General features: G+C 35.0%; 1 protein-coding gene and 1 pseudogene across 8 annotated transcripts; both read left to right on the top strand.

Moving 5' to 3' along the window:
• Positions 1 to 41088: 41088 nt before the first annotated feature.
• On the top strand, positions 41089 to 49682 carry LOC105061071 (anaphase-promoting complex subunit 11). Of its 8 annotated transcripts, XM_073257136.1 has the most exons (4): positions 41090 to 41263; positions 47689 to 47886; positions 48063 to 48422; positions 49148 to 49682. In XM_073257136.1, exon 4 carries the CDS (start codon positions 49156 to 49158, stop codon positions 49423 to 49425), a length of 270 nt encoding a protein of 89 aa, XP_073113237.1. In that variant the 5' UTR covers positions 41090 to 41263; positions 47689 to 47886; positions 48063 to 48422; positions 49148 to 49155; the 3' UTR covers positions 49426 to 49682. The 8 variants fall into 8 exon arrangements, with proteins under 8 accessions (XP_073113246.1, XP_073113239.1, XP_073113248.1 ...); XM_073257145.1 differs by lacking the exon at positions 48063 to 48422 and having other exon boundaries at positions 41089 to 41263; positions 47804 to 47886; positions 49133 to 49682; XM_073257138.1 differs by lacking the exon at positions 48063 to 48422 and having other exon boundaries at positions 41089 to 41263; positions 49133 to 49682.
• A 12459-nt stretch (positions 49683 to 62141) lies between these two features.
• Positions 62142 to 62935, top strand: LOC105061072 (phosphopantothenoylcysteine decarboxylase-like; annotated as a pseudogene).
• The last annotated feature ends 9154 nt before the right edge of the window (positions 62936 to 72089 follow it).

The following is a 72089-nucleotide window of genomic DNA, read 5'->3' as shown; positions in this document are numbered from 1 at the left end:
TCTATAAGAATATGACATGCCTACCAACAAATATTTTTTGTTGAGTAGGATTGTAGAAGTAGTATCCTATACTCTCCTTGAGATAACTTACAAATCTATATTTTTCTGATCTAGCATCTAGCTTATGTCCATCAATATTTTTTACATAAGATGGGCAACCTCAAATCTTAAGATACTTAAGATTGAATCTTTTATCTTTCTATATTTCATATGAAGTGCTAGAAACAGACTTAAAAGGTACTTTATTTAAAATATACACCACGGTCTCGAGAGCATATCCTCAGAAGGATATTGAAAGATCCATAAAACATATCATGGACCGCACCATATCTAATAAGGTGCAATTTTTTCTCTCCGTAATTCTATTTAATTATGGAGTATAAAGAGATATCTATTGAGAGAGTATTTCATTTTGTTTCAAATAATTGAGAAACTCACTAGACAAGTATTCTTCTCCTCGATCAGATCGAAGAGTTTTAATACTTTTAATAATTTATTTCTCAACTATTCTTTGATACTCTTTAAATTTGTCAAAGACTTCGGATTTGTATTTCATTAAATATATATATCCAAACCTAGGCCTATCATCAATAAATGTGATGAAATAAAAGTATCCACCTCTGGCTTGAGTCGACATTGGACCACATACATCAGTATATACAAGGTCTAAAATGTCACTTGCTCTTTCTCCATGTTTAGTAAATGGAGTCTTGATCATTTTTTTCATGAGGCAAGATTCATAAGTTCTATATGATTCATAATCATAAGGATCAAAAAAATTATCTTTGTATAACTTGTTAATCCTTGACTCATTTATATGGCCAAGTTGACAGTGCCAGAGGTATGTGATATTCACATTCTCTTTCTTTTCTTCATATTATCAATATGAAATATATTATCATTCAGTGAAAGAAATAAAAGATCATTATCAATAAAAGCACTTCCATAATACTCGTTAGAAAAGTTAATAGAACAACCATTGTTCTTTACATTTATTTCAATACCTTGTTCCAATAACAATGGTATTGAAATAATATTTCTAACAATATTAAAAAAATAATAACAGATCTTCAGTTTTAAAACTTTGCTCAAATGCAACTTCAAAACCCTGGTTCCTTCGGCTTTGGCTTGAATGGGCTCTCCACTAGTATCGAACAGCTTGAAGTCATCCTTTTTCAGACTCTTTATTTTCAGACTCTGCAATGATTTGCAAAGGTATAACTACAGGCAGTATCCAATATCCAAGAATTTGAAATTGAAGTACTTAATGATAAATTAGTTTGTATCACATACAAACCTTTAGCAACATTTATCGATTTTACAGTTGCAAGGTACTCATTGTAATTTCTCTTCCAGTGGCCCTCCTTGCCACATACAAACCTTCGCCTTCTTCTTGGAGATGCCAACCTTAGGGTTCATCTTTTTTTTTAAAATCCTTCTTTGCCTTCTTCTTGCTGATCTTATCAACATGAAGGACCTGAGCCTTTTCACCCTTGAAATGGTTCTCTGCTATTTTCAACATATTCAACAGTTTAGGCAAGCTTATGTTCAGTTTGTTCATATGATAATTAATAACAAACTGAGAGAAGGAGTCAGGAAGAGATGGTAGGATCAAATCCTAGCTCTATTCACTATCTATGGCAAAATCTAGTTGTCCTAGACGAGTGATCAAATCAATCATCTTTAGGACACGTGTTTGTACGGAGGTGCTTTCAGTCATGTGGATACGGAACAACTGCTTTGATATATCATTTCGAGTAGTTCGACTTTATTTTCCATATAACTCCTTAAGATTAAGAAGAATTTAGGGAACATCCATGTTCTCATGCTGCCTCTGAAACTCGTTGCTCATGGAGGCAAGCATAATGCATTTGACAGTCACACTGTCATTTTTTCACATCTTATATATGCCTTTTTTCCTCTCGAAAGCATCTTCCCCAAGAGAATCTAGAGCAGGTGTATCCAGAATGTAGGAGACTTTCTTCTGAGTGAGAATAATTTTCAAGTTTCTTAATCAGTCGACATAGTTGGGTCCAGTCAACTTATATACATCTAGGATACCTCTAAGTAAAAGTGAGGATGCCATATGTGTAGTTAATCTATAATAAAAAGAACATAACATAAGTAGACAACTCATGATGACATGCACAACTAGACTATGATTTTTATCTAATTGTATCTTCCACTATTTTATCAAACTTCATACCCCTCAAATATGAAAATCGAGAAACATACTAATGTTTCTTAGTGGGGTTGATATCTTTATTCCTCACAAATACCTTGTGGATAGCACAATAAGTATTCATAAGTTCAAGAGTAGATAACTCTTTACCAATTGTACTTCTACAATTCTCAACATCTTTTTTTCTGCTCTCTAGATCACACATAGTCTTGTGGATAGCATAACAAACTATAGTATTCTAGTTAAGTTGACCCTTCAATCCTATACGGTCATACCCAAACAATACTGTTTTTATGGATAGCACAACAAAACAATACTATTCAAATATGCCATAAGCATAATATGTACTTGCTTAACATCATGTCAATTTCTATAGTAAGCCTTGTGGATAGCATAACAAGCTCACAAAGATTTTGACATATTCTATCGATCAAGTTTGAAGAAAGGCCTTTGTAATGTATACATCACTAATCAATCTAAATCAAAAATTCAACAAGACCAAATTGGCCAGATAAGTAGGTGGGAGACTCCCCGTAGCTTTTCTTAGACACCAACAGAGTTGGCCAGACTAGCATATGGACCTAATTATAAAACCACCTTTCATATTTTCTTCGACACTAATTGATCTTAAGAATTCAATTTTTGATTTAAAAGTGAATTCTGATATTATAACTTAATATAACTTTTAAGAGAGACTTTGAACTGGTCTCGGCACATCCTAACTATGACTACATAAAATGTACATTACAAATTATACAAATTGGCATATAATCACAAAACATAATAGCAATCATATAATCATGCCAAAAACAAATAAAGGTACAATTTGAAGTCATAACACATGACAAGCATATTCAAATAATATAACAAACCCTAATCGTATTAGGCATACATAACACCCTTAACCATATATCGATTTAAGCATCATGCTACCATGATAATAAAAATTTTAAATTATCATAAATTTATAATTTTAATAATTAAAATTCAACATCATGGTAGAAATAAAGTCAAAAATATTTTTGAGTTTAAAAATTGATGCTAAAAATAATGCAATATTTTTGGCAGGATACGTGATCAATAACAATTCTATGCATTAATTTTGCACTTTTTTGATCGAATCAGATAAGGGTGTCTCTAAATCCATTATTGGGTTTTGATCACATAGTAAAAATTAATTTTTAAAATTTTAAAATCATACAAATCATTAGCTTTATCAAATAAGACTATCGAGCTAGAATTCAAACCCTAAAATCACCTTATCGAAATTGATAAAACAAAAACAATCATGCAAAAGGAATAGAATTTTATACTTTCATCAAAATAAAAAAGTGGCATGTTGGTGTTCTCTATAAGATCTCAAGATAGAAGTCCTCCAATGATGATTCAGACGAAAGTTAGCCAAGGTCCTTCCTAACTGATGCGCTACCACAGCCTAGTCCCCTGAAGAATATTGTCAGCTTCAAACTTATGGTATGATCGAACTTGTGCTTTCGATCTCACCACTAGAATGATATCAAGAAGACACTCTTCAGATGTCTCACAATTTTAGATTTGATTTTTAGCTCCGACATATAGAAAAATCAAATCCTAGGGCACACAAGCAACACTTGCTAAAAATCTCACCACCCTTCTTGCAACTTTTGCCACTTAATTTTCTCTTACTTTTTTCCTAATTTTTTTTAAATTTTTGTCAATAATTTTTATGTCCCTCTTCTCTAGTTTTAGCCCAAAATCATAGTAGGTAGCCATGTGGGATTTCCCAAATATATAGGGGACCAAAGGACGTCACATGAGATGAAGGGGTGCCAACCTTTGTCGTTCCAAATTCTCATGTGGTGAATAAATTCACCGTATAGAATATTTGGCATATTAGATGCTTGCAGTAGAAAGACTCTTCCTCCTCTATGTGTCATAAAAATTTCACATAATTTTGACATTAAATCATTGGAGTTCTGATTTATCTTTTAAGGTAATGCATTTAATTGGGAGCCTTCTTTAAGAAGGACTCTCCATTTCACATGCCAAATTGAGGTGGGCGATATTTATTTTTTATCATGCCTTTTGGTGGGCATAGAGGAATCCTTCTCTACCTAAAATTATTTTAAGTTGGATAAGGATCTAATCTAAATTGACCCAACCTATTAGGTCAAAGGCAACTGGTCTAGGTTAGCTCAAACACTTTGATCTAAACCAGTTTAGGAACTTGGGTTAATACAATGTGTTAGCATATTTAATTAATCTCTAAAATTTATATTAAACTCCAATTAGATCAGACCAAGGCCAAATTTCAAAGTGTGTAACCTATTGGGTTTCAAATCTAGCCAGTAGTGGATCAAGACTTTCGATGTACCCTTAATCCGATGAGATTAGATCACTCGAAGAGTCCCAATCAACTTGGACTCTTTTAAATTAATTTTAAAATTAAATTATTTTAATTTTAATAAATTTATAAATCAAAATTGATATCTAGCAACGTATCATGACTACCAAAAGATTTAAAATTTTGATAAAATTATCAAAATACCCTTTAGTGGCCAGTTTTCATGTAATTCATTCCTTCAGTCAAACAACATCCCAGATGAGCTGTGGACATAGAAATATGTCAAACCCAATCACTTATCTTTATGTATCTTGATTTGAAGATGATGATTTAGTTGATGATATATTAGAAATCTTTTTCTAATTATTATCCTGCTTTGGCCAAAGACTTCTAGAATCACCAACCTATAAGATCACATAAGATGTTTGCTCCCCTTATTAGGAGTGACTGATCCTTTATTGATCACTCATAATCTCTATGCATACTTTACCATATCCAGAATATCCCATACAAGGATCAAAAAACCAAGTTAGGTTGTGAACCAAAATATGGATCCATGTATATAAAGTATCATGGTGACCTCAGGTCTAAGAATCACTTACACAACTTCTACTACTAGAGAATTATCAGTTGATATGTAAATAAGACTTCATCTGATATTCTCTCATAGGTCAATTCAGTGAACTCATTCTCTAATGAGCACCCATATCCTTATGTTAGTGTCATCACACAAGTGATTGTGAGATCAACCATCCTCATTTCTGAGCATACATAGGACATATCAGTCTTACCGATATCATTAATCTTTGACTTAATGTATCAATGACTAGAAATATTTTAGATTCGGACTATTAAAGATTTAGGTCTCACTGGCATGATCTTATGACGGCCCTAAAATCAGTTTTCGGACCTATGGGGTTTGTTATAATCTTAAGAACAACAAGATACAGTATATAATGAATCAAAAATATCTATTTTATTAATAACATAAATATTAATTACATGAGTCTGAAAGATAAATTACAATAAATACCCTATCGCATCCCATATGCGATTGGCTTATAGGACATTATTCTTTCAGATAAGTCATCTATATTATATTTTAATCTTTTTTAAATTCATCATATGGATTACTTAGGCCTAAATTTTATTAAATTGAAATATATTGATACATTAACTTCTATTAATTTGGAGGGATCAATCCCATCTTGACTCACACACCAACTTGACTAGTACTTGATTGTACGTAGAAATCTTCTATCACTGAATTAAAAACTCAGTTAGTTCGATACCAAAGTATAGTGAGTTACTTGCAAGTCACCATAGTGATCTCAGATCGGAGGGACACTTATACTCATACTCTTCGTGAGCTATCCTTGACAGCAGAGTGCTCCATAGTTGGTCACGTTCAGTGACGATGTACTCCTATATCTTACCTGCACGCCATTCCAGTGTCTCCACATCATTTGATTTCGAGGACAACCAATGCATATGGTACATAATGACCTACACTTGATATCACTATCATTCTAATAATAGCATATCATTTGATCACGAACCAATTTAAGGACTACGCAATAAATCCTTCTTTATCGATTAAAGTAGTCTTAAGAACTTCATCACAATATAGAAATTCGTTAGAAAATGTAATCTTGTGATGAAAAAGACTAAATAACTTTTATTATTGATCAATTTATATACATTTATAATTAGCACAATCGTCAAATGATTGACTTTAGGACATATTTTCGAACAACTCTTACTTGGATTAAAGTCAATCAGTATAGTATCATATACCCATCTTCGATTCATCATTTCAGAACTCTTAGATATCGAGGCTTTAGTAAATGGGTTGGTCAAGTTCTCCTCTCCATCGATCTTCTAAAGATTGAGGTCATCTTAATAAATTTTTTGAATAAGGTGGTAGCGATGCAAAATGCCTAGTAAGCTAATAGGACTTCGGCTCCTTGACATGAGTTATAGCTCCAATGTTGTATAATACAGCAGGACTATCATCGGAAGGTGCCACTTCTAGCTTGTCAGTGAACCTGTATAATCACGTAGCTTTCTTGCAAGCATCGAATGTTGCAATGCATTCTGCCTCATAATTTGAATTTGGTTATATTGCTCTGCTTGGAACATTTCCAGTGGATTGCTCCATTATTTAGGATAAGAATTTATTCTGACACGTTCTTGCTATTATTATATCCAACTAAAATTTAAAATCATACTTTACAAGTTTTTTAGTTAGATTCTCCATAACCAAACCACCGATTTTTAGTATTTCTTAAATACTTAAGGATAACCTTCCAGTGATTCTTATTCGGATCTTGCAAGTATCCCCTCACTATCTTAGTGAGTATTCCATATCCGGTCTTATATATGGTGTATATGATAGAATAAATTCTATTCATAAATACTTTATGTATGTTGGACTGAAAAAACTCAAGCAACCTCTTAGATCTATCTCTATAGATCTTTATTCCTAGGATGAGGGATGCTTTTTCCAAAGTCATTTATAAAGAATAATAATAACAGCGAAATCTTTATTTTCTGTAATGTAAGAAATATCATTTTTGATTAACAAAATTTTATTTACATACAAAATAAGAAATACACTCACAGAACTATTAACCCATTTGTATTTACAAGGTTCTTCTTCGTTCTCAACGAAGTCATACGTTTTGATTATTTATCAAAATATATATTCCAACTCCGAAATACTTAATATTGCCTTAGAAGAAAATATCTCATTATGCTCAATACCATAATATTAACGATATTCTTAGGCAACCAGACAAGCTTTGTAGGTCTCCATCTTCTCATCTACGTTCTCTGATCCTATTGAAGATCCACTTACATCCTATGGATTTTATCCCTTCGAGTGGATCAATGAGTGTCCATACATCATTGATCTTCATGGACTCTATTTCGGACTCTATGGCTCTAAGCCAATAATCGAAATCAAACCTTTGCATGGCATCCATATAGGTGATCAGATCCTTGTTGTTCTTATCGAGTTCAATAGGATCACATCCAAGATCTGAAAATCGAAGTATCTATCCGATGGATATGGTACTCTACCGAATCTCTTTAATGGTGCCTCTATAACGGGTTTTGGATATGATCTAATCAAATCCAGTTCTATGGGTTCACTAGATTGTGTTGGTTTTTCTACCTGTCGAACTTCACAAGTTTCACATTAAAGATATCAGTACCTTCATCATGGTACTTTTTTTCTGAAAAAAATACCGAACAACTCTTTTTCTTTAGCATAGTAGAAGTTATATCCCCTAGATTCTTTGAGATTATCCTTCAAAATAATACATATAGGATCGGGATCCAAGCTAATTGATCTGCAATTGCTAGACATAAACCAAACACTCTCAAACCCTAAGGTAAGAAAGTATCGGCTTACGTCTAGTCCATATCTTATATGGAGTCATTGCGACTGATTAATTTAGAATTCAGCTCAGAATATAGCAAGTAGTCTCAAAAGCATAATCCTAAAAAGAGACTGGCAGATTTGTAAATCCCATCATGGATCGAACTATATCTAACAAAATTAATTTTAAAAGAAGAGAATCCTATTTTTTTTTAGATATGTCAAAAACCTCACCGGAAGGGTATTCTCCTCTTTGATCTAATCAAAGAGTTTCAATACTCTTCTTGATTTGTTTCTCCACCTTATTATAGAATTATTTGAATATTTTAAATAATCTAAATTTATGATAAATATATTCGTAAATCCAATGCATCGGTATGTATCAGATTCAGAACATCATTGGCTCGTTCACCTTTTCCAACAGAAGATAACTTGGTCATCTTACTAAGGAGATAGAATTGACAAGTTGACAATGATTCACAATCATTGACTTCGAGAATTATCTCCTGTTGATCTTATTCTTGTTTAATGATCGAGCCTAAACTGCCAAAAGTAGGCTTCTATGACATTATCTGCTCTAAGAAGTTTATTTGATTGTTGTGTACAATACACTAACAGGCTATGACTATTCATTAATGTCATTTCTCAGTTGTCCACGTGATTTTGACATCATTCATAATGATATCATAAAATTATTAAACAATAGTGACAATCACTAAAATGATATTATTAGAATTGAAAAATGACTCAACGATTTTTAAAATCAAGATTGAAACATGATTTTCATCTCCAACATTTAGGAACCTCTTGCTGTTTTCAAATTTTTTACTAATCTTAAGTCATTACAATAATTTGCATAGATTTTCAATATCCGATATCTAGATAGTAGTGTCATAGATAGAGAAATCATGAGGTATTATCATATAAGTACCTTGTTCAGCAATCCTTTGCTGATTTCTCTTTCTTAACCTGTTCAGATAAAAGAGATTCTATCAGACTATGTTAACCTTAGACTCTTTTGTCAGTTCGGACTCATTAGCCTAGGTACGACTCTTTCGTACTTTTTTTTTCTTTCTCAAAGAATTGTTGTCCCACTGAAAATACATCTTCAGAGGTGCAAAAAGAACTCCTTCAATATTTGAAAGATTTTTTCTCACTGAGCATTATTAAATTTACAACTAAAATCATGTTCTTTGCTGCTCTCAAAACACAACACATGGTGATACGATCATTTGGCCACTTCTGATAAATGCCTTTGATGGCATCATATATGTTGGATGTGGAAACACTAGGTGTTGGATCCATAATCATATGTAGGATCCATTCATATTTAAAAACTATTTGCAACTTTCGATATCAATTATCAAAGTTGGGTCCATAAATTAGTCATTGTTAAACAATGAACGAAGCAGCGGACATCTAGCCATAACTGAAAGAAAAATACAAGATCTTTATGTTTATGAATTGATTAAGCCTAAAGACTTAAACTTTTAGTCTAAAGATTCTTCCACTATTTTATATGAATTGATAGTCTCTACCTCTAATCCGAAAAATTATCTTAATTCTTTAGTGGGTACTAGAATCCACACAGACTACATACAAGCTCGAGGATGGCTCGATCAATCTATATGCATCTATGGATAGGTTCTCAACTAATTATTTCTTCAAATAATTTTTTAGTAATTAATTTTGCTTCAAATTTTATTTCAGTAGGCGATGGGCCTCCACAGAAAGTCTCGGTTACGTCAAACTATTAATATGAATCTACTCAATGATTCTAACTGGTGAATGATCAGGTCCGAGGATGGCTCGATCAACCCAACCATCATCAGATAGTACAATAGAGTCATCATATGATAAATGATAATTCTATCATTCAGAAAAAATACCAGATAGATGGCGCCTGCAATATCAATCAGAAATAATGGACCCATTATCATTCACCTTAATGGGAGGCTATGATCTAGTTATCCCCAAAACTAACTCATTTTAGGAGCCTAATAATTTAGAAGATTTAATTTATGAGTCAAGAGAAGAGAAGAGATCAATTAGTAAATCACAATCCTTCCACTGACTTTATCAAGTCATTGAGTTAGATTAGGATCATACTATTGAAATGGCACCTAGATTAGTCAAACTGATCAATCTTAATGGTATGGGTCAACGCGAATCACTTAGCGATTTAATCAAAACATAATTCACTAAATTGGTCAAGTAAGTGAGATCGATGGGAGAGTCTGCTAAGCTTGCCTTAGACACTATTAAAATGGCCAGATAGGTCGCTCTCAATTAAAAATCATCGGTCAGAATGCCAAACTTATCTTAGACACCAATTGATTAATTAATTTTGATTAGACCAACCTAATGATTCGGATTCAACCACTAAACCATAATCAAGGTCCATTTGGTCTAATCAAAGATATGAACTTGACCATCTACAACTATTGTATTGGTTTTAGAGAAAATCTGATTTAATTTAATTTAATATTTAATTAGATTTAATCAATTTTTTTAGTCAGTCCATTAACTCTTTGATTCTAACCTTCGATCTAATCCAATTAAGAGGATCTGATTTAAGCTAATCCATTTCTCTATATTTTATATAATGTCATTAGATCTTAAATCATAATTTTAGATCTAATCGATCCTTTACTTAATTCTCAATTAAGTTCAGCATCAACATTGGTTTACATTTAGGATTGAAATAATTTTAATTTTTTTATTTTATAAATAATTTATAATAAATGTTATGCAAAAGATTTTTTATTCTAAAACTGAATCGACTTAATCAACATTGAGTTGGCAACATAAGGAGACTGGGTCAACTCAGTTCAAAATTGGGTCAGCTCAATAATTATGCGAGCACTTCTCAAAAAATTTCAGATCTAAAAAAATCTTATATAATACTAAAATAAAATTAATTATAAATATTTTTTAAATCATATCTAAAATTTTTATAATTTATAATTTTATTTTTTTATGATTAAAATAATTTTAATCATATAGATTTGATGTTTTACATTTCATACAATTTTGTATCATATACAACAAACCTAGAGTTTCAAAATCTAAGATTTTGTAGAAAAGTAAGTCCTTCTTTTTGTATTTTTCTTCATGGGATCTAATCACATGGTACCCCTACATGCCATAAGAGCATCCCATCGAATGAAAAAAGAGGACCTTAAAACCCTTCTTGCTCTTATGATCGGACGGCCTGATGATCAATCCAATCCAAGACTTGCTAATCGGATCATCTAATCTAATCACATATCACATATGCATGAATTTAGTTCTAATCTAAATTACATCAGATCTGATTATAACTTTACATCACATCTAAATTAAATCATAAGCATCACATGTAACACATAAAATTAGATTTTATCAACGATCAGCATAAACTAGGACAATCTTTTCACTGTAAGGGGTAAACCCTACTGAAAAACAACTTTATGTCAGTTTGTACGATCAATCATTAATTAAATTTAGATCAAAATATTACATATCAGATCTAAATAAAATTAAAATTAAAATTTAATATGCACATAAATCGTGTCATAATGAATCTAGACTCTGGTATCACTGTTAGAGAACGTAGGCAATTTCATACATGTCTTTCGAAATTTTTTTGAATAAATTATAGTGAAAGATAATTAGATTAATCAAATTAATCTAATATACATATGATCTAATCATCAAATAAATCTACTTTAAAATTTATGACATGATATGTTACATATAAAATCTAAAATAATCTGAAGATAAAATCAGTATGCATGCATGTGAGCAGTAGATCACATCTACTTCTAATTTGAGTTCAGAACTTGATATCTGAGTGTGGGTCGATGATCACTGCTATTGAGAGATATGATGAAGAAGATCTTTGCTGGTTGCTCATAGCCGCACACGTGTCCAGTCTCTACAAAAAATTCACTCGAAGCTCTAATCTAATCAATCTTCTTGGGTATAATAGCTCGTGCGAAGACCTTCTTCTTTGGCTGACATGGATCTTTTTTTTAAATCTTTAAAATTTTTTCAGAGATTGAAGATAGACTTCTAGAGGAGATAAAGAGATCAAAAAAAGATAGAGAGAAAAATAATTTTTTTCTTATTTTTTCTCTCTTCCCAAACTCTGAGGTAGAAATCTTAGAAGACTAGGTTTTGCACACATCCCAAGAGAGAGGACTCTCCTCCTCTTTTTCACACCATGAAACCATACCCAAAACCCCTCTCAACATGAAGGCCTTTCTCTCAGGTCTCTTACACACACAAGAATAAAATAAAACTCTTTTTATTTCAATGTGTAAGGAGGTGGGATGAAGAGTCCTAGAGATCATGGACTCTTAATGTGTTGTCGCCCCTACTAAAAAATTCATACCAAAATATGTCAAAAAAATATGGGACACCCCTTTCAATATTTTTTTATGATAAATTAGTTCTCCAACTAATCTCTCATGAAACCTCCTTAAATTGTTGCATATATAAGGAGAAAAAAATAAGTTGGCGTGGAGAGGTTGATTTGGATAAGAACAGACTTTCTTGATAAGAAATATTTTAAAATCTAATTTTGAAATCTTTCTTTTATCAAAATCAAATTAGATTTAGATGTGAGATAGAGAAGAAAAAAGACTCTTTGGTGTAAAAAAATCTCATACAAAAACTATTTGTACATGAGGATATATGGCATCAAAGTGGGAGGCGCATGCGAGAAGAGTCCTATTCTAATAAGGACTTTTAATTTTCTTATTTGAATCTAAACCAAATCATATCTGATTTAGCCTAAATAAAATATATAAAATCTAATTTAATTAGATTTATAAATTTTTAATCAAATATCAATCAAATTAAAAATTGATTGAACCAAAGTTTTGATCAAATCAGGGATAATTCTCCCTTGGTGATTAGGTCATCTTATAACTTAATCGGATCAAACCTAAATCTAATTCAATTAGATTTTATTTAATTTTTTTTGCTCAATCAAATTGAGCTAATCAATAATCTAATTATTAATTAATTTTTTATTAATTTACTAATACTTGATGAATTAATTTATTACAACTTTTGCGTAAGATTAACCATCAATCGAATTGACGATTAAACCCTTGAATGATTCTCAATTGTTGATCAGCCACATGATCAATCAAAAACTTTTTTGAGTGTGACCCCATAGGTTCAAATATAATTTAGTAGCACAAGAATAACTTTCTGAATCAATCGATGTAACCATCTAGCAATGGGGACCCGACATCTGGATAGGTCAAATAAAGACGAAGCAATATTTAAGAACCTATTGGCATATGGTTACCGTATAATTCATCTCTTTAATCCTAATGCTCAAGGATGACCTAAAATTTAACTATGAATCCTAGATAAGTCATCCACATTGTATTTTAATCTTTTTCAAATCCATCATATAGATTATTCGGGTCCAGATTTTTGCTAAATTGAATACATTGATACATTAACTCCTACTAATTCGGAGGGATCAATCCTATCTTGACTCATATACCGACTTGACAAGTATTTGACTGTATCCAAAAATCTTCCATCACTGAATTAGAAACTCAGTTAGTCTGGCACCAAAGTATAGTGAGTTACTTACAAGTTACTATGGTGATATCAGGTCGGAGGGACACTTATATCTATACACTTTGTGAGCTACCTTTGACAGTAGAGTACTTCGCAGTTGGTCATATTCAGTGACGATGTACTCCTACATCTCACCTGTATGTCATACTAGTATCTTCACACCATTTGGTTACGAGGACAACCGACGCATATGGCACACAACGACCTACGCTTGATATTACTATCATCTTAATAATAGCATATCATTTGATCGCGAACCAATTTAAGGACTATATGATAAATCTTTTTTTATCGATCAAAGTAGTCCTAAAGATTTCGTCACTACATAGAAATTCGTTATAAGATGTAATCTTGTGATGAAAAGGTCAAATAACTTTTATTATTGATCAATTCATATACATTTATAATTAGCACAATCGTCAAACGATTGACTTTAGGACACATTTTTCAATAGGAGCTTGTCCATTATTGGTTCTCTGAGAGGAGATAGATAATTGTACACATTCATCATATATCTTATGTTATGTTGATTGCTAACATAGATAATTTAGAATATACAAGATATATTACATTGTTTACTTTATTTTGTAGGCATGTTCTGATATTGGTAGAGCTACATGAGCAGCTCAATCTATTTCTCATATATTAGGGTCTAAGAGTTATGAATGATGCAGACAAGAATACATATGCTTCTTTCAAAATATTTAATATGTTTCAAATTTTTTTAGACTAATTTGATATATATACGATCCTCATGTTTCTTATTGAAACTACATATCATGTATCATGATACTTATAAATTTATTGAAACTCTTATAGTTCATCAATTGAAATTTATGGATCATATCTTTTATGAAATTTATATTTTCTATAGATTGCTGAGCTTGGGAGGGAGCTTGGTTAGGTGAAGTTTTATAGGATAATTCATGTTCATCGGGATGATCATTTTATTACTGACAAGTCATTTAAGGCAATGATTTATAGTTTTATTTTGAAATATAAAATTAATATATATATTTTTTTGAATATAGGAGAGAGGTTCATCTCTTGTTGCATAGTATATTGGCAAGTCCTTAGCATCTATGGAAGCCAGTCGAAGCTTTGGTGATGATAGAGCTACTAGGATCGGACCGCTATAGTTGAGTGAGGGGTTATGAAGTTGGAATCACCCACATTTAGTTATCTGACATACACCGATACACTTAAGATATTAAAGAGAGCTCTAGCAATGCAGATATTTCTATACTCAAGGCTTAGATGGAGGCATAAATTGAGCAGCAGGTGGAGGCACGAATGGAGGCACAGATTGAGTAGTTGGAGGTGCGGGTGTAGGCGCAGGTGCAAGCACAGATAGAGGTGCAGGTGGAGGTGATAAGATAGAGCTATGACACTGTGATATCCACCATGAAGAGTCAGATTGATCAGTTGACATCTGTGTTACAGACATTTATGGATTCTTCTAGGATATATATCTTACTATATATTTAAATTTGTTCATATACTTAATCATTTAATTTACATAATAACTTTTGTATTCTCAACTACTGAAGTTTTTATATATTTGTTGTAGGCTCTTGATAGTTCTAGTAGTCTTAGAGTCGATGATGATCATGCTCTTATAGATGATTGATAGTCCGATGCCTCTATATATTTTTTTTAAAGTTTTGTAGATTATTTTTTATTTTTGCTCTTTAGTTGTGGATTGTAATTCATGAATATGATGGACAGCATAACAATAATTTATTATATTATATAGAATGTTATTATGACTTTATGTTAGTGTTTGAATTTTGTTATAATTGGATAGGTTTATGTATAGATTATAATGTTATATAGCATTTATTATGTTTATGTTAGCATTTGAAGTTTTTCATAAAATTTGGATAGATTTATGTATTATTGTGTAGATTATTTTTTGATTATGTGTGTTTTATTTTTTTTCCAAATTAAATCAATGCCGATGCTTTAAAGCATCAGTAATGATTATGGTAGACGATGCTTATAAGCATCGGTACTAAATAAATTTATCGATGCTTGTGATAGTGTTGGAAACTTTTCTAAACTTATCGATGCTTCGACAATGCATCGAAAATATTAGTTTCCACTCTTCATGTATCGATGCTTTTGCGATGCTTATTAGCATCAAGAATTGATCAATTTTGCACTGGCAATATTCCATTATGTCTAGTGTGTGAGTGATACCACATAATTGTTGCATTACAAATACAAGAGAGATAATCATATTTCATTGATAATCAAAATATGATTATAAAAGGATTACAAGATGAAATCATACTAATCAAGAACATCTTGCACATGATAATTAATTCACATGATTTGCATACAAGTGATTTCTTAAATAATCAAGCTTATTTTGATTTATGTTTCTTAAATAATTAATGATCAAAATAACATGATATAGATAATTGAGAGAGCATACAAGTTTTACATCAAACAATCAAGGTAAAGAATATAATTATCAAAATATGTACTCTAATATTATGCATACATATGAGGCATCAAAATCAATCATTCAAGCAGAATAAATTTAGCAAATAATGATGGTATGATATCAAAAAGATTTAGTTTTTACCAAACATCATCATCCATCTATTTGAGTCCTAAGCATCTATTTTCAAGAATATACTCCATTCACAGCACTAGATGCTTGCCATACCTACAAAATTATTTTATAGATTTTGATATTCAAATTTTTTTGGATCCATAGGAGTTAGATTAAATAATTTCTTTTAAAATCCAAACTTTATTAATAAATTTACCATTCAACTTTCTAAAATTATAGGAATATACATTATATTCAACTTTTTCACAGCAGAAATAAGTAATCTTTGGAGTAACGTGCAAAGAAGAACTAATGAAAATTTTTTTTCCAGAAACTTCTTTTTATTATTAGAATTAAAACAAAGATTGGCTTTATCAAAAACTACTCTTTGATTGCTCAAAATTATTTAAAATTTTTTAGAGCTATAAGTAAGCTTTTTAATCAAAGATTTATCATTTTCTAATTCCTCTTTTAGTAAGTCATTTTCTTCTATTAAAATCTTGTTATTTTATAAAATCTCTTCTTTCTATTTTAATAAGGATGGAATTTTTAGTCTTAAATTTTTATTTTTCAAACTGATTTTTTTGAATTCATCAAGCAATTTATAAAATATATCTTGAAGTTTATCAAATGAAAATCTAAAGAATATTCAGATTGTACCTTATCTTCTTGTGTCATGAGACATAAGTTTGTAATATTTTGATTTTCTTCATTGAAGTTTGATTCTTCACTATTGCTCCATGTTGCAACCATAGCCTTCTTCTTTATCTTCTTGTAATTTTTTTTTTAGATTTGGATAATCAATTTTGAAATATCCATCATTCTTACATTCATGACAAATAGACTACTACTTTCTCTCTTTATCTTTGTCCTTGCTTGATTCTCCCTTAGTTATTGATCTTTTCTCGAAGCGTTGCCATTTTCTTCTCAAAAACTTTTTAAATTTTTGGATAATTAAGGCCATATCCTTATCACCATCATCTTCTTCTAAAGAGTCCTCATCCTCCTCTTCTTCCATCATAGATTTACGGCCAATAGTTTTTTTCTTTTTGACTTCTTCATCATTATATCGCTTCATTGAAAGCTCATGAATCATCAGTTATTCAAGTAGCTCTACAAGTGATAGAACATTATGATCTTTTACTTCTTAAATGGTAGTCACCTTAGCTTCTCATGACCTAAACAAAGATTTGAGAATTTTTCTCACTAGATCATTATTAGGATATGATTTTCTAAGATGTTTGAGGCTATTAATAATATCAATAAAATATGTAAATATATCAATAATAAATTTATTAGATTTTATTTTAAATAACTCATATTTATACACAAGCATGTTGATTTTGGATTCTTTGACCTGGTTTGGACCTTCATGCATTACTTCAAATCTATCCTATATCTCTTTTATAGAATTATAAGTAGAGATGTGGTTAAACTCATTCACATCTAATATACAATATTACAAGATATTCATAGTCTTGGCATTCAATTGGATTAATCTTTTATTTACTTCATCCCAATCACTCTCCGACTTAAGAAAAGCAATATCATTGATAGTGACCGTAGGTGTGCAAGGGCCATTGATTGTGATGCTCCATAGATCATAATCAAATGTTTGGATAAAGATATGCACACATACTTTTCAATAGATATAAGTAGATCTATTGAAAAGAAGTAGCCTACTAGTGGATTACCCCTCAGTTAGTGAAACTCCCAAATGAGCTGTTATTGATCTTACTTTTGATCTTTAGATCAAACCTAAATAAGAACCAAGCTTTGATGCCACTTGTTGCCCATCTAGACAACCTAAGAGAGGAGGTGAATTAGATTGTCAAAGATTCAAACAAGTATATGTAGATTTTTGAAACTATGTTAGATACTGTGAATGTGCAACAAATACAATGTATAGTAGTGAAATTAAAAGAATGAAAGCTAAACAAGAATATAAAGTAAGTAAAGATAAGTACACCATACAAATAAAAAGAATTTTATAGTAGTTCGGTGCACTCCAAGTATCTATATCTACTCCCCAAGCTCTACTTAAAAATTTTCATTGTAATCGATTGATTACAGTGCAATTATTTTGGTCAGACTTATAATTAAATCTAGTTAATTTTTTGGGATTACCATCTCCAATCTTTACAAGATTTTTCCTAGGCTCCAATCCAATTTCCAAATTTGGATTAAACCTTTTCCCAAAATTTTAATCCCTTGAAACTTGTTGCAACAAATTTCAGCAAAATAGAATTTTACAACTGATCCAACTCCTTAATGAACTGATAAAATATTGGTGAATGGTTGAGAATGGCTTGGATGCTTTTCACAAGATTGGGCACATTTCTTCTTGATGATTGCTTTCTCAAAAATTAAGAATTTTCATATATGGAGATGAAGAACTCTCTTAAATGCACTTTAGGCCAAAAACAGGCTTCTTTTCTTAGAATAGACTACTCTTAATATTCAATTAGGTTCCTTCTTCATTTCAAAATATTTTTTGATCATTTAAAATAATTTAAATTTAAAAACTAGCTATTTTTGGATGTTGGAGACAGAATTTAGCCGTTTTAATAACTTTTGGATATTTTTGCAACTTTCTTTGCATAATTTGTTATTACTCTCAAAAACTTAGTAGTTAGCTCGAGCAGGTCTGGAGTTGACTCCAGGTCCATCGAAGCCACCTCTGGCTTGGCGAGGAGTGGTGGTGAGCTAAGGTAAATCTTTAGCTCTTCGAATGCCTGCTGGCACTCCTCCATCCACTTGAAATCCGTTGGGCATCTAGGGTTATAAAAAATGGAAGACGGTGCTCTGCTACTCTGGAGACAAACCACTTGAGAGCAGCTATCCTGCTAGCCCGACACTGGACATCTTTCACAAACTTCGGAGGATACATCTTCGTGTAGCTTCAATCTTTTTTGGATTGGCCTCGATGCCCCTGTGCGATACTACGAAGCCAAAAAATTTTTCCAAAGTGACCCAGAATTCATATTAGGCTGGGTTCAACTTTATTTGATACCTTCGAAGGGTGTCAAAAGTTTCCTTAAGGTCAGCAACATAGTTTCTCGATATCGGACTTTTAACCAATATGTCATTCATATATACCTCTATATTTCGATCGATCTGCTCTTTAAAAATTCTATTCACTAGCCACTGATAAGTGGTGCCTGTGTTATTTAGTCCAAAAGGCATAATTTTATAATAGAAAAGACCTCGGTCAGTGATAAAAGTGATCTTCTCCTCATCTTTAGGTGCCATCTGGATTTGATTGTAGCCGAAGAAAGTATCCATGAAAGTAAGGAGCTCGTGGTCTGACGTGGCATCCACTAGCTGATCAATTTATGGCAAGGGATAGCTATCTTTCGAGTAGATCATGTTAAGGTTAGTGTAGTCTATGCAAATCCACCATTGCCTATTGGTCTTCTTTACGAGGATCACATTTGCGAGCCCCTCTGAGTAGTTCACCTCTCTGATAAAGCTAGGATTGATCAGCTTATCCACTTCTTCGACAATGACTTTCTATTGTTCGAATGCAAAGCTCCGCTTCTTTTGCTTGATGGATCGATGAAGACGGTCTGTATTCAATCGATGCATCATTATTTTTAGATCAATTCTGGGCATATCTGTCATTGACCAGGCAAAGACATTCAAGTTCTCCTATAAAAAGGAGGTCTGTTGGACTCAGATTACCTCATTCAAATTTGATCCTATCCGAACTACATGCTCTATATTTCTGTCATTTAGGGGGATGATCATGAGGTCCTCCATAGGTTCTCCTCGTTCTTCAGCCAACTCATCATGGGTGTATGACTTTTCAATAGAGAGGTCAACTGTGGGTCTTGCTTCCTGGAGGGTGGATGTGTAGCAGTGCCGAGCCAATGCCTGGTCCCCATGAAGTTCTCTGACCTTGTACTCGGTGCAAAGCTTCACCAGTTGGTGATAGGTAGACACCATAGGCTTGAAGGCATTCAATCTTGGTCGCCCTAAGATAGCATTATAGTCCAAGGGTGCCTGACAACCAGGCAGTCAACATTCATAGAGGATTGTCAGGGTCCCTACCCCACCATAACTGATAGGATAATGATTTTTTAGACTGGTACAGCATCCCTGATGAAGCCTACAAGTGGAGAATCAAGCTTGCCCAATTGATTCGAAGAAATACCCATTTTGAAGAATATAAAATAAAACATCGATCGAACTTTCATTATCTATTAAGAAACGGCATACATCATAATTTATGATATTTAAAAATACAACCACCATCATTGTAAGAAAACTGGACTCCTTCTGTGTCCTTCTTGGAGAAGGTGATGGTTTCCTTTGACTTCTATCTTTTGACTGACCCGATGGATCCCATCTTTCCATGCCCTCCCATGATGGTATTGATTACACCAGCCATAGGTTGTTCGCATCGAGGTGGTTCTTGACATTAAGGTGCTTGTGGCGGCCTTACGAGGCCTTCTCTTGCACGATGAACAAAACGGTCCAACCGACCTCATCAGATGAGCCTCTCAATCTCATCCCAGAGGTGGACACAGTCCTCAGTGTCATTGTGATGGTCTCGATGGTAGAGACAAAATTTCTCCCATGCATGATTTTTCAGCCAAGACTTCATCCTTTGTGCCCAGGGAAGTTGCTCCCAGATTTCCATTAGTGCCTACATTTTGGAGGCATTTAGGGGGGTGTAATTGGCAAACCTTCTCGAGGGAGGATCGGCATCTCGATGACTAGTGGCATTGCCATTGGGGGCTTCTTGGCCGTCGACATCAAGGGGGAGTTCTAGATCTTTGGTGCTGAGATAGAGTTTTGGACTGCTGCTGGCCCCTCGAGGAGTCCTCTCGGATTGGGGGGAGCTTGAAACTTTCTTTTTTCTCCCCAGCCATAGAATCGATCGGGGTGTCATGCTTCTTAAAGGCCTCATCAGCTCGGACATACTTCTCAATCTAATCTAGCATCTCCATAAAATCCTTCGGATACTTCTTCTCTGGCAAGTACAGGAGGAAGTCTTTCTGAAGTCCACCTTTGAAGGTGATCATTGCGATCGACTGGTCCAGATCGTGCACCTCGAAGACAGCCGCATTAAAGGGGTTTATATAGTCACGGAGGGGCTCTCTTTCTCTCTACTTGATATTCACCAAGGAGTCGGACTGTTGATGTTGTCTTTTGCTAGTCACGAAGTGGGCAGCGAATTACCTACTCATCTGGTCAAACAAATGGATGGAGCTTGATTTCAACACCACATACCAGTCCTGACCCACCTTCTTGAGGGTAGAAGGGAAGATATGGCATAAAATGGAGTCACCTACTCCATGAAGGAGCATGAGAGCTTTAAAGCTCTCCAAATGGTCTATCAGATTGGTTGATCCGTCACAACTTTCCAACTGGGGCATCTTGAAATTATCAGATAGCAGGTCCCGTGTAATTTTATGTTGAAAGGTGGGTCGATGTGGAAGCTGACTTAGCCATTTCGATCTACAACTTGGTGCTGCAGCGTCCCGATCCATCGGTTCATCTCTTGGAGCTATGGTCCACATCAAGGTTGTGGGCTGTGAAGACCTCTGTATGATGTAATAGAGACTATCCTGGGGTGGATTCCTCACCAAAGAGGAGGGTTGGTGAGCATCCTCTTTGCTCGAGGCCCCGAGGCCGGCTCAGCCTTGTTTGTCTACCTCGATTCGGGCTCCTCGATGGAGATCGGGAGAGATGCCATTGGGATGCCTCCTGCACCGGCTCCGACTACTGCATGGCATTGACTACCATGCTTAGTGCCTGTACCTGAGTGATCGGGGTGTTGAAATGATCTTGGTTTATCCCCACAGCCGCAAAAGGAATTGTGGAGGTTTCTCTAGCTGTTGGACTGGAGCGTGGTTCTCGATCGGGCCTTGGACCGTTTGGGAAGCCACGATGCTCGAACACCTTGAGGATGTCCTCCTTAGTGGGATGGAGATGGATCGCACGTTCTTTCCTAAGAGATGGGCTTAGGTCTTTCCTCTAGTACCAATCTATTACAGTAGATTTTCAACTTTAATTCAAAGTGCTGGAGCGAGGCATGGTTCGGAGATGCAAATAGTGACTGGACCTTGCAAAACAAGTCCCTAGCCGGAGGTGGTTCTAGTGGAGACCATCCGATGCTTAAGTCAGAAATTTGGAATAAATAAAAAAGAGCATGCAAGAGAGTTGCATATTGCATACCTCCTTTGGGGGTCCCCTAGTAACTCCATTTAAAAAGGAGTTGCAGGAGGGCATGATTATGGAAGGCCATCTTGCCCCCATGGGGCATGCCCTTGATTTTCGCAGATTCAGAGGGTGGCAGCACTTTACCTAGCACGTGGCCAGCTATTTTCATTGATGACTCCAGTCAGAGTTCCTATTACTTGATGATTGATGTGACCCCAATCCACACATGGCCAGCCATTTTCTTTGATGGCTAGGGCCTGGGTACCTGCGGCATAACAGTTGACATGACCATTTCCTCGCATGGCCGGCCGCTTTCCTTATTCCTTATTGGCTCGATTTGATAGGTCCGAAGGGCCTCCTGCAGGCGTCATGGTTGGCCACTTTTCTTAATGGCTCAATTTGACAGGTCTTGAGGGCTTCTAGCAGATATTGCTAGGCGCGGCGACTAGGGTAAAGAGTGGCGAGAAGTGTACTTTGGCGGTTTGCTACGGATCATCGGTCGGTGAGGTCATGGCTAATGCCTATATCAACACCGACGCAGAGGAATCACTTCGACGATTAATAAGTGGATCAATGGTCCAGCACTCTTGGAGGTGGTCGGACATCAATACCAGAGCTGACGGCCGAGATCGAGGGTCGGCAGCTCGTGGGGTTCGATGGTCCATAGGCTCAGGCATCGATGAAAAGCGAGTAACCCATATGCGGATCGACAGTTGGCATGGGGGTTTGCGGCTGACATGGGCTGCAGCGAGAGGGGATTGGTTGTGTTTAGAATTTGTCTGAGAGTTTGGATTGGGTACTAGAATTATATCCATAACAGGTAATGTAGGGATGCGCTTGGGCGCAGGTTATAAGCATGATAGACTAGAGAGAAAAAGGTATGATGCAGGCACAATATTATGGTAGCACAATGCCAACAGTTAGCACAGCACCCTTTTGAATGTAAAACATTTGTTGGTGCGTTTATGAAGCCAATATTGATTGTTTGTATTTGCAAAAAGTGAAGTGTGATGTAGACCTTTTCCGACATCTTAGGTGATGTTGCATTCAGCATCAAACTGCTGTGATCTTGTAAATTACATACAGTGACATAAAAATAAATGTGGGCAATATATGAAGATTTACAATTTGATTTTGCTTGATGAATTACACACTATAATTTGACTAAAATGAGTCAAGTTCACTAGAGTTGTTTACAGCCAGTTTCAAGACATCAACTATTACTTATTTATTACACTTGTGAGCTTGAGAATCTAGAGAAAAAAAATTTTCTGTTGTAAATATTTGGCATAATCTTATTGCATTGATTTGAATATCATATATGAAATTTTAAGTGCGCACAGCAGCTTTCAATTTCTAGCATACATCTCTTTGCAATTACAAATTCAGAGGCATATTGTCCTACAACTCTAGGAACCATGTAGGAGATACATGCTGTCAATATACTAGACTGCTATTGTCACGCCCCCGGCTCGAGATCGCGAGCAGGAGGTCGCGGCAACCATCGCATACTTATGAAGAACTCTCTCCATAAGCATGCAAGGCATCTCATCACGATATCAATGCATCACAGCGGAATAAATTCAAATAATTATTATTCAACTTTAATTCAAGTATTTAAAGTAAATATCTTACATCCAATAAAATTTTACTAAAAATAAAATAATAGATCTAAGTTCAATGAAGTTGACAATGCTAAGTCTTGCCGCTAAAAACTCTGTTCCAATACTTTTTTTCACGCTCGAAATTAATTATCTGAATCTGAAAAATAGAAAGAAAGGTAATGAGCTAGACAGCCCAGTAAGTAACAAATATCTCAACTAGATAATTCAGATATTATATAATTTTCAAGAATAATGTTGCAAATAAACATAAGAGTATATTTCATGCTGATTTAATACAAATCAAATATTTTTAAATATTCACATATAATATAATCATAAATCCGATTCGATTCAAAACACTCGTAACTCAACAGCCTTGACTATGACCAACGTTTAACCCCCATTGACGAGGTCCACAGAATACTAGTGCACAACCCCTACTGGCAGGGTCCACAAACACCAGCGCACAACCCCCAATGGCAGGGTCCACAAACACCAGCGCACAACCCCCACTGGCAGGGTCCACTGAGTACCAACGTATAATCCCCATTGGCGGGGCCCACTAAAACATAGATAGGCTGAGAGCATAAATTCGATCTGTATCAAAACACTTTGTATCATAATATATCATAATTTTTTATTGAACATGTACATAAATCGACATACCATAATATTTCAAAAGCACTATTCTTTCAAAACATAATTTCATAAATCATACATAATTTCAGAGAATAATTATTTATTTTCAGAATAAATATGGAATATCTCGCGAAGATGATTCATTACTTACCTTTCACGGAGCACTGAATGAATAGATCGACTAACTTCTAGGAGATTCTTCCGTGTCTATTATCTAAAATTATATTTTTACATTAATTTTAATTCAAAATTAAATCTAAACAAGTCCCAAATCAAAACCTCACTTAAAACCAGACTCTTCCCTAAACTCGATCAAAATCATCAAATGAAGCCTTACACTATGCTAATCCTAGAGGAATAACTTTAGAGAGAGAAAAATCCATCAAGAGAGAGAAACAACCTAGAGAGAGAAAATTCTAGAGAGAGAAAGTAGAGAGAGAAAGTTCAATTTCAGACTGAAAGAAGAGAGAGAAGAGAGAGAAACTCTCTCTCTCTCATTTATTTATTTATTTATTTATTTATTATATATATGTATATATATATTTTATTATTATTATTATTATTTCCTTTTCTTTTCTCTTTTTTTCTTCTTTTTCTTCTTTTTTTTTCTTTTCTTTTCTTTTTCTCTTTTTCTTCTTTTTCTTTTCTTTTCTTTTCTTTTCTCTTTTTTCTTCTTTTCTCTTTTTTCTTCTTTTTCTTTTCTTTTCTTTTCTTTTTTTTTCTCTTTTTTCTTCTTCTTCTCTCAGGCTCCTTCCAGGCCGAATAGGGGACCGGCAGTCCCCTCCTTTGCCGGGCCGTTCAGGCTGCGGCCGCCACGGCGGAGGCCGGCGACAGAGGGGGGCCACTCCCCCGGTCACGGAGAGGCATGGCCGGAGGTCGATTGCGATCGTCGGCACCGGAAAATCCAAGAAAAAAGAGACCAAAACAGGGGTCTCTTTTCCGATCGAAAATCGACGACTCCCGTCGCTGGCAACCGCGCACAAAGGCACGGGAGGAAGGGAAAAGAAGAGAGGAAGAGAAGGAAAACTCACCTTGACCTTCGGTGACCTCGTCGGTGAGCAGTCACGGCGAGAACAAGAGGAGTGTCCGCTGCTCCTAATCGAAAAATAGGGAGAAAGAGAGAGGAAAAGGGCCGATGATCGGCTTCTAGGGAAAGGGGAGGTCTTCTTATAAAGGGCCCTAGGACTTCGAGAGGCCCTAGGACTTCGAGAGGTCCTAGGACTCCCAATTTGCCCGGGTCTCGCCGGAGAAGAAGACTCCTATCGGGAGTCTTCTTCCCGATTTTTTCTCTATTTTTTGTTTTGTTTCTGTTTTTTTTTTAATGGGCTTGGGTCTTAGATAGTTGGGCTTGGGCTATAACATTCTTCATCCCTAAAAAAAATTTCGACCTCGAAATTTTTCATACCTGTCACCATTGTATTGGAAGCCTGTGCATTCTATTGAGTAAGCGCATACATTCTTCTCTGGTTTTTAGGAATCTGTCCACCACCTTTATGTTGTCCTTCATAAGTTCTTTGGCCAACTTGATTTTCAGTATTTAGCGGGCAGCTAGCAATTTTATGATCTATCTGACCACATTTGAAACAAGCACTTGTATTCCAATAGCAATCCTTGTCTGCATGATTTTTGCCACATCTGGAGCACTGCTCACAATCAATCTGTTGAGTCTTATTGTCTATTGCTCCCTTAGCTGTTCTTTTGATGTTTTTATTATTCTGCCCTTGTGTATCATTTAATTTTACTCTTTTTCTTTGCTTTCTTTCTCTTTCCATGCGTTCTTCATTGACTTCTCTTTCAATTATCAGTGCTTTGTTTACCACATCTGCATAAGTTGTCAATTCATATGAAACCACTTATTTTCGTATCTCAGTTCTCAGTCCCATCTCAAACTTGTGAACACGTTCTTGCTCACCATCCACAAATCTCGAAGCAAATTTTGCTAACTCTATAAATTTTGCTTCATATTCAGTCACACTCATACCCTTTTGCTTCAAATAAATAAACTCTTGCTCTTTCTGGATCCTTATACTCCGAGAAAAATACTGATCATAGAATGCAATCCGAAATCTTTCTCAGGTAAGTATTTCGCCATCTTGTTCATACTTGCGCTGTAGTCGCTGACACCAGTTGTACGCTTCTCCTTGTAGTAAATAAGCTGCATATCGAATCTTTTCTTCATCAAGACACTCTTGGACAGCGAAGGCCTTCTCCATCTCCATCATCCAGTTATCAGCCTCCAGAGGTTCAGTAGTCCCCTTGAAAGCTGGAGGAGCAAGCTTTTTAAATTCTAAAATATTGTTTCGTTGTACTGGTTGCTCTCCATGTTGTGGTGGTGGATGCTGATGTTGTTGTGTATCTCGTTGTATCTGCTGTTGTTCAAGCATTTACTGCTGTATTTGTTGTTGTGCTTGTACCATTCTGATTAGGGTCTGCATTAACTGAGCCATATCTGATTCTTGACGTGCTCTCGAAGTACTCCCATTAGGATCTACGACTCCCTCCTCCTGAGGGGTGCCACTGATCAGATGGGGAGTGCTACCATCCCGTGGTTGTGATGTCTCTCTTGCAATTCCTTGAGTAGTTCTTGTCATTCTACGGGGAGGCATGGTAACCTTGTAGTAGTAAAACCTTATTAGATTCATTTATCTATTTGTTAGGATAGATTTATTATGATGCTCATACTTTAACGTCCCAATATTCCTAATGTTTACCCACCTACACTCATACTATGTCAAATTCTATGTGTCATAATTTATCCAACCTGGCTCTGATACCATATTAATTGTCACGCCCCCGGCCCGAGATCGCGAGCAGGAGGTCGCGACAACCGCCGCATACTTATGAAGAACTCTCTCCATAAGCATGCAAGGCATCTCATCATGATATCAATGCATCACAGCGGAATAAATTCAAATAATTATTATTCAACTTTAATTCAAGTATTTAAAATAAATATCTTACATTCAATTAAATTTTACTAAAAATAAAATAATAGATCTAAGTTCAATGAAGTTGACAATGCTAAGTCTTGCCGCTAAAAGCTCTGTCCCAATATTTCTTCCCACACTCGAAATTAATTATCTGAATCTGAAAAATAGAAAGAAAGGTAATGAGCTAGACAGTCCAGTAAGTAACAAATATCTCAACTAGATAATTCAGATATTATATAATTTTCAAGAATAATGTTGCAAATAATTATAAGAGTATATTTCATGCTGATTTAATACAAATCAAATATTTTCAAATATTCACATATAATATAATCATAAATCCGATTCGATTCAAAACACTCGTAACTCAACAGCCTTGACTATGACCAACGTTTAACCTCCATTGGCGGGGTCCACAGAATACCAATGCACAACCCCCACTGGCAGGGTCCACAAACACCAGCGCACAACCCCCACTGGCAGGGTCCACTGAGTTCCAACGTATAATCTCCATTGACGGAGCCCACTGAAACATAGATAGGCTGAGAGCATAAATTTGATCTGTATCAAAACACTTTGTATCATAATATATCATAATTTTTTATTGAACATGTGCATAAATCGACATACCATAATATTTCAAAAGCACTATTCTTTCAAAACATAATTTCATAAATCATACATAATTTCAGAGAATAATTATTTATTTTTAGAATAAATATGGAATATCTCGCGAAGATGATTTATTATTTACCTTTCACGGAGCATTGAATGAACAGATCGACTAACTTCTAGGAGATTCTTCTGTGCCTATTATCCAAAATTATATTTTTACATTAATTTTAATTCAAAATTAAATCTAAACAAGTCCCAAATCAAAACCTCACTTAAAATCAGACTCTTCCCTAAACTCGATCAAAATCATCAAATGAAGTCTTACGCTATGCTAATCCTAGAGGAATAACTTTAGAGAGAGAGAAATCTATCAAGAGAGAGAAATAATTTAGAGAGAGAAAATTCTAGAGAGAGAAAGTTCAATTTCAGAGAGAGAAAGTAAGGGTTCAGACTGAAAGAAGAGAGAGAAGAGAGAGAAATTCTCTCTCTCATTTATTTATTTATTATATATATATGTATATATATATATATTTTATTATTATTATTATTTTTTCTTTTCTTTTCTTTTCTCTTTTTTTCTTCTTTTTTTTTTCTTTTCTTTTCTTTTTCTCTTTTTCTTCTTTTTCTTTTCTTTTCTTTTCTTTTCTCTTTTTTCTTCTTCTTCTCTCGGGCTCCTTCCAGGCCGAATAGGGGACCTGCAGTCTCCTCCTTTGTCAGGCCGTTCAGGCCGCGGCCGCCACGGCGGAGGCCGGCGGCAGAGGGGGGCCACTCCCCCGGTCAGGGAGAGGCATGGCCGGCGGTCAATTGCGATCGCCGGCACCGAAAAATCCAAGAGAAAAGAGACAAAACAGGGGTCTTTTTTCCGATCGAAAATCGGCGACTCCCGTCGCCGGCAGCCGCGCACAAAGGCACGGGAGGAAGGGGAAAGAAGAGAGGAAGAGAAGGGGAACTCACCTCGACCTCCGGTGACCTCGTCGGTGAGCAATCACGGCGAGAACAAGAGAAGTGTCCGCGGCTCCAAATCGGAAAATAGGGAGAAAGAGAGAGGAAAAGGGCCGATGATCGGCTTCTAGGGAAAGGGGAGGTCTTCTTATAGAGGGCCCTAAGACTTCGAGAGGTCTTAGGACTCCCAATTTGCCCGGGTCTCGCCGAGTCTTCTTCCCGATTTTTCCTCTGTTTTTTGTTTTGTTTCTGTTTTTTTTTTTTTTAATGGGCTTGGGTCTTATATAGTTGGGCTTGGGCTATAACAGCTATACTTGGCCTAGTAATGAGTGATGCATGACAAAACTCCTAAGTTTGGGCGTTTGATTGTTCTACATTCACCAATATTGTGCTAAAAGTAGTAGATGTTGCTTCTAATTCTACAACCAGCCTGTATGGACTGTGCAAGGCTTTCTAGTCAAGATTTCATTTGGGCTAACATTGCTATGACATTCCATTTTTGACAAAGGCCAGTTGTTATTAGTGCATGATCCATGCCGGTGGGACCAAATAGGAGCTGGAGGATTAGGGATATATACCTCGTCTAGGAAAGATCTTGCATGCCTATAATTTAAGAGAGGCAAAAGAACTTGAGGTGCTTTTCCACGAATGGATGTGGCCGAAACTTCCTAGCATTTTTCCCCTATTTTCATATCGGCAGGTGCACGCGTGTGTTTCAGGGATGGGGGGAGTTTATACACAACATCCAATTTCAGTAGCTAACTGCACTCAGTGCTAAAGCAGGATAGTTGCAACTAAGACCCATGTTGTTATTACAGAGCACAAAAGAAAATTACTCCTTATTCTACCAGAATCTGCAAATATCGACCTGCACATTACATCATGTTATTTTTCTTACCACTACATCCATTCATTACCAACTTTACGGGAAGTCCAGAGTTCTTTCCAAATGGTTCCATGTTTTATACTTACCAATATAGAACAGTATTTAAATGATTAAGGGGAAATTAAGAAAATATAAAGTTAGGAACAACTAAAAATTTCCTAATGTAATCTTGTGGACCGGATGGATTAAGCATTCGGTCAAGGAACTAACGGCCGGATTCAAACATAAATACGCACATTAGAGTGAAAACAGTATTAGTTGAGGGCCTGTTTGGCACTGTTTTTATTTTATTAATACAATAAAAAATATATCTCCATTAGAGTGAAAACACATGATATTATTAATAAGCATTTCACTTTCAAGCAAAAAGATATTTGATATTCTGTAGGTAAAGCATCTCAAAATAGATACTTTTGATATTTTTATGATGTCAAAATTATGATATTCTAGAATAAAATTATGATATCCTATAGATAAAATATCTTTTGAAAATAATTTTGAAAATATAATAACATTCTAGTTCAAAATTATAGTATTATAGATTAATATTATGATATTCTATAACTAAAATATCTTTCAAATATATTTTTTGATATTGTTATGCCTTTTTGGATCAAAATTATTATATTTTATATTAAAATTTTAAGATCTTTTAGGTAAAATATTTTTTAAAGATAGTTTTGATAATATTATGATATTTTAAAATAAAATTATGATATTATAAATTAATATTATAATATCTTATAGATAAAATATTTTAAAATTGATATTATTTAATAATTTTATGATATTATGGATCAAAATTATAATATTTTATATTAAAATTATGACATCCAATAGATAAAATACTTCTCAAAAAAATTTTTAATCATATTATAATATCTTAGATTAAAATTATGATATCCTGTAAGTAAAATACCTTTCAAGTATACTTTTTGATATTTTTGTGATATCTTGAATCAAAATTATGATATTTTAGATTAAAATCATGACATCCTATAGATAGAAAATATCTCCGAATATAGGTTATAATATTCTAGATCAAAATTATGATATTTTAGGTTAAAATTATGACATTCTAGTTTGAAATTATAACATCTTGTAATAAAAATAGCTCTCAAAATAAAAAGATATCAAAATTATGATATTTTAGATTGAAATTATGATATTTTATGTCAAGATTATGACATACTACAGTATATCTTCAAAGAATCTTTTACTTATATCTTTCATATGCATTTTTTGACTTCAAAGAACCTTTTGTATATCTTATATAGAGATTCCTACAAATGATCAGTTGGATGAGGCTTCATATAGTAGTTATCTTAAGAATCCACTTTCTTCTAATGCACTGCATGTAAATAATGATAATATTGATCTTCATGTTAGAATGGAGTTTAATTCAGTGATCTATGTGTATAATTTTTACAATGCTTATATGAGAAGAGTCAGTTTTGAAATCACAACTTTGTGTAGTAGGTCCAATAATAAAAAAGAATTATGTTTCAAGCATCTAGCATGTTGGAGGAAAAAAAAATTTAAAAAATAGATAATTTCATGAATTCTAGGAAAATCGATAAAATTGATTGTAAGGCCTCAATAAAAGTCAGACTTAATTTCAAGACCAATAAGTGAAGATTAGATGATGCTATTTTAGAATACAATCATGAGCTATCCATATCAATCATCACTTATCTATGGTTCCACAAGAAGATCAGCATATCAGAAAAAATAGAGAATAGCAATATGCAACTGTGAATATACCTACAACTCAAATATTCTCTGCCATTGTAAGAAGAAAAGGAGGGTAGAAGACAATTAAAATTCACAGAGAGGATGCTCATAATTATATTTGTCAAAAATATCAAAGTCAGCTGAATGAATGAGATGCACAATCAATGGTTGTCCACTTTACATAAATGCAAGATAAAAATATAAAACTTTTCTATACATTGAACTTGATTGGTAATGTGTAGCTAAGGACTATATTTTGAATCCATCCAAAGTCAAGAATGGTATGTACTTACTTTGGTGATGTATTGACCTTTGACTTTACTTACCTCATAAATACATATTAAATATAAAATTATGATATCTTGATTTAAAATTATAATATTATAAGTTAAAATTATGATATCCTCACATAAAAAATATCTTCGAATATAAAATTATGACATCATGATTTAAAATTATGAATTATAGGCTAAAATTATGATATCTAGTTACAAAAAATATCCCGAAAGACAATACATGCAGAATTATGATATTCCAGATCAAATGTATGACATTCTAGATTAAAATTATGACATCTTGATATAAAAAATATCTTCAAATATAGAATTATAATTTTTGAATCAAAATTATAATATTATAGGTTAAAATTATGATATTCGACATAGTAAACTTTTTCGAACGTAGAATTATAATATCTTGGATCAAAATTATGATATTCTTGTATAGAAAATATCTCCAAACATAGAATTATGATATCTTATATTAAAATTATGATATTATAGATTAAAATCATAATATTCTGAAATAAAAAATATCTCTAAATACAGAATTATGATATTCTGAATCAAAATTATAATATCGTAGATTAAAGTTATGACATCCGACATAGCAAATATCTTCGAATGCAGATCTATGACATCCTGAGTCAAAATTATAATATTATAGATTAAAATTATGATACTTTGAAGCTGAAAATATCTTCAAAATTATGACATTTAATCAAAATTTTAACCTCTTGCTATGTCATTTCTATGAACATGTGATGTCATTTGCACAATTCTCAAGGGATATTTTCTATTTCAATAATTTTGAAATGGTAATTCACAGGAAGTGGCATTTGAAGAACCTTTCTCAGAAGAGGTGCAGTGTTCCAACCCGATAAGATGGCAACACATGGCATACAATATGGGCGGTGGAGTGGTACCCCTCATTTTTGGCTCTCTATAAATCAAAGGAAAGGATTGCTACTGGTGAAAGCATTGGAGAAGATGGGACTGCTACTGCAAACCTATATCGATAATTTTGATCCAAAATATCATAAAAATTTTAAAAAATATACTTTGGAGGTATTTTATCCGGAAGATATCATAATATTAATCTATAATATCATAATTTTGATCCATGATTTCATAATAATATCAAAACTATCTTATGAAGGTATTTTATCTGTAGGATGTCATAATTTTAATATATAATATCATAATTTTGATTCAAGATGGTATAAAAATATTAAAAATATATTAATTTTGAGATATTTTATCTATAGAATATTTTATTATTAATTTATATTATCAAAATTTTGATCTAAAATATCATATTATTGTCAAAATTATATTCGAAAGGTATTTTACTTATAGGATGCCATAATTTTAACATACAATATTATAATTTTTATTCAGAATGTCATAAAAATATCAAAAAATATACTTAGGAGGTGTTTTACTTATAGAATATCATAATATTAAATAATATTATAATTTTAATTTAGGATATCATAATATTGTCAAACTATATTCGGGAGGTATTTTACATATAGGATGTCATAATTTTAACCTACAATGTCATATTATCTAGATGGATATTATTTACAGAAGGCATTTTGTTAATGGAAAGAGGTTATACTTAGTTAATGTAAAAACCTAAAAATAAATTGCTTTTGAAATCATTGAGAAAGTAAAAAATCCTTAATGGATATCCTAAATTTAAAAAAAAAAATTATCTTTTTCTCTTTCCTCTATTTCATCTCTCCCAGAGGTTATAGGGGTATCCTCTCCTCTATAAACAATCATTGCTATACTCTCTTTGATCATCTCCTCTTTTTCGTTGCTTTGTCTTTGGCATCTTTTATATTCTAACATTTTAGGGGCCATTATTAAATAAAAATAGTTATCTAAAAATGCTACTTCAACAAATAGAATACCTCCTTAAGAATGGCAAAACACTAACTGCAAAATGTCTCTCAAGGGGAGAGTATCCACCGAGAGAATGAGGTCAAGCACGGAGATGTTTCGATCGAGATGCTTCAATTATCCGCAGGAAAAAAAAATGATAATGCTGGTTGTTGGAGTGGAGGGAAGATGAAGTGGTATTTTGGGACAGAGACGAAGACGGTTCAAATGGATTTTTCTTTGCTAAGCAACGGGACAAAAGTGATTTTTCATTATTTTGAAAAGATTGGGATTGATGATGCTGCAGAACATCACACCACTGTCTGTGGAAAAGTATCAGACATCATGTCGCATCAAGAGGGTACTATTTGGACCAGTTAGATAAGGCGGTGCGCTCCACATCGGATTTTATACATCGCAGGCAGTGTACAAAGAATTTCGCCATAAAACATAATAATATTGAAAAGGGTCATGTTCGCAGTGGAAGGATCTTGTTCATCAGAAACTTGTCGTTGATAACTGCAACAACTTTTTCTGGCACCAATTGGCAAAGTTGAAAGTCTGGAGCATGATATGCTTTTATAGATGACTTATGAAGCCGAAGCATCCATTAGCTAAAGCATCAATGCAAGTTTGATGGAAATCTACACCATTACGTTCGCATATCAACATTGGCCAAAGGTATTTATATCATTAGATCCATGAACCAGAGATTCTTGAAGATAGATGCTCTCCAATGGGAGGTTCAATCATCCCGGAGGCATCCATAGAGACCCCTTCTGGTACAGCTTGAACAAAAACCCGTAAGAAACCCATAGATTGAATTGGATAACTTTTGTGTTATAAATATGTCATGCCAGCAAACAATATTTATAACGTGTAGACATCATCAACTAGCCGTTATACGTAACATTGGTCAACAATTTATTAAATGATTAAGGGTGTCCTTTATCCCTTTAACACCCCCACACCACTCCCTGCCCCTGAAAAAAAAAAAAGGAAAAAAAAGTTCCAGTTTTAGTCGGGTTTCAGAAGGTTTGGACTGGACCAGTTTAATTTTGCTGTCAGGGTTGCGATACGAAACAAGTTAAACCGATTCACTCAGAGGAATCAGATGGGTAGACAAACCCTAAAACTATTTCAAGCCTTTATAGAGTTACCAGTTTTACATGTTTGCATGGAGTTGCAGTCCATTTGTCAGACACAGTTAAGTGAAAAACCTGATCAGGACCTCTGTAATTGAACCTGGATGGAGCCAGAGAAACCTGACACATAAAAGGCCTCGTGTCATGCCTCCAATCCGAGATTGTGAATCGAGGATCGCGGCAACCGCCGCATACTTATGAAGAACTCTCTCCATAAGCATGCAAGGCATCTCATCACGATATCAATGCATCACAACGGAATAAATTTAAATAATTATTATTCAACTTTAATTCAAATAATTAAATCAAATGTCTTACATCCAATAAATTTTTTTGCTAACAATAAAACAATAGATTTAAGTTCAATTGAAGTTGACAATGCTAAATCTCGCCTCTAAAAGCTCTGTCCCAATATTCTTCCTACGCTCGAAATTAATTATCTGAATCTGAAAAATAGAAAGAAAAGTAATGAGCTAGACAGCCCAGTAAGTAACAAGTATCTCTACCAGATATTTCAGATATTATATAATTTTTAAGAATAATGCTGTAAATAAACATAAAAATATATTTCATGCCGATTTAATGCAAATCCAATAATTTCAAATATTCACATATAATATAATTATAAATCCGATTCGATTCAAAACACTCGTAACTCAACAGCTTTGACTATGACCAATGTTTAACCCCCATTGACGGAGTCCACAGAATACCAGCACACAACCCCCACTGGCAGGGTCCATAAATACCAGCGCACAACCCTCACTGGCAGGGTCCACAAACACCAGCGCACAACTCCCACTGGCAGGGTCCACAAACACCAGCGCACAACCCCCACTGGCAGGTTCCACTGAGTACCAACGTATAATCTCCATTGGCGGGGCCCACTGAAACATAGTTAGGCTGAGAGCAAAAATTTGATCTGTATCAAAACACTTTGTACCATAATATATATCATAATCTTTCACTAAACATGTGTATAAATCGATATACCATAACATTTCAAAAGCACTTTTCTTTCAAAACATAATTTCATAAATCATGCATAATTTCAGAGAATAATTATTTATTTTCAGAATAAATATGGAATATCTCGAGAAGATGATTCATTACTTACCTTTCACGGAGCACTGAATGAACAGATCGACTAACTTCTAGGAGATTCTTCCGTACCTATTATCCAAAATTATATTTTTTTACATTAATTTTAATTCAAAATTAAATCTGACAAATCTCAAAATCAAAATCTCACTTAAAAATTAGACTCTTCCCTAAACTCGATCAAAATCATCAGATGAAACCTTCCACTACGCTAATCCTAGAGGAATAACTTTAGAGAGAGAGAGAAATCCATCAAGAGAGAGAAACAATCTAGAGAGAAAAAATTCTAGAGAGAGAAAGTAGAGAGAGAAAGTCCAATTCCAGAAAGAGAAAGTCAGGGTTCAGACTGAAAGAAGAGAGAGAAACTCTCTCTCTCATCATTTTTCTTTTATTTTTTTATTATTTATTTATTTATTTGTTCATATATATATAAATATATATATATATATATTTATTTATTATTATTATTATTATTATTATTATTTCTTTCTTTCTTTTCTTTTCTTTTCTTTTTCTCTTTTTTTTTTCTTCTTTTTCTTCTTTTTCTTTTCTTTTCTTTTCTTTTCTTTTTCTTCTTTTCTTTTCTTTTTTTCTTTTCTTTTCTTTTTTTTTCTTCTTCTTCTTCTCGGCTCTTCCCGCGCCAGAACAGGGGACGGTGGTTCTCCGGCCTTGATCGACCGTTCGGGCCGCGGCCGCCACGGCGGAGGCCGGCGACAGAGGGGGGCCACTCCCCCGGTCACGGAGGAGCGTGGCCGGCGATCGATTGCGATCGCCGACGTCGGAAAATTCACGAAAAAGAGGCCCAAAAACAGAGTCTTTTTTCCGACCGAAAATTGGCGACTCTCGTCGCCGGCAGCCGCGCACAAGAGCACGGAAAGAAGGGGAAGGAAGAGAGGAAAAGGAGGGAAGCTTACCTTGACCTCCGGTGACCTCGTTGGCGGCAGTCACGGCGAGAATCAAAACGGTGTCCGCGGCTCTACTTCGGAAAAATCGGAGAGAAGGAGAGAGGGAAGAGGCCGATGTTCGGTCTCAAGGGAGAGGGGGTCTTCTTATAGGGGACCCTAGGACTCCGAGGGGTCCTAGGATTCCCGGTCTCGCCCGGATTTCGCCGGAGAAGAAGACTCCTATCGGGAGTCTTCTTGCCGGTTTCCTCTGTTATTTTTTTTTTTTTTTTTTTTTTTTGAGCTTGGGTCTGCTAGGCTGAGATTGGGCTTGGTTTGGGCTATAACACCTTGTCTCACCCATGTTACCTACCTGATATTTTTCCAAGCTAACATTGGAGTCCAGACATTTGATTTCAGCATCAGATATACAGTGGTTGCCAGAACCATGAGTAAATCACCATTACATGTAACCAAAGCAATGCCTCCCAACTCGAATCTACTCGAATGATATTGAGTCTGATATCAAATGAATGATTGAAAACAGATTTAATTGGATGAGAGAAAATGAATGACCAATGGACATGTAAAAAAAAAAGAGATATAAAATAAATAAAACCATAATTATACATTCTATGGTGGGATTTGCAAGCTATAAGTGGGGGCCACTACTCTGCAATGTTATAAAATGGTGCCCAACAGCCATAGATGCAAGAAGATCCAATATGCTATGAGACCTAGAATGACTTCATCTGCTTAAATTTAGAAAAGCAATCATCTCTAGCAGTAAACTGGGGCCTGTTTTGATGCCTGATCACCTATACGTAAGACATTCCCCATCATGGTGGGAATTATATCACCTGAACTACTAGCTTTAGCCTAAAAAGAAGTAAAAAGTGATGCCAAATTTAATACCTTACCAGATACCATCAACTCTATCTGCAATCAACTTTCCTTGCTTTGGAATGAGACCAGACGTGTTCAGAGAATTGAAAATGTGACCTGCCAAGAAACAAATTGGTATTCCATCAGGAAGGTACAGCTAGAACTAGTTTAAGATTGAGGCTGACAATATCAAACCTTTGTCATCACTTTCCTGGGCAGCAATTAATCAATCTGACTCAGAGTCAATACTAAGAACAATGTGGTCAGTCGACCCCTTCCGCATTGTTCTCACATGCACAGCAGTGGAGATGGGCATTATTGAGTTTTTTCCAATTGGCCTACTTCAAACTGCATTCAGGTTAGTATTTCAAATTTTCAATGATAAATCAATATTACTGTGTAACGGTTTAGTTTTACAAATCTGATGATTTATAAAGTATGGATGAACTAATGCTTGCCCTATAAGCATAGGGACAAAGACCACTGGCACTAGTTTTGGGAAGGACTAAGAAATGTGGTGGGATAGGAAGGCCAGAAGAAAGACAAGAGATGGTTTAAGTTGTAAGAAAAGATTAAGAGTTGATAGGAACAAACAGCTAAGATTGGTCTTGCTAGTTATGGTTTTATGGTTATACTTAGTTTGTGAATAAGCACTTGAAAAGGCTTGATATGGTAATGAACATTGCCGCAAGCTTTAAATGGAGATGGGCAAGCACAGAATAAGGCTTTCTTTTATTTTACATTTTTAAGATATGCATATTGTCTTCTTTGTGCATTCAGAACGGACTAAGGGCATGCATTCAGACTTCATGTTTCTAGTATTTCAGTAGTTGCATAAATAGAAGAGTGGATGCATGTGATGTCTAATGATAATTGAAACAGGAACCACCGTCGTAGAAGTTGGGCACCTAGGTGGTTCAATTAGATTCCTAGGTAACCTTGACAGCCTAGGTAGGCCTTTTTATAATCCATTTTACGTGCATGCTTATATTATGAAGCTATATTCTTATTCTTTTGTTTAGTTTGGTATGACTCTTAAAATAAGGTACACTTACCAAAGGAAGTAGGGAAAATTAAAAAAGCTTATCTGAAAAGTTATAACCCTCATACTAACATCATCCAAACCCAAAAACCTTTTCCTCCATCAGAACTTAGAAGTTTACATCAGAAGTTTAAGGAAAATGGTAGTTCTACAGCTACTCCACTCAATGGGATGGGTCCATACTATACTGTTCTAGAGTGCACCGAAACAGAGAAAGCCGCAGAGGGAGGGGGAGGGAGGATAGAAGAAGAGAGAGAGAGAGAGGAGTAGAGAGAGGGAGGCACATTTTGTAGACATAAGATATTGCATGCTACACCACAAAGTGAATAGATATAAGTTTTTCTTTTAGGAAATATGATAAGAGCAACACCATCTTCCATCAAATTTCATTATTCTGATGTAACAAAATTAAGTACTTCATTTGTAAGAAAATTTTTGTGTATGATTTGGATTCTTGTGCTTTTATCTATGCACCTCTTTTGTAATATATATTTCTATATTAAATTTAAAAGCAAATAATAAAATTTCAATGAGAGTAAATAAGAAGCGGGAAATATTGAGGACAAGGTATATGGAAAATCATTTAAATTCCTACTTTTATATAAAATTATAGGTATATAAAAATTAAATAAAGTGAAAAAAATATTCAAAGCTAGATGGCACCCTTCCTCCTCGTAGCCATCTCACTAACCCTTGCAATCCTGATATGGTATTGCCATAAATTTTTATCATCTCACAAATCTTTATTTTTACCTTTCTTTGTGAGGTAATCCACTGCATCTACGGTAATGACTTATCTTTTTCATCATAAAAAAAAAAATGAAACTAGAAACCGACTTTCAAGATACAAAAAGGCCAATTTTTTTATTTTTATTTTCATTGATTACTTGAGTAGGTATGATATCCAATACAATATAATAAATTTTGTCTAGAGAAAAATATCCATGACAAATATTTATCAAGAATGTAAGATAGGGTTAGAGTTAATGTACGATCATGGCATCATTTATATGTCAAACCAGAAAAATTTAACCAATGATACCGGCCTTGGTACAAATAGTGCAAGTCAAAACTCCTTAAGGTAGTATTTGTTGGTCCAAATAGGATCGCCATGATGATCTAAGATTATTAGTGATCCTTAGTTTAGGATAATCTAATCCTCGATGGTTTATTATTATCCCATTTGGTATGTTATATTCCGATAATTAAAGATTCTAGATATCTAAAAGTAAGCTGTGGCATTCCATGAGAATCTACGATCGAGAGTAGATAATACCAAAACTATCCCTTATATCTTTCATAAAAATTATTTATTAATTATATAGAATATATTATAATAAATTTATAATGTTTAAACTTATAATATATTATTATTTTACTACTAATATTTATTTTGATTAAAAAATGAGTCAATAGAAGTAATACATTAAGTAATTTTGTACTATAAACATAAAATACAAAATATATCTCTATTACAATTTAAAATTATAATTATATAATGATATAATAACAATATAAGATATTATAATATAATAAATATAATATATATAATATCAATATAATATAATATATAAATATTAATATAATATATTGATGATATATTGATATACTAATTTTTTTATTGGGTCGAAAAATATTTTTATCTCTAAATTTTAGTCCAAGATCATTGTTTTGGGATAATTTTGAATATGTGACCTCACCAATAAATTATTTATTATTAGATTGGATGGTAAATTGAGAAGTAAAAAATTTGAAATCATTATTATGTAGAATTATCACGATGCAATCAAATATTTTCATCACCTTCATTTCTATCGTTCTTGGTTTTGGAATGATCATCTTATCCCAGGCCATTCTTAAAAGTTCTAAAGTTCCACATTGTTTATTATAACTAAAATTAGATGTCCAAGGATAATAATAAATTTTAGAATATTTTTTTCATTAATTTTAATTAAGCATTTGAAAACGCAATTTTAGTAGTTTTATAAAAAAAAATCTAAAAAACAAAATGTCAGAGTTGTCTGTCGGATACACAGAGGGCCCTTAGGGGGTTTGGGTTGTATCGTTTGCGAGAAAGAATGATTGATCCTTTTTCGAGACATCATCCGTTGGATCGCACCCCACACGGCATCCAAAATACACAAAACTCTCTAATTCATCAGCCAGCACAGATCTGGAAGCTATGATTGAGGGACCCATCGGGGGATTCCGGCGAAGAAAAATGAATCATTCTTTCGCGCAAAAGATACAAACCCACCATATGACTCTCTGTTGTTCAAAAAAAAGAAAAAAACCAATTTTGCTTTTTAATTCAAATAAATTTCCGGTGCCAGCTCTTCTTTTTCTTCGGCGCTTCCCTTCTCCTGTTGTCACTCCCCAACCCCGCCTCATCAGAAAGAACCACCGCAGCGCCGCCGCCGGTGAAAGCGGGGGCTGCGGCCTTCCCCCCCACTCCCCGACCTTCAGACCCGAGGGCAGGTACGTTCTTTCCTTTCTTTCCTTTATTCCAATCTGTACACCACTCGTAAAGAAATTTTATCCAACCCTAATCCCTAACGACATCACAAACCCCTTCAATTCTTTAGCCTAAATCTCTGTTCTTCATTTCATAAATCTTCTTGCCAAGTCCCCAGGAATGTTGGTATTAGTGGGAGATTATTTCATCCCGTCGTCTCTTTGCTTGATGTAAGAGCAATTTTATTCTCATTAAGTCCATTGTATGCACTTGTGGCGCGTGTTCATTATCGCCGTTCATGTTTGAAATTTTAATCATTAGATTAATTTGACAAAGGACTCTTCTTTAGCATCAACCTTGTGCTCAAGAGGGGCTTTTGATTTGCCTTAGTTCATGAAAAAGTTGGTTGGTGGGAAAAATGCAAATAAATTTTGAGTAAAAAACTGACTGTAGAAGAGTTTGTAGACCTGACTTCAAACTTATTGGGTCATGCTTGTGTTTGAGGGCAAATTGAGAAAAAAGGCATTAAAAACTTTTTCCTTGGGAAAAATGATTAATCTGGTTGTTTAACTCATGGAAGGGCAAGCGATTATAAAAAGGTGGCACCTTTTGTTTTCTTCTTGAACCTGCAAATATTTAAAATTAAGTTTTCACCAAAGAAAAAAGAAAAAGAAACCTTTGAAGTTTTCCAGTGTGTAGAGACACACTTCTTTATGTAGTTCTGTTAAAGTACTGTGGTTATGACTATAATAATTTGTTGAAAAATTGAATTTCCTTTTTTAGTTCCCGGAGAAAGAAATGGTTACCTAAACTGAACTTTGCCAAGTGCAGATCCAGTATTGCACAGTCTAAATGTGTATAAAATTTGAGCAAGTACAGCAACCAGTCCAAATGTGTATGAAATTGGAGCAAATACAGAAATAAGTTACCTAATTCGTTTCAGCTCTGTCAGCTAGGTCCTCAGTCATGCTTCTTAGGTCCCAAGCAGCCCTTATATGTGATTTTGCCACTTTTTCTAGAAGTTCACATGTGCAGGTTAGTTCCAAGTTTCAAAGGGAATGTCTGGCATAAATAAGAGAAGGGTTGCTCTTGGGTGGGTAAAATGCAGTATTGAAAGGAAGGTTATGATACCCAGCAGGTTTGCTGCTTTTGTGCGATAACTACTAAGCAAGCAACATATGGGAAGAGAGATGAAGCAGACTCTATTGCATCCACTAGTGTGAAGTATAGAAAGTCGTGATCTAGTGGATCTTGGATGATGACATTTCAGAGAATTTAATTTTGAAATATCTCTATGGCTTGCTTTCGGGATGAATTTGATTTCTTATGTCAAATCCTGTCTTTTGCTTGTTTAAACTCTTTCCTAGTCCAGGGGATTCTTTTATGGTTGCTTTCTAGAGGCATGTTTAAATTGTGTAACCAACAAGGTTGGTCTTCCTGTTGCTAGCTATGCTTTATGTTTCATATTCATGTCCCTCTCCTGTTTAATGTTGCCATTGTTGTACTTCAAAACCACTTCATAGGTGGTTAAAATTTCAATTTTGAAACATTTCGAGTCTTAGATTGATAATGCCTTAATCCATATAATTGACCCGCTGAGACAAGGTCTGTTTGTAGAATGGTGGGGTGCCATTTTGTTCATCTGTTGCAATTCGACTCCAGTTACCTATGGCATTTGCTCTGTGTCTTTCCTACATGCATCTATATGACCCATTTTGAGACCAAATCATCTAATTAAGCTCTAGAACTGTATGGAATAGGTTAAGGTGCTCTATTAACAATTTTGTTTGCTATACTTACAATAATCTGCAAGAAGAGCTAACAAAATCTGATGCCTTGGAACCACATTTATCAGTGATTAACCATAAGTTGTTATGTCAGAACTAAAAGTTTCATTTAACTTGTTCACAACAACATCACATAACCTATGATAACCAATAAGCACTATCATATTTAGCTTTGTTTTCTCATCCCTCGTTGCTATTTGTTTCCATCAAAGTCCAAATCCTCTGTTAAGATTCACTTTCCAAACCCCTGTTTTCAGGTTATATCAAAGTATTTTTAATCTCTTTCTTGGCCCGAAGCTTCTATCTATTTCATACCAGGCCTTCCTTCGTCTTCATTGCATATACTCCCACCATCTTAATTGATTTTAACCTCCACATTTTCAACTGCTACCGGTATTTTTCTTATCACTAACTCTTCCTAGCTGGTTTACTATATTTCTGTCCCAATGTACTTTTTTTAATGTTAATATTCTCATGTTTCAAATGTTCTTTATTGCTTAATGCTAGCTTATTCAACATTGGTTTTCATACTTTCCCTTATCAAACTTTTGTGGTCATATTTTGCCTTGTCAAACGTGCCCTCAAAAACATGCAGTGATCATATAATGCACAAGATCAGCATTTTAATTCATTGCTAGTGTTATTTTAATATAGATGTCTTTTTCATCTTTACTTATCATAATAGAATGAAGATGTCAACAATAATAGTTGATTTTTTTTACCTCGTGGTGAGAAATTGTAATTGCAGTCACAACATTGGTGTTGTTTGTTATCATTTGAAATGAGAATAAGATCTTCATTTTGGTCAATTTAAAATTTGGCCCAAGATTTAAATCTCGTGAGATGGGGTTGTCTCGATTTTTTTATAAAACGGAATGTGCCTCTATCCCGTCCCGTCCTGACACTTTGGATAGAGGATGTTCTAATATGTCCCGATTGGGATGCTGGAATGCTAGCTGGACGGTCCTATCCTGATACATGGGATGGTACCCCATCCCGATGTCTCGCAGGATGTCCTGTTGGTATCTGAATCTTTGATTTGGCCCATGTCGTTTAAAACTCCCATTGTAAATCCAAGTTGACATCATGCCTTCTCTAGTCTTATCGGCTATTGCTATGTCATCTACAAGTAAGTACACTAATGTATCCTCACTTGAACAGGGAGAGTTAGTGCATTAGTAACACCTATGAAAAGGTAAGACCAAGATCAGTCTCTACTGAAGGTTTATTGCCACTAGGTACTTCCTAATGTTTCCATAAATAGTCTACATACCCGCTAATATGCTATGTACTTGTCTTTATTTATCTTAATTCCCATTTATTATTCTTTCCATGTGCCACCAATTTAACTCTGTATATTAGTTCAGATTCAAAACCTATAGCACAGAACCCAAAGAACAATAAAATCGCTCTCTCACTAGAAACTGCATCCATAGAAATGTTACAAAGAAAATAATTTGATAAAAAAAGGAAGATTAGAGATGAATCAAGAAAGAATAAAGGAGAGGAAGAGGGACCGTGAAGTATGCCATTAATTTGTGTTCTTGTGTCGGGCGGGTATTTTCGAGTACCCAACCTGTCTCAAAGCTTAATAGGATCCGTTTAACATATCCTGTAGGATTTGGGATTCAAAATTAAAATCCGAATAGAATTGGGATGGGTTTGGGATTTATTCCTCAGGTATCCGCTATCCGAATCCGTTTACATATAAATACCTAAAACCCCAGTCGCACATCTAAGCTTTCCTATTCTTCCCTTTTGGCCGCTCCAAGTCTCCCACCTGATTGAGACTCGTGAGGATAGAAAAATAGAGGGGAAACTGGGGGTAAACAAAGGAAAAATCAATGGAAACAAATGGGCACAAAACCCTTGCCATCGTGACATCGTCCAAGCTTCTCTATTCAGCCACTCCAAGCCTCCACCAATCAAGACTCCTGAGGACAGAAAAACTAAAGGAAAAATGGGGGGGAACAGAGGAAAAGTCAACGAAAACAAAGGAAAGACGAAAAATTAACAGGCAAGACCTTTTCCCATATAGATTAATCATTTTTTTCTTTTTTTGATTCTTTTTCTTTTCATTTCATTCTCTGATTCGGAGATCTATGGGGCCAAAAAAGAGCACCTGAGGGAGATTGAAGGGGTTCTTTAGGTTCCGGTTGGGGTTTTTTTCTCACAGATATGAGATTTTGTGGGAGTCGTGGTGTTGTGAGTTGGTCCCTTGAGGTTTTGAGAGCTTAATCTTGGTACAAGCATGATATCTTGTAGGTTATAGGAATTTTTGATTGGAAGGATTCTCTTTAGGTACAAAATTTTCAATTTATGGAGTTGTATTCTATGGTAATGTGAATATGAATGAGGGTTAATTGGTGCGTTTGGGTACCCGGTGGGTGTACCAATTTTAAATGGGACGGGTTTGGGATTTGTTGTTGAAATCGTAATCGGGTTTTGGATAGGTTCGGGTAGTAAGATTTTAAACGGATTCGGATATGGGTAGGGCAAATTTTGCGGGTACGCTGCCGGTTGCCATCCCTAGTGGCCAACATGAACAAGGTTGCATCTGATGGATTTTTTGCCTTTAATACTGGCCAACCTACAACGTTGATCAACTAAGATTGTCCAAAAAATACCAGTTATATCAAATTAATAAATTAAATGATAAACATGAAATCTTCAGCATTCCCTTCAACCTTGACTGTTTATACAAATCAACCAAGTTTGGATTAATGTTCCCCTAGCTGTATTTTTTCTAAGGGCATTGTGACATTGCCAACAATATGATTTGATATACAAAGAGATTTTATCCTCATATCCACTTCAGTGGATTAATGATCCACTCTAATACAAGGATTGATGGATCATTTTCCATGCCTGAGACTTTCACATGTTAACATGGTATGCATCGTGCTATGTCATTCTAGTCATTTGCCTTGCCACTTATCAGACATTGTGGCAGACTAAATGGGTCCATTTCAGTGCATGTTGATCCTGCACACCAGCACAGTAGCATTGTTAGTATGCAAATATACATGCAAATATTACATCTGCAGTAGCATTGTTACTTCCAGGCCTTTACGTTCTATTTACTATTTCTTATCAAATTTATCTTCCTCTATTATACAACAATTCTTCAGTCATGAGTATTCAATTCCCTTGTGGTTCTCCTTACATTGGCATGCCATTTCATCTGAGAATTGCCATTGAATGCTGTGCATAATTCTGGAATGACACAGTTATTACCCCAGATAATTTGTTCTCCTCATACTTTACCATGTTGACTTTGTTCTCCAAGATGCGCATTAATTTCCCAGCTTATGAATTGATTTCTTTTTCTCTTATGTTCAATTTGCATTGGTGCATTATCTTGTACTGAAATTATCATTTGATCCTGGCCTTTTCTACTGGTTATTCTGCATATGCTTTACTTATGTCAGTTATATCATTGGTTAGTCTCCATTAGCTAATCACTTAAAAATCCATAATTTGTTAAATTTAGCTCCCATTGGTTCAAATTCATCCCATGTTGTATTTGCTACCTTGCTGCCATTAAGTTTTAGTGTTCCAGGTTCCAAGTGGATGTATGAAAAGGATTCCTCCGTAGAATTTACATTTCATAACCGCTGAGTTAAGCTAAAAACAAGAAAAAGCATTAGGAGAAAACTTTAATAAAAGAAGACATACATTTATTAGTAGGAATTAGGGATGATAATTTATGATCGAATCCATCAACCCAACCTGCGAATGGCCGCTTTAGACAAGTTCGGATCTTATATAAATAGATTTGGATTATAAAGAGATCAATCTCTCTACATTTGTTTATTAAATAAGTTAGATTCATATTTAGATATTTCATCCATATAATCTATTTAATAATTGGGTCGAATCATAATTTGACTTAGTTAATATGTTTAAGATATGTTTATTCTGTTTAAAACTTGCTTAACTTATTTATGTTCCGTTTAATCCGACCCGCTTAACATGTTTAATCTATTTAAATGCGTATAATCTGTTAAAAATTCACTTAATCTATTTAGCCTGTTTGACTGAATTTAATTTGTTTAATAAATGGATTACATGGATTGGATTAGATTACCTGATTGGATTCAAATCTAAATTTTTGACCTATTTAATAAATAAGTTAGATTGGGTTGACGAATTTTGGATCCAATTGGTATCCAACCTAATCCGATCCATTTGCCATCCTCCAGTGGGAATGCATGGGAAATAGAGGGGTATGGATCCATTGCATGTTTTATGATGCATTTAGGCTATTGTTGAAATTTTGTACTAGACCGAAGAAGTTAAAAGCAGATGAGCCTCTTTTGAGAATTATGTTCTTAGGGGAGGATTACATCTTGTTGTGCGGCCCGCACTAGGAGCATGTTTGATTTCCTAAATCTAGAATCTTTGCCTTGACCCTTGACCAAAGCAATGTGGCAAGGAAGCCAAGATAGTTCAAAATTTGGAAATTCAAGAATCAATTTAAAAAATTATAAACTTAAATTTAAAATAAAAAATAAAAATGCACTAGATTGCATTGGCCTTTGCTGAGTTTGGGGCCATGTGGCCTAATAGAGAATTGCATTATGGCCTCTTTAATTTAGGTAGTTTGGTAGTTCGACCTAGAGGCTTTGGTATCGGATAAATTATTTGAACTGATGCAGGGGTGCTCAAAATCATGGCTGTTGGGTTTGCTAGGTTCTTCCTCAATCCCTAATCAAAAACATTGGTCATCCGCTAGGGTTGACTTCTCATCTCTCCGCCTTCATCGCCTCTCAGATCCCCGAGCCTCATCACCTATCGCTGGTCGAAGCAAGGCGAAGGGGAGCCTCCTATCGTTAACCGACTGCGGTTCCATTGAGGTATCATGATCTCTCTCCTCTCTCTTTCATCTTCATTCTCAATTGGGACCTATTGCTGTCATTTTACTACTTCATCATCTTGATATCTAATAACTGAAGTTTCTATCACTATGATTGGCCCATTCCGGCTTGGCTCCTGTTAACCCATTCGGGGTGAATCCCACCTCCACCGCCAGCCCCCGCACCGCCGTTGCCTCCTTGAGCAGCGCCGGTGGCACCATCACCTTCTTCTTGCCAGCGCCGGACTTTCTGGCTTGCTGCTGCTCCGCCTTTTTTGCAATGCCGATCTGGTACTTGAGCTGGATCCGTGCCAGCCGGTCCTCGAAGGTGGGTCACTGGTGGCTGATGCAGGAGGTTCGGTCCGGGCGGCGGCAAGGAGGACACTTTCTTAGGCTGGGGATCGTTGGCGAGCATGCAAGGGGTGAGGCGAGGGGTTTTTTTCTTCTGTTGGTAAGTAGGGAAGAATTTAGAGAGGGAGTGATGGGTTGGCGCAAACTAAAAGCATTGTCAAACTGACTTTGTGGTTTCCAATATAGGTGAGCATCTTTACTATAGCAAGATTCAAATCTGGGAAAACCGTAAGGAACTGTTAACAATTTATTATTTTTTCATTTTAATTGACTCCTTTAACTTTATCAACTTTAATAGGAGTTCCCTTGGACATCATGCCCATCCAACACTGGTTTTGTGTGGAAGGGATAACAACAAAGATGTCCATTTAGATATTTGGTCGATAGGATGGAAGAATATACGTGAAGTTGATGCCAATGCTCTCTTCACAATTTTGGAAATAAATTCCATTACTTTTTCACAGTTTAATTCATGGTGATAGGCTATTTGAGTAATATTGTTTTGTGGGTAGTGTGGTGGAACCTCTAAGAGATATTCTTCACTTGTTAATCATGAGATTTGGGATGTTGACAGATTGGTTATCTTGGACATTTGTGTTTATTTCTTATTCTTTGCAGTATGTCACATGGTTTAGTGTTACCATTATTTGGTTTTTTAGGACCATTTATTTCGTATACCATTAGACTTTTCATTAAAACATACAAGATTTTCCACTAAGATTATTAACCATGTTTGCTTAACGTGATTATGTTCATTTCACTATCTCAGCTTTGAAATTGTTCCATATACCTATCCAAAGGTATAGTTGGAAAAAAAAAAAAAAAAGAGAGAACTCACTTGCTTAAACCTTTTTAAGGGCCTTCAAGAATTTATCTAAAACTTAAATTAGTTATAGTAATCTTTTCTTCAGGTGGCATTATGAAGGTCAAAATACTTCAGTGGCATGCTGTGGCTTCTTGGACATGGGATGCTCAAGATGAAACATGCGGTATCTGTAGAATGGCGTTTGATGGCTGCTGCCCGGATTGCAAATTCCCTGGAGATGACTGTCCATTGGTTTGGGGTGCATGTAACCATTCTTTCCATCTTCACTGCATACTGAAGTGGGTGAACTCACAGAACTCACAGGCATCCCAGCAACAGCCACAATGTCCCATGTGTCGCAGAGAGTGGCAATTTAAAGCATGAGAATTGATGAATGGGTTCTTGGAAGCAACTTGTTATTTAGAGTCGGTTAATGTGCTGGAAATAGAGTATTTTCTGTTATATGAAAGTTGGAGACCACCCTTCTCTTTTTCATGTAAAATGTAGGTTGGACAATGTCAAGGCTACGGACATGAAGTGTTCTTTTATCTGTCAATTTTGATGGATATTAATGCTTCGGCATGAAAATAGTTGGTCATATGTGGATTGCATACTTTTTTTGAAACAAATTTCTATTACTACGCCGATATGCCCTTTGTGCATTCATTGATTGTTCTTTGTGCAATTTATTCAGGTTCTTCAAAAAACTTGATATCCTGTGTTTGTACACAGTATCGGATTCTCCTTAGCGTAGGTCATGCTGTTGATAGATGCACCTAGTAATTTGAATTAGTTCATTATGAGTTCCGTTCCAACCAGGATTTCTGCAGATTATTAGTAGAGTTGTTATCTCCAACCAAGCATGGGTGCATTAGCTTTTTAAAACAGGGTTGGCACTACTAGCGTAGGCAACTGCAAAGTTCTATTCCTCAATATGATATCTTAATATCAGATCCTCTAAACTATATAATACAAGAAGAAAAACTTTATTTTTTTTAGGATTTCTCTTGGTTTGCAACTGTAAACTTTAACACTGGATCTTCATCTTTGATGATATAATTTGAACACATTCGTCAAGACTAATTTCACTTATTAGATAGTGGTCCACTTAAAGCAAACTTAAAAGTCAGTCGCAAGAGAAATTATTGGTTAGAACAGTCGCAAGAGAAATTATTGGTTAGAACAGTTCAATCATGTGTATCTTGTACCATCTAATGATAAATTAGCATATCATCCAAAAAAATTAACTTTTTTTCCTTCAAAATGTTAAAAGTTATGAACTGGCCAATCATAATTAATAGTGAAATTTTTTTCATTTAAATTTTCAATCAAGCTTGAATAATAGTGCATCTTTTTCCAACAATAGGTGATGTATTAGCTTGTTATTGAATGGTGCAAGATATATATGGTAGAAGCATTCTGATTAATAATTTCTCGGGTCCCAGGCCAAATTTTGGCCCCCTATTGGAAGGCATGAGCTCAAAGCCACCTAGCACCATGGAATATTTAAACCTGCCAATTAGTGTTCAAACATGAAACTTGGAATTTTTTGTTGATTAATGAAGAAAGTGATCTCATTGTAGAAAAATCAATGGGATTCTAAGGTTATCTTTTAATACATTTTGCAATATAATGTTTTGAAAGTAATCTACATTATTCCACCTGATTCTTTGACAAAGAGGACATTGGTTATCTTCTTCTTAACATGAATATCCATTATGTTAGCAACATTATGACTGGAATTAGTGGGACTAGTCGTTGTATCCTTAGAGTCTCTTTGATCACCAGTTTCATGTAATGGAGCGTGTTGTCCTGCTCGGTACTGGCCAACATGAACAAGGCTGCATCTGATGGATTTTTCGCCTTTAACACTGGCCAACCTACAATGTTGATCAACTAAGATTGTCCAAAAGGTGCCAGTTATATCAAATTAATAAATTAAATGATAAACATGAAATCTTCAGCATTCCCTTCAATCTTGACTGTTTATACAAATACCAAGTTTGGATTAATGTTCACCTAGTTGTATTTTTCTAAGGGCATTTTGACATTGCCAAAAATATGATTTGATATCAAAGAGATTTAATCCTCATATCCACTTCGATGAATGAATGATCCACTCTTGTACAAGGATTGATGGATCACTTTCCATGCCTGAGACTGTCACATGTTAACTTGGTATGCATCGTGCTATGTCATTCCAATCATTTGCCTAGCCACTTATCAGACATTGTGGCAGACAAAATGGGTCCATTTCGGTGCATGTTGATCGCCCACACCAGCATAGATATACATGCAAATATTAGATCTGCAACAGCATTGTTACTTCCAGGCCTTTGACCTTTATTTATTATTTCTTATCAAATTTATCTTCCTCTATTGTACAACAATTCTTCGGTCATACGTATTCAATTCCCTTGTGGTTCTCCTTACATTGGCATGCCATTTCATCTGAGAGTTGCCATTTAGTGCCATGCATGATTCTGGAATGGCACAGTTATTACCCCTGATAATTTGTCATCCACATACTTTACCAGGTTGACTTTTTTCTCCAAGATGCACATGAAGTTTCCAGCTTATGAATTCATTTCTTTTTTCCTTATGTTCAATTTGCAATGGTGCATTATCTTATACTGAAATTATCATCTGATTCTGGCCTTTTCTACTGGTTATTCTGTGTATGCTTTACTTATGTCAGTTATATCATCGGTTAAAGTCTCCATCAGCTAATCACTTAAAAATCTGTAATTTGTTAAATTTAGCTTCCATTGGTTCAAACTCATCCCATATTGTATTTGCTACCTTGCTGCCATTAAGTTTTAGTGTCCCAAGTTCCAAGTGGAAGGATGAAAAGGATTCCTCTGTAGAATTTACATTTCATAACTGATGAGTTAAGCAGAAAACCAGAAAAAGCATTAGGAGAGAACTTTAAATAAAGATGACATACATTTATGATTTGCATAAATGGCACCCACTAATCTAGATTGGTAGACGACCATGCTTATGTGGTAATAGCGGAGATATTTTTAAATCTTCACCTTGTTTGCCAAATAAAAAGAACAAACAAACTTGCTAACAGCATAAAGCTGCGGAACCTGTAGGATAACTGGCACACCTGTGCTAATTTGTCATCTGTTTCACTGATAACTTATGTGGTTGGAAATATCTTATCTTAGAGATCGCTTCAGAATAATTATGGGATGGTGGTGAAACATCTGTGTAGCTGTTTTTTTTGCAATATCATGGTTCCTTTTAAACTACACCTGTGTCAGCAGCTATGGAAATCTCCAAATTGATCTGCTAAATTGCTTCAATTTCTTTCTTAAGCAGCGCCACCCCCCTACAGTGCGGGCGGAAAAAGAAAGGCGATTTCCATCTTTGTTCAGATCCTGAGTGTGAAGGATTTTCATTTGATAATAATGAGGTCTGTACACTTGCACATATATCATCACCTCTATGTGTATAAGCATAGATAAGCATAGATAATCTGTAGTTGTTGTTTCAAGTAGAATCTTTGTTGTCGGCATACTTGAATAAATTGTGGCAGGGTTGCTGTTTTAACTGGTGGGAACTCCTTTTGGTCAGGAAATTGAGTCCACATGGAGAGGTAAAAATAGAATTCATGTGTCATAGCTGTTTCAACATAGGATTCTTCTGAGACCATGATGCAATATTTTTTCTCCTACTCTTTCACTCTCTACTTTTACTCCTATAACCGCTACTGCTATACTCTTGCTTTGTCCCATTGTTTCTGTATTATCTTCATCTGTAATAGTTCGATGACAATTGTGTTGACTTGGGAATTTTTTTCCTTGCGATGGTGTAAAATGAACGACATTATCTTCCATACATTCAACTTAGGTTGACCAAAATTTACATTAAGAAGAAAAATTTCTTGATCTTGATAGCTCTAGATGTTGGGATAATTGCTTTTTAATGATAATTGTATATGAGTGTAATGATTTTTTTTCAGTCACCTGACCATGAAATATACTGAAGCAGGTCATTTGGCAAGGTACTACGCATATATTCTGAAATCTGAATGAGATGATTGGCGGAGTAGACATTACTTTTACATGTTTGATGTCACGCCCCAAATCCGGGACATAACACAGCCATGCTACCGAGGGATGGACCCACGATAACACGAAACTAAAATTCATCTTCTTAAACATAATAACATGTGTATCACAAATAAATGTAATAATAAAGTTCAATTCAAATATTTAATTAAACAAAAATTGGTTCAGAGCATCTAAATCCAAAGATCAAATAATCTAAGTCTAAAAATTCATAATGACTACAATTCATAAACATAAACTGAATTCCTAGAGTAAAATTTCTAAGCTTGCTTTGCTGATCCCCAAGTCTGGATTCTCTTTTCTTCGGTCCTAGCCTTATTTCTCTGTTCATGAAAAAGAAAACAAAAAGAATATGAGCTACACTAGCTCAGTAAGTAGACTTCCGCTTCCTTACCGGATCAAGCATAAGTTTTCTATGATAATGCATCATTTAGCAAATAACAATTATTGTAAAAATAAATATTTCATAGAGCATATAATAAAACAAGTTATAAGCTCATCATGCATGCATAAATCATGTATATTTCATAATTATGAATCGTAAATCATTTTCATCATGGATTCATGTCATGTTTCAAAACATTGCTCACAGACATTCATGCTAAGGTCACTATTATACCCGTGACAGGGCCATATTTCTTAATCGACAGAGTTCTTAATTCATGTGCTAACTTTATACCCGCTGGCAGGGCCATGTTTCGTGTGGATGCTAGCTCCGGATGTCGACCTTCTCGAAGGGATTCATTCATAGCTATCTGAGAGCCTGTGAAATCATTTTATCTTTTTCTTAAAACATACATATACATAAATAGAAAAATAATGAAATTCATGCTTCATAATCATGCTATTTTTATAAGACATATTCATGAAATCAATGCTCATAATAAAACATGCTTTTTCATGTCATATATGCCGATCCTTATTTTATAAAAAATTATGATTTTATCAATAACAATTCTTTACATAAAAGTATGATCATTTAAAAATAAATAAGGAACATAAAATTCACTTACCTCGATCGTCCGGGACCTTTTAATCTTCCTTAAAAGAATCGGACAGTCCTATTTAAAATATTAAATCATCAATAAATTTTATTTCATATATTTAATAAAATTACATAATATAAAGAAATGACCGATTTGATGATCAGTCCAATAAATCTCTCCCTTCGGCTCTAAACCGATTTAAGGTCATAGGTCCCTAGGAGTAGAGAAGATAGCCTAATAAGGGATTCATAGGACTTCTTTGAGAGAGAATTTTTTTTTTAGAGAGAGAAAGTAGAGAGAGAATGAATCCAATTCTAGAGAGAGAAAGACTTTAGAGAGGGATGAGAGAAACTTTCTTTTTTTGTGTATTTTTATTTTTATTTTTATTATTATATAAATGTATATTTTTCTTTTCTTTTCTTTTTCTTCTTTTCTTTTCTTCTATTATTATTATTATTATTATCATATGATTATATATTTTTCTTTTCTTTTCTTTTCTTTTTCTTCTTTTTTTTTCCTTTTCCTTATCTTTTTCTTTTTCTTTTCTTTTTTTTTTCTTCTCCTTTTCTTTTCTTTTTTTTTCTTTTTTCCCTGTTCCATAAAATGTCACGCCCCAAACTCGGGACATAACACGGTCATGCTACCGAGGGATGGACCCATGATAACACGAAACCAAAATTCATCTTCTTAAACATAATAACAGGTGTATCACAAATAAATGTAATAATAAAGTTCAATTCAAATATTTAATTAAACCAAAACTGGTTCAGAGCATCTAAATCCAAAGATGAAATAATCCAAGTCTAAAAATTCATAATGACTATAATTCATAAACATAAACTGAATTTCTAGAGCAAAATTTCTAAGCTTGCTTTGCTGATCCCCAAGCCTGGATTCTCTTTTCTTCGGTCCTAGCCTTATTTCTCTGTTCATGAAAAAGAAAACAAAAAGAATATGAGCTACACTAGCTCAGTAAGTAGACTTTCACTTCCTTACCGGATCAAGCATAAGTTTTCTATGATAATGCATCATTTAGCAAATAACAATTATTATAAAAATAAATATTTCATAGAGCATATAATAAAACAAGTTATAAGCTCATCATGCATGCATAAATTATGTATATTTTACAATTATGAATCGTAAATCATTTTCATCATGTATTCATGTCATATTTCAAAATATTGCTCACAGACATTCATGCTAAGGTCACTATTATACCCGTGACAGGGTCATGTTTCTTAATCGACAGAGTTCTTAATTCATGTGCTAACTTTATACCCGCTGGCAGGGCCATGTTTCGTGTGGATGCTAGCTCCGGATGTCGACCTTCCCGAAGGGATTCATTCATAGCTATCTGAGAGCCTTTGAAATCATTTTATCTTTTTCTTAAAACATACATATACATAAATAGAAAAATAATGAAATTCATGCTTCATAATCATGCTATTTTTATAAGATATATTCATGAAATCAATGCTCATAATAAAACATGCTTTTGCATGTCACATATGTCGATCCTTATTTTATAAAAAAATTATGATTTTATCAATAATAATTCTTTACATAAAAGCATGATCATTTAAAAATAAATAAGGAACATAAAATCCACTTACCTCGATCGTCCGGGACCTTTTAATCTTCCTTAAAAGAATTGGACAGTCCTATTTAAAATATTAAATCATCAATAAATTTTATTTCATATATTTAATAAAATTACATAATATAAAGAAATGACCGATTTGATGATCAGTCCAATAAATCTCTCCCTTCGGTTCTAAACCAATTTAAGGTCATAGGTCCCTAGGAGTGGAGAAGATAGCCTAATAAGGGATTCATAGGACTTCTTGGAGAGAGAAATTTTTTTTTTTACTGGGCTTTACTGGGCTTAGTGGGTCGGGTTATCACATTCTACCTCCCTTAAAAAAAAATTTCGTCCTCGAAATTTAACATACCTTCATTTTCAAATAAGTGTGGATATCTCATCTTCATATCGTCTTCAAACTCCCAAGTGGCCTCTCTCTCTTCATGATTACTCCAATGAATCTTTACGTATGGAATGATACGCCGTCTTAGAACTTGCTCTTTTCGATCAATAATTCGGAGGAAAAATTCTTCATAGGTTAGATCTTCATGAACTTGCAATGGCTCATACTTTATCACACTGTTTGGATCAGGTACAAACTTTCTCAGTAGTGAAACATGAAAGACATTGTGCACTTTGGATAAATCTGGTAGTAAGGCTAGTTCGTAAGCAACATCTCCTACTCGATTTAAAATTTCAAAAGATCCAATATATCGCGGACTCAGCTTGCCATATCTCCCAAATCTCATGACACCCTTAGTAGGTGATACTTTTAGAAAAACATGATCACCGACCTGAAATTCTAATTCTCTTCTTTTTCTATCTGCCCAACTCTTCTGTCTATCCTGTGCTGCCTTGAGTCTTCTCTTGATTAGATAAATTTTGTCTCTGGCATCTTGAACTAACTCGAGACCTATTAAATTTTTTTCACCTACTTCATCCCAATACAGAGGGGATCTATACTTTTTTCCATATAGAGCTTCATAGGGTGCCATCCCGATACTAGAATGAAAATTATTGTTATATGCAAATTCAATCAATGCCACATGATTATCTCAATGTCCTCCGAAGTCAAAAGCACAAGCTCTTAACATATCCTCAAGAGTTTGAATTATCCTTTCAGATTGGCCATCGGTCTGGGGATGGAATGCAGTACTAAGCCTTAATTCTGTTCCCAAAGCATCTTGAAAACTTTTTCAAAATCTAGATATAAATCGTGGATCTCGATCAGATACAATACTTATTGGAACACTGTGCAGGAGTACAATTCCATCAATATACATCTGAGCTAACTTATCAAGTGGAGTGCCGACTCGAAAAGGTAGAAAGTGAGCTGATTTAGTAAGCCAATCAACAATCACCCACACTGCATCATTTTTTCTTGTTGTCCTTGGAAGTCCAGTAACGAAATCCATCGTGATATGCTCCCATTTCCATTCTGGTATCTCTAATGGTCTTAGCAGACCAGCAGGTCTTTGATGTTCGGCTTTCACTTGTTGGCATACCAAGCATTGAGATACAAACCGAGCTATCTCCTGCTTCATTCCATTCCACCAGAAGAGTTGTTTTAAATCTCTATACATCTTTGTACTACCGAGATGAAAGGAGAAACAGGATTTATGGGCTTCTTCTAAAATTTTTCTTTTTAGTTCAGGATCTCCTGGTATACATAATCTGTTTCTAAAATAAAGAGTTCCATCTGTATGGAGTCTAAACTCAGTTCGTAACCCTTTCTCCATGTCCTTCTTAATCTGACATAAATGAATATCACTTTGTTGGGCCGCTTTTATCTGTTCGATCAATGCTGGTTGTACCATTAAATTTGCTAACACATTCTTAACATCAGTATAAGTCACTTTAATTTGTAAATCTTCGATCCCTCAGAATTTGTTGCTGAAAGGATAGCAGAGTCATCACATTCGCTGAAGACTTCCTACTAAGTGCATCTGCCACCACATTAGCTTTTCCAGGATGATATTTAATATTTAGATCATAATCTTTTAATAGTTCAAGCCACCTTCTTTGCCTCATGTTCAACTCTTTTTGAGTAAATAAGTATTTCAAGCTTTTATGATTAGTAAAGATTTCACATGATTCACCATATAAATAGTATCGCCAAATCTTTAAAGCAAAAATAATAGCTGCTAACTCCAAATCATGGGTCGGATAATTCTGCTCATAGGCTTTTAGTTGTCGAGAAGCATAAGCTATGACCTTATCGTTCTGCATCAACACACAACCTAATCCTTTCTTGGAAGCATCACTATAAATGACAAATCCTCTATTATTAGATGGTAGAGTAAGAACTGGGGCAGATATCAATCGTTGCTTCAGATCTTGAAAACTCTGCTCACATTCACTGCTCCATTCAAATTTTATTCGTTTCTGAGTTAAGCAAGTCAGAAGAATTGCAATTTGAAAAAATTTCTTGACGAATCTTCTATAATAACCAGTCAAGCCTAAGAAGCTTCTAACTTCCGTCACATTAGTCGGACGAGGCCAATTTACCACGGCTTCTATCTTCTTTGGATCGACTGAGATTCTTTCCTTAGATATTACATGGCTGAGGAAGACAACACTATCTAACCAGAATTCACACTTGCTAAGCTTGGTGAAGAGCTTCTCTTTTCTCAAGGTCTGAAACACGATCCTCAAATGTCTCTCATGTTCCTCTATATTTTTAGAATACACTAGGATATCATTAATAAAAACAATAACGAATTGATCCAGATACGGCTTGAAAATCCTGTTCATCATATCCATAAAAGCAGCCGGTGCATTGATTAGTCCAAAAGGCATTACTAAAAATTCATAATGGCCATACCTGGTTCTAAATGCAGTCTTAGGTACATCTTCATCTCTAATTCTTAGTTGATGATAGCTTGATCGTAAGTCAATTTTGAAAAAAACTTGAGCACTCAGAAGTTGATCAAATAAGTCATCTATTCGAGGAAGAGGATATTTATTCTTTATGGTTACCTTGTTCAACTTCCGATAGTCAATGCATAAATGCATGCTCCCATCTTTCTTTTTCACAAATAACACAGGAGCTCCCCAAGATGATATACTTGGTCGGACAAACTTTTTATTCAAAAGTTCTTGCAGTTGATCCTTTAATTCTCGTAATTCTATGGGAGCCATCCGATAAGGAGGTTTCGAAATAGGTCCAATTTCTGGGGTGATATCAATTTTAAATTCAACCTCACGCTCTAGGGGCAATCCGGGTAGTTCATCTGAAAAAATATCAGAAAATTCTTTGACAATTGGGATATCATCCAATTTTATCTTTTCCTTCTCGACGTCTATTACATGGGCCAAAAATACTTTGCACCCTTTCCTTAAAGCTTTTCTTGCATTCATGATTGAGATAATACCCAAAGATTGTTTGGATTCCGTATTATGAACTTCACCTTGAAAGAAGAATTGCGGTCATCCGGAATTTAAAATACCACTCTTTTTTCAAAACAATCAATATGTGCATGGTATGAAGATAACCAGTTCATCCCAAGAATAACGTCAAAATCATACATATTTAGCTGAATCAAATTTGCTGCTAATTCTTTTTCTTCTATTTGGATTATTCAATTCTTGAAAATAATGTTAGCAACAACAATATTTTTAAAAGGTGTGCTAATATATAATGGTTCATTTAGTTTTTCAGGCACACAATTCAAAGAAGTAGTAAACTTGAGAGATATAAAAGAGTGTGAAGAGCCAGAATCGAATAACACACGAGCATAAATAGAATTGACTGGGATAATACCTGTCACCACTTGATCATTTGCATTGACCTCCTGCTGGTTTAAAGTAAACACTCGTGTGTTTCCTTTTTATTTTTGATCAACTGGTTTGTTAGGTCTAGAGTCATCTCTTTTCTTATTTGGGCAATCACGAGCCATATGTCCTTTCTCACCACATAAGAAGCATGCTCCAATCCTCTTGAGACAAGGTCTATTGTGATTTTTTCCACAGTAGGAGCAGGATGAAGATTCTTTCTTCTTATCAGAGTTATTATTTTTAAAATTTTTCTGCTGATCCTTTAGATTTTCTGCTGATCTCGGTCTCTTCTTATCTCCTCTTTCTAGTTCTGCTCTTTTCAATTCAGATTCCACTTTCAAAGCTCGCTCCAGTACGTCCTTGTAGTTATTGAAAATATGAGAAGACAGACGGGATCGAATTCCATATCTTAGACCTTGTTCGAATTTGTTAGCTTTACTCCTTTCGAATTTCATAAGCTGGGGGCAGAAGCGGCCTAGCTCATTAAATTTGTTAGCATATTCTAGCACCGTCATATCATCCTTTTGCTTTAAGGCTAGAAAGTCATTTTCTTTTACCAATCTCATTGTCCCTGGAAAGTACTGATCATAAAATATCTCTTTGAATTCTTCCCAAGTGAGCTGATCATCATTGTTTCCATAGGCAGCTTTTATTGCAGTCCAACAAAACTCGACATTTTCTTTTAACATAGAAACGGCTAATCGGACCTTCACATTCTCAGGATATTGCAGGGCATCAAACATCTTTTCCATCTTTCGAATCCATGTCTCTGCAGCCATAGGATCAGATCCACCCTCAAATAGAGGTGGGTTGAGCCTTCTGAATCTCTCATAGTATGACTCCATAGATAATGTCGGTCGAGGAGCAGTCTGTGCCTGCTATTGGATAAGCTGAGCCACCACTTGACATACACCAGCAATATCTGCCTGTGTGGCCGGTGCGTCAGGAGCCCGCTCAACAGGTTGATTGTCAGCTCCTCGTGACATCAGTTTTGCTCCTCTTGTCCTAGCGGCCATATTTGCCAAGGTCTCGCCCTCCCTATCGCTCATCGCTTCCTATTCAAATGTCAATCATTATTACGTTATTTTATAACAGAGTTGCAGTACAGTTAATAATTTAAGTCAGAGTCTAACTATGCGTAACCTAACTACCCCTGTTAGGTTTTAAGTTCTACCATTGATTAAACCTATTACTCTGATACCATAAAATGTCACGCCTCAAACCCGGGATATAACACGGCCATGCTACCGAGGGATGGACCCACGATAACACGAAATCAAAATTTATCTTCTTAAACATAATAACAGGTATATCACAAATAAATGTAATAATAAAGTTCAATTCAAATATTTAATTAAACCAAAACTGGTTCAGAGCATCTAAATCCAAAGATGAAATAATCCAAATCTAAAAATTCATAATGACTACAATTCATAAACATAAACTGAATTCCTAGAGCAAAATTTCTAAGCTTGCTTTGCTGATCCCCAAGCCTGGATTTTCTTTTCTTCGGTCCTAGCCTTATTTCTCTGTTCATGAAAAAGAAAACAAAAAGAATATGAGCTACACTAGCTCAGTAAGTAGACTTCCGCTTTCTTACCAGATCAAGCATAAGTTTTCTATGATAATGCATCATTTAGCAAATAACAATTATTGTAAAAATAAAAATTTCATAGAGCATATAATAAAACAAGTTATAAGCTCATCATGCATGCATAAATTATGTATATTTCACAATTATGAATCATAAATCATTTTCATCATGTATTCATGTCATGTTTCAAAACATTGCTCACAGACATTCATACTAAGGTCACTATATACCCATGACAGGGTCATGTTTCTTAATCAACAGAGTTTTTAATTCATGTGCTAACTTTATACCCACTGGCAGGGCCATATTTCGTGTGGATGCTAGCTCCGGATGTCGACCTTTCCGAAGGGATTCATTCATAGCTATCTGAGAGCCTTTGAAATCATTTTATCTTTTTCTTAAAACATACATATACATAAATAGAAAAACAATAAAATTTATGCTTCATAATCATGCTATTTTTATAAGACATATTCATGAAATCAATGCTCATAATAAAACATGCTTTTTCATGTCACATATGCCGATCCTTATTTTATAAAAAAATTATGATTTTATCAATAACAATTCTTTACATAAAAGCATGATCATTTAAAAATAAATAAGGGACATAAAATCCACTTACCTCGATCGTCCGAGACCTTTTAATCTTCCTTAAAAGAATCGGACAGTCCTATTTAAAATATTAAATCATCAATAAATTTTATTTCATATATTTAATAAAATTACATAATATAAAGAAATGATCGATTTGATGATCAGTCCAATAAATCTCTCCCTTCGGCTCTAAACCGATTTAAGGTCATAGGTCCCTAGGAGTGGAGAAGATAGCCTAATAAGAGATTCATAGGACTTCTTGGAGAGAGAATTTTTTTTTTTTTACTGGACTTAGTGGGCCGGGTTATTACATTTGATGTATTTAGTCTTTCCACAAAAGTTCAAAAATATCGTCCTTACTGCATGATATCTCACTCTTTTCTTTTATTAACTATCGAATCATTAGTTGTTCAATGAGCAGTGCCTTGCTCTTATTTCTGGTTATCTTCAGCCCAGCTTCCTGCACTTAAGAGGAGGTGATGGCTAATAAGGTGGAGTCATCATCAGAAAATATGATGCATGACAGCGAGGAGCCTGTTAAGCCATGGATTCTCCTGGCTGCTTGCGGAAGTGTAGCTGCTATGAAATTTGAGAGTCTTTGCCGTAGTGTTTCTGAGTTGGCGGAAGTCAGAGCAGTAGGCACAAAGTCATCCTTGCATTTTTTAGAAAAAGCATCACTTCCAAGGGATGTGATTCTTTACAGAGATGATGATGAATGGTCTAGTTGGAAGAAAATCGGAGACGGAGTTTTGCACATTGAACTGCAAAAATGGGCAGATATTATGGTAATTGCCCCATTGCCGGCAAATACCCTAGCTAAGGTATGTGTATAATCTACTACAGCTCTCGACTTACGTCTCCATGAAAAAAGAAATGGCTGGCAACCTGCATTAATCTATCTTGACGGAGATTTTCAATTGTTCGAACACATATTCCACGTAGTAAAACAATGCAAAAAAGGATTTATTAATTCATTCCTATGGATCATTTTGTCTTTCTACACTGATCTACTAGCAGTTTACATTGCTTTATGTGGCATTCATGCATATTCTTGTTCCCTTAATTAGATTGCAGGAGGACTGTGTGACAACCTACGAACATGCATCATGCGAGCTTCGGATTACAGCAAGCCTCTTTATTAACTTTGATTCCATCCATCACAAAGAGGCTGGCTTGTGGAGATTATGGAAATGGGGCAGTGGCCGAACCTTCTGTAATCTTTACTACTGTGAGGCTTGCTTACAAGCCATCACCAGCAAATGGATCTGGTTGATTCTCACATGTTACCAGGTGCTAATCAAGTTTTCAACCTAACATTTTCGCTGTAGCCGTCTTGTTTTGCTCCGTATGATGAAAGATATTATGTTTAAAAATCCACTTTGGTTGTTACTCCTTGTCAGTCAGATTGAAGGCCACTGCATAGGGGTATGGTTTCTTTTAAATTGCTTCTTAGCTACCCAGAGTGACTTTGTAATTAGAGTTGTCTGATACTTTGAAAATCTTCTGGCAAATTCTGTCTTCTCCTACAAATTGATGGGTTGTGATGTACCTGATGGGTGGCAAGAGTCTCATGATCCAAATTTTAATGGGTAGAAATCATCACAGTTGGAGTCTTCCTCATTCGGGGAACATTTAAATCACATGATGATTTATTCTTTGCTAATCACCATGGACCCCCTATACTTAAGAATGGCAGATCAGGTTGTTAGAATTTTGCAGTCACACTTATCTCTGTTCTTTGCCTATTGAAGGATTAAATTGTGCATGGATGAAGCTACAAGCAAGGCCAGAAATTCCTTTTCCTGCTGAAATATTGTTTTCATAGCTTTAGAATGTTGTGAACCTCCAGCTTCCAGCAGTCTTTAAGGGCTGTTTTGAAGAATGGGGTCTAGCCTAATTCAGCTGCATTTAGAAGTATGGAGATAAAGAACATGACCACCTCCACTGGCTTCTTGGTTTGGATAGAAACTGTGGATTACTCACAAATGTTGTCTTCACTGGTTTAATTAAAAGACTAAACCACCCAAAAGAACCCCAAAATGCTCTCTTAAGCCACATGTGGTTGTCAGGAACTAATATATTCCACCATGAGGCAAGACACTGTAATCATAGGCGCATGGTTGAGGATCACCCTCTTTCCCACCATCATCCTGCAACATGTAATGTGAGAAGTTATACAATGTATTTCTAGTGTGGGTATTAAAGCTAGAATTTAATATGACAAGGTAGCATAGAACCTGGATACTTGAGATAAATATCTATGGGAGAAATGTTTCGTTTTAGAAAAATAATATCAACATGAGAGAGTTATTCAAGATGAGAGGGTGTTCACATAGAATGAATTTTCTGATTCAAAAAATTTCTTTTGAAAAAAAAAAAATCAAAATGAATTAGTTGACAAGCAATAAATGCCTTTTTCTTTTGTTAGTAATTTTCTTCCTAGTTTTCTCTTAATAAAAGATTGTGTGACTGGCAGGTTGCCACAATGGGATTGAGTGTGGTGAAACAAGGTGTGATATGGGTCTTGAGGATTTTTATTCTTCAGAATCTTGACAGCACAAGGAGTATTAGTATGAAATATATGATGTCACGGAGGTGTTTAGCAACTTCTTTCAATAATAACTGATATAGATATTCAATGCTCACATGATCAAGCCATATATTCATGCTTCTAAGAGAAAGTAACACATCAGATCCTAAGGCCCAAAATAGATGCACGACGACGGATGGCTGCACATCTTTAGGGTTTGATCCCATGGGACATGCAAGATCTGACTTTTCATTTATACATAATTACATTATTCCAAACTTAGACAATGATAGAGAAACAATAATCAATTTGATATAATTATTCTAAAAAAATCTAACATCAAAATTTCACATATAGGTATTCAAATAATTTATTTAAAAAAATAATTTAATTACTTCCATGTCCTAGGCTCCTTACAGCTTAATCCCAAGCTCTGAATATTTCATTGTATCTAAAAAAAAAAAAAGTTAATGAACTTTACAAGTCCAGTAAGTTATCAAAATCTCTAGTTTAATTAAATATTTTATATATGAAATATAAATTTTCAAATTGAATGATTTTTATAAAGCATGCTAATGTATATATAAAACATATTATATCTATTAACATAGATCCAAAATATGTATTTAGTCAAAATAAATCTCCAAAACAATCAAGGATTAACCATCTACTCTCACTCTCTTAGTCCCCAAGACTATAGCCGTAATCGACCCATGACTAACCTCGAAAAAGATTAGATTTTTGACTATAACATATCATTCGTTGGCAATGTACCATTGATCGCCTCATTGGAGGTTCGAAAGGGGAACTAACTCTAATATCATATGAAGAAACATGCTCCTATCAACATATGCTAGCAATCAGCCTTATCTGACTAGGTTCAAAAGAAAAACTAACTTCTTACTATAATACACCGTCAGCCGGCGTGCACTCGTGATTGCCCCTCTAGAGGTTTGAAAGGGGAATAGATCCTGAATCCGTGTGATCATGGCACGACTAGAGAGCAATAGAACTGACACAACATATTTTTGATGCAATGAAATACAATTCATGTATATTCAATCCAATATTTTACAAATTATTTTTATGCAGATCATATACTCAATTTAAACAAATTATCATAGCAATAGATAAATTTTTAAATCAAATCATATGCATGATAGATCGTACCAGGGATAGAGGTAACTTATCAATTTTCTCTTAGAATTTCGTGAAACTTCACCGATCAGAAATACTAACCAAGATTTAGTATAATTGAACATCTTATTAGACTTCTAAGCAACAGATAATTTGATTTATCTCAGATTCTAATCTACATCATCAAATTTGGTTTAACATCCATGGATTTCAACCAACATTAGGATCTAATAATTATCTAATACAAATATTTAAATGGAGTTCAAGGTTACTTATATGTAAAGAATTTGACCATGATCATGCCTTCTCACTATCTGGATCTGCATATTTCACCTGATCAAATTAAAATCCCTAAGTCAAATCTAATTCCGCAAATTAAAGAAAAACTTAAAATTTAGGCTTGATTTGGATCAATCAACTGAAATAGAAAGAGATACTAGACCTAGGTTAATTAGGTTAATTTGGCTTGATCCATTTGGTTTAGGGCCAATGGGTTCCCTTCTCTCTCTCTCTCTCTCTCTCTCTCTCTCTCTCTCTCTCTCCTTGTTTTCTCTTAGTAAAAGATTGTGTGATTGGCAGGTTGCCACAATGGGATTGAGTTTGGTGAAACAAGGTGTGAGATGGGCCTCGAGGATGTTTATTCTTCGGAACCTTGACAGCACAAGGAGTATGAGTATTAGCATGAAATATAAGATGTCATGGAGGTGTTTAGCAACTTCTCTCAATAATAACTGATATAGATATTCAATGCTCACATGATCAAGCCATACATTCATGCTTCAAAGAGAAAGTATCACATCAGATCCTAATGCCCAAATCGGATGCATGACGGACGGCTGTACATCTTTAGGGTTTGATCCCATGCGACATACAAGATCTAGCTTTTCATTTATACACAATTACACCATTCCAAACTTAGGCAATGATAGAGAAACAATAATCAATTTGATATAATTATTCCAAAATAGTCTAACATCAAAATTTGATATATAGATATTCAAATAATTTATTAAAAAATAATTTAGTTACTCCAATGTCCTAAGCCCCTTTTAGCCCGATCCCAAGCTCTGAATATTCCACTATATCTGAAAAAATAAAAAAGAGTTAATGTACTTTGCAAGCTCAGTAAGTTATCGAAACTTCTAGTTTAATTAAATATTTCATATATAAAATATAAATTTTTAGATTGAATGATTTTCTATAAAGTATGCCAATGTCTACATAAAACATATCATATCTATCGATATAAATTCAAAATATATATTTAATGAAAATAAATCTCCAAAACAACCAAGGGTCAACCATCAACTCTCACTCTCTTAGTTCCTCAGATTATGGCCACGATCCGCCCATAGCTAACCTCGAAAAGGACTAAATTTCTTGCTATAACATACTGTTCATCGGTAATGTGCCATTGATCGCCTCACTAGAGATTCGAAAGAAAAACTAACTCTAATATCACATAGAGAAACATGCTTCTATCAATGTGTACCAGCAATTAACCGCATCTGGTTAGGTTTGAAAAAAAAAACTAGCTTCTAACTATAATACACTGTCAGTTGGTGTGCACTCGTAATTGCCCCTAGAGGTCTGAAAGGAGAATAGATTATGAATCGTGTGATCATGGTCGGACTAGAGAGCAATAGAACCGATACAACACATTTTTGATACAACAAAATATAATTCATGTATATTCGATCTAATATTTTATAAATTATAATTTTCATGTAGATCACATAATATACTCAATTTAAACAAATTATCATAGCAATAGATAAATTTTTAAATTAAATCATGGGCATGATAGATGATACTAAGGGTAGAGATAACTTATCAATTTTGTCTTAGAATTTTGTGAAACTTTATTAATCAGGAACATTAACCAAAATTTATTAGATTTCTAAGCAATAGATAGTTTGATTTATCTTAGATTCTAATCTACACCATTGAATTTGTCTTAACATCCATGGATTTCAACCAATACTAGGATCTAATAATTATCTAATACAAGTATTTAAATGGAGTTAAAGATTACCTATACTAGATATTAAAACCCATGCCATGGGGTAACAAAAAAAGAGGAGAGTATATGAAAAAAATTATATATTTTGTTAAAGCTAAATAGAATAATAATTGAAACTAATTAATTAGTTTAATATTAAAAATAATTAATAAATAATTATTTCTTCTAATGATTAATATAAATTTTTTTATTAAATTATAATAAATAATGTTACACACTCAAAATGCTACTTGTCAAAAGGTCATCAACCTGATCTTTTTTATTAAATTATAATAAATAATGCTAAACACTCAGAATGCCACTTGCTAAACACTCAGAATGTCACTTGTCAAAAAGTCACCAACCCAGTCCTTCTCTTTATATATTATATTAGATGCAAAGAATTTGGCCGTGATCATCATATGCCTTTGCACTATCTAGATCTGCGTATTTCACCTGATCAAATTAAATTCCTTAAGTCAGATCTAATTTTGTAAATTAAAGAAAATTTTAAAATTTAGGCTTGGTCTGGATTAATCAATTGAAATAGAAAGAAGAGGTACTAGACCTAGGCTAGTTAGGTTAATTGGGCTTGATCGATTTGGTTTAGGGCTAATGGTTCCCTTCTCTCTCTCTCTCCTTTTTTTTTATTTCTTTCTTCTTCTTTTTCTTTTTCTTCCTCTCTTTCCATGCCCCATCCAAGATTTCATTGAAGCTAAGAGAGAGTAGAGGGGAGAAGGAGAGGTGGGGTTGGCGATGATGCGGCTAGTGTGGCTGACAGTGGTGGGGCAGCCGAAGGGTCGATGGCTTGAGGCAGTGGTCCAACCATTCCTAGGGGAGTCGAGAGAAAGAAAAAAAGGGGCGCTATCCTTGCTGCCATGGCAGCCACACCCAAGACTAAAAAGAAGGGAAAGAAGGAGGGCTTACCAGAGGTGGTGGCAACAGTGGGTCATAGCACACGGTGAAGGATTTTGACGACAAAAAGGGTGGTGGATCGAGGGTAAAAATAGAGCATAGGAAAAAAAGAAAAGGATTTTATGTAGCGTGGTGGATGGCAATGGCAGCTCGGTTATTGCCAGAGGTGAGGAAGGAAGGGAGAGGTGGAGAGAGGTTTGATGGTGGATTCAACCGAAGAAGTGGGGTTAAATAGAGAGAATTTGGGAGAGGATAGGCTCGGTTCGATGCCGACCATTCGACGGTTGCCGACAACCCCAACAACCAGCGGCGGCACTGGCCCATGGTTCTCAGGTTGAAGTCGGTTTTGCCCATTGGTTTCAATCCAGAACGGGCCTAAAAAATGTCGGAGTTCACAGAAAGAGAGCTTGGTGTGTTTAGATTATGCTTATAATCCGCGTCCACGTCCATCTCTGTGATGCACTTGTGTCGCTTGATAATTAGATATTTTTGAAAATAATTTGCAGTACATGCTACATTATCTATGTCCTATCATCATCCATATATCATATCATCTATGTCATGTTATCTATGAGTATTTACATATCACTCGATAATTGGATATTTTCAAAAAAATTTCACTACAGATACCACGTTAGTAAGATAAAATTTTTTAACCTTTGTGCTACGCCATGGCTCGTATGCCACATCATCTTTATCATCTCATCTTTGTCAAATATTTTCCACCGTGTAACCATTGGTTATTGCCAGCTGAGATTTTTTATGAGAGAAAATAGTTGGAATCTGAGAAAATGATCGTGTTAAAATAGTTTAGAAAATACATGGACTAAACTTTAGCTTTTTGTAGTTGAGAAATCTTTAAAAAAAATCCGACTTAGTTCAAAAGTAATATAATTTATCTTTTGAATAAACTATTTTATTTTTTTCAATTAACATAATATAATCAACATACTTATTTTTTAAAAAAAAATCGGGCACAAAATTCATGCACCTTTTTATATGTCATCCTAATAATCAAATATTATATTATAGCCAAAGTCATCTTCAAGATACTTGCATTTTAAGCTATGGACGGTGATTTAGTCTGGCATACATGGTGCCCTCGTGAAGCAGTCTTTTATCTCTTCCATTCCATTGAGTCATCATGCTGTAGGACACGCCTTTTCAGATGGTGAGACATGAGACCATAAGGCATGACATATTAGAGGCTCATCTCTACCAACAAAAAGTGGTACCATCCAAAAGTTACATTTTAAGCTGTCTTGATGAATAGCGTACTCGGATGCTGTTTTGCTCGTAAATGGTTTTGTGCTCAATTGGGCTATCTTGTCTCTCGACCAGACCCGATAATGACAATGACCAACTCAATTTACCAACATATTTTTAATTGAATATTACGATGATCACATTTAAAAAAGAATTTATGTTTTATATAAATTTTGACAGAATCAACTGTGGCAGAATTCAGCTTGCCATGGAGTTTCTGCACAGAGGGCATAGGATTTATACACCAATAGATCAATCTGCCTGTTATTTTCTGCTAATCTAATGAAGTAATAGCCATAATGGCTTATGCTTTCTTTACAGGTTCACATTATATGAAGTTCAAAGATTGTTGAATAAAAATAGTTAGAATTGAAATTGCAATCGGAATCGAAATGAAAATTGCAATGACCATATATATTCTGATGATATATTGGATTCATGTTTAGAATAGGAATTGAAATCATAATGGAATTTGAGCATCGGAAAAGAATAGGGTTTGTTTTCATTCTTATTTCAGAAATCCATCCTTTTCAATTTCCAAACATACACCTAGTTTTGGAGCCATAAAAATTAAGATTTTGTTACGGTGCTCTAAAGGATATTTTGATCTTTTTACTTTTTATCTATTTCTTACCGTTGGATTAAATATGGACCGCTCGGATTTTAATTCGATGGATTATCCATGTGCATGACTAGTGCAGTAAATATTTCAAAAATTAGGATTATTTCATGTCATAATCAAATTAATTTTTTTCCAAAAAAATTTCTCTTTCTCCGTGGTCCATCAGGTTGGGGGGTGAACGCGAAGGAGCTACGGATGCTGGGGGTTGGGGGGCGGCAGTGGCAGTAGCACAGAGAAACCACAGGCCACAAAGGGCTGGGGGGGATGACGGTGGTGGCACGGAGAAGCCATGGGTTGCAGAAGGGCTGGGTTGGGGGGCGTCATGTGGAGAAGCGGTGGGCCATGGGGCATGTCGGTCGGTGGGGGAGAGGGGGGTGGTTGTGGTGGTGTGGAGAAGCTGTGAGGGGAGGGGGCGTGCAAGGATGGAGGTAGGTGCAGAGCAGCCACGCCATCGAGGGGATGGTTTGAGGGAGGGGATGCAGAGCAATTGCAGCCACCGGGGGTGGGGGGGATTGGGTGGGGTGTAGAGCGGCGGCGGATGCCGGAGAGGGTCGCGAAACCAAGAGCGGAGGAGGTGCAGGTTGTGGGGGGGAGGGGGGCGCACGTAGAGGAGCAGAGGAGGCTTGGGGGGTCAGGTGGTGGCGTAAAGAATGCATGAGGTGCCAAGAGGGAGCATGGAGGAGCCATGGGTGGCATCGGGTGCCAGGGAGGTGGGGGGGTTGGACATGGTGAAACCACGGATAAAGGGAGAAGAAAGAAGAAAATAATAATAATAATATATTATTTTAAAAAAATATAAAATATATAAAAGTTAATAAATAATATCACTAATATCTTTTATAATAAAATTTTATATAAAAAAAAAATCATAACAAAATCTTAAAAACTATTTGTTACGGTGGTTACCATGAGTGTCTCGGATCAGCGTTACATCACAAGACATTTCAAGTTTTTAGATCATCAACATGACTGCTGTATGAGTTGAAGAGTCCGTCTCCATACTGAGCTGAGATATCCGCAAGGTCTAACTTGTGTATGAGCTACCCTTATCACCTCAGCCGACTTATCTCTTCAACGTGCGCAACAAGCTGTCTATCTCAAATAGATAGAATTTGGCATAACTGTCTCTCCTGATCTCGCGGGAATGATTAAGGGTTGAATTATCTCGTCTAGTTTGGCATGTCCAATGGCCCGACAATCTTGGGATCACACGATCACACAGCTATACAACCCAGCTGTCCGACATCCTTCTATATAAACAATCAGAGCCCCGAAGATCCAGATAAGTCCAATCAAATTCCTCTCAGAGAATCCATTGTTGTTCCTTTATTCTCTGTTTTTCTGACTTGAGCGTCGGAGGATCCTCGTCGGAGCTACAACCTTCGATTTGAGACTTATTTTGCAGGTTACTCCAGCACCAGCATCCCTGCATAAGGATCAGGCATCCATCTTCCGATCTCGATCGATTTCAGTAGCAACAGGTAGAGGAAGAGCCTACATTCACATTCATGGCTCAAAGATGGACATCTTCTCGACTTTTCAATACCGTCGCTTCCCGACAGGTGGCCAGTCAGGCTAACAATCAAGTTCAACCACTGGCACCGAAAATCCCTCCATCGATTCAATCGGCCCAGTCGGTGCTAGTCACGGCTGACCAATTCGGTCAGCTCTTCCAGCAAGTTCAACATTTGACGACCATAGTCTAAGCGGTCCAGTCTTTCTCGCACCCTTTCAGGCAGCACCACAGCCTCCCTAGACTGTCCCTGCACCCCCTATAGTGATGCGTCATATAGTTCCCTCGGTGGTGCCGCCTGTGCCTTCCACAGCGGTACTCTCGCAGAATCCTACTTTAATTGTGGCTCCGTAGCCACCACCTCAACCAGAGCCACAGATGCCTCCTCAAAGTTTGGAGAAGAGGTTGACTCATCAAAGTCACCCTAGGGCCAACAACCGGT

This window comes from Elaeis guineensis, chromosome 1 (genome assembly GCF_000442705.2).
Source record: "Elaeis guineensis isolate ETL-2024a chromosome 1, EG11, whole genome shotgun sequence".
Lineage (NCBI taxonomy): Eukaryota > Viridiplantae > Streptophyta > Magnoliopsida > Arecales > Arecaceae > Elaeis > Elaeis guineensis.
Note: the sequence above shows the minus strand (reverse complement) of the source record. Positions and strands in the feature narration are given on the sequence as shown.

Excerpts from the sequence above, each read along its gene's own strand:
- LOC105061071 (XM_073257147.1), top strand. The coding sequence starts at position 49,156 with ATGAAGGTCAAAATACTTCAGTGGCATGCTGTGGCTTCTTGGACATGG.